The 72089-nt window shown below is 44.2% G+C and overlaps 2 long non-coding RNA genes across 2 annotated transcripts; both read left to right on the top strand.

The window, feature by feature from the left end:
- The first annotated feature begins 34363 nt into the window (after positions 1-34363).
- LOC121133534 lies at positions 34364-49134 on the top strand. Its single transcript, XR_005870405.1, has 4 exons — positions 34364-34535; positions 42866-43084; positions 47148-47201; positions 48307-49134. It is a non-coding gene; the product is annotated as an uncharacterized LOC121133534 (long non-coding RNA).
- A 16375-nt stretch (positions 49135-65509) lies between these two features.
- Positions 65510-67712, top strand: LOC121133424. Its single transcript, XR_005870255.1, has 4 exons — positions 65510-65604; positions 65852-65951; positions 66859-66943; positions 67421-67712. It is a non-coding gene; the product is annotated as an uncharacterized LOC121133424 (long non-coding RNA).
- Positions 67713-72089: the final 4377 nt, after the last annotated feature.

The raw sequence follows: 72089 nt of genomic DNA, 5'->3' as shown, positions 1-72089 counted from the left end.
TTGTTTAGTAGAAAGACCAATAAAATCCTGTGAAGAGATAACCTTAGCTTAGCTGTTTCCAGCTCACCTTTGAAATACCTGTTGTCCCCTCTTCCAGTCCTGCAACAGTGTTACCCAGAAAGTCAAAAGCCACAACCAGTTTCTGCAACCTTTGAAGTTTCCTCAGACACTTGCTAGAAGGCAAGTTGAACAATATGGAACGTTTATTCCATTTATTCCCGTCTGCTCTTGAGACTTTGGCTGGCAGCTGCTAACTAGGTGGAGCATCATGTAAATCCTTTCCTGCAGAACACCTTGAGCTCCTACTCCATCTTAGGTTACAGAATCCCATTGATATGCCTGAAGACATGTTAGCTGGGCGGTGCATGGGAAGATGCTAACGAATTTATTTATTTATCTATTTGTTTATGTAACAAAAGAAACAGTCCAGATAAATCCATCTTAAATTTCATAGTTAGATTGTAAAAAAGGGGGTGGGGTGGGCAGAGGACCTTAAATTGATGAGACTACAAAGAGATTTGTTTGTGTAGCATGCAGGGCTTGGACCAATGAGTTCACAGTGTGAGATACAGCCTCTGCTTCCTGTCACTCTTCTCCAGAGTGGCTTCTCCTTAGCTTCTGTTTGTCATTTGGTGTGGTAGTCATTTCATGCCTCTCTATGCATCTAGACTCAATCCCCATAGTCAAAACAAATTTAGGAAGATTCGGTACTCCAGAAATGGCCAGGAGAGTCCCCCAGACAGCATGGACTATTTCCCTGAGGAAGTTTCAAATACAGATGCCCAGAGTGAGGATGAATGGCAAGCAGGTAAAGATAAGCAACATCTGCTCTTATTAACCAATTCAAAAACTCTGAAAGGAGCAGGAGACCTGAGTTATTGATTCCACTGCTTCATTTGTAAGCCACTCAGCAGCTATCTCAGTGATTGAGGCAGGGTACCTGAACACTAAGTATGTGTTGGACGAGAAAATGAAGAGCAGAGTGCAGGAATACCGTGTGCTGTCTGCCAGCATTGCTACCTCCTTTCTGGAATCTGAGAGACACGATTGCCCGGGAGTCATGCGTGCACCCTCCGTGTATTTTACAATGCTCTTAGAGAATGACAGTCACACACACCGCAAGGGGACATTTTGATCAACTAAGGACCACATATGCAATCAAAGTCCTGTGAGATTATTTCACTACAAGTGACATCATAGTAGCCCCTTTGTTTGTGTAAGTGTGCTCTGTGATGTGCACACAAGGACAAAATCAACCAACAAATACATGAACATGCCTGTCATCAACCAACAAATACAGAACATGCCTGTCATCAAGCAATGTATGACTGTGTTACAGAAGGGGTTTGGCTTTGCTTGTCTGTTTACTCCTCTGGACCACTTCTGCTAGACTCAAAAGCCTGTGAGGATAGGGGCTGAGTCTTTTCCTCTTTAAATCTTAAGGATCCAACACAGCACTGGTGCAAACTCTGTCCTCGGTAATTATTTGTTTCGTGCACGCATGAATAAATAACTAAATTAACGATCAATTGAGAGGCAGCTCTCTTGAGCTCTTCGGAATACCAGTTTTCTCCTATCTCATTGGTTTCACTTAATCAATATACTGTAAGTTATTCTCAGACTTGTTTGCACATTGGAATCACCTGAGGGATTGTCTTTACAAAGCCCATGATACAACCCAGACTGATTAAATCACAATATTTTGTGGACTAGACATCAATGATTTTTCTAAGCTCTCCAGGTGCACAGATAATGTTGGAGAACACTGCTTTGTAGCTTTACTCTGAAATACAGTGAAATAAGAGTGACTCCATGATGGCTCTCCTGATGGGTGCCAGAGGTAACAGAAGTGTCCACCATGAACCCTCTGGGAGCCAGTAAACAACCTCTTGAGTTTTTCTACCCAGATTTCAAGTATGTCCCTATGGATATGGGGGAAGTGTCATGCTCTAAAATTTCTGCATGTGGCTACCTTAGTTATTTATTTCCCTTTATTGATACTGGTGCAAGAATGGAAGATAAACTATAACAACCAAAAATTTTGGGTCCTTTGCTTAAAGGCACTGGTCTATTCAAAGATCAAGTGATGGTCAAGTCTGAGTGTATGTAGTCAGAGCTGGTCTCTCAAATTCTCTTCGGCACAGAGGGTACTGGGCGGTTTTTATATCCAGCCAGGGTTACAGTGGAGATTAGTGATCACAGCCAGTTTTCAAACTTCTATTACCAATGAATCTTTAGAAACCATGTGTTCAGTCTTACAGCACTGAATCTTTGTCATTCAGAATGTAGTGGTGGGCTTCCACTAGGAACTTTTTGGAGAATGAAGATTTTCAGGCTCCCCTGCTGGCCCACTGACTAAGACCTTCCCATTACAAAGACCTTGGTTGTCATGATGGCACATTTAAAGCCAAGAAACATATCCTTAGACTGGATGTGGGTCAAGACCCCCACAGGGGTCGCATTTCAGATATTTACATTATGATTTATAACAGCAACAAAACTACAGTTACCAAGTAGCAAATAAATAATTTTTATGGTTGGGGATCAACACAAAATGAGGGACTGTATTAAAGGTTCGTAGCATTAGGAAGGTTGAGTACCACTGCCCTAGACCATCTTTATGTGGAAAAAAAGTATTCTTATAGATCAGAGAAATTCTAAAAACTGTTGATTTGGTGGTATCTTGATTGCTTCATGTCTCAACTGAAATTAAAAAAATGCCCCAGTATCCAAATCCTATTGCTTGTTTAAAAAAAAAAGCACTTCCATTTTAGGGTTTTTAAAACAGTAATGGCCCTTGTGCTTCTGTTTTGATGACTGGGTCTCTGCATTTCCCCCAGGGAATCTCAGATCTTAATTTCTGGTTTCTTCACACTAGGAGTTGCAGAGTCTCAGCAGGTGACAGCAATGGAAGTTTCTTCCCCTTCTTGTAGTTCCCTGCATAGGTGAGGGGGAAAAATTCAAATAAAAACATAATAAACGTCTATCTGTTCACAGGTAGAGGGAGCTGAAGCATTCAGGACCAAGGAACAGAAATGTAATTGGCTAGCTTTATAAAAGAGGGAACTGGAGGTCAGAGGTTAGAGGTCAAATTTTAAAGCCCAGTCCTGGAGGAGTGAAAAGGGAAGATGGGAACAGAGGAGTGGGAGTGACTCTCAGAGATGGGAAGATGGGATGTGTGCTGAGTGATCAGCAAGGATTTCCAAGCTCAGGGGGATAAATGGCCAGCATTTGTGGGAATTGCCTAGAGATCATGAGCAGGAGCAGTGAAGAAAGTCTAGTCACAGGAGAAGCTGGCTGCAGCAGCAGGAGGGTCTGATTATGGGGTGTTCTGTAATAAAGGGTGAGGTTTCTGCATTTAGCATTTAATCTGGGTTTAGTCCTAAAGCTCAGTAGACATGCAGGAGTCAGCTCAGGCTCTCTTGGTGTCTTGGTGATTGCAGCAAACTGGCTCACCTAAAGAACAGGATTTTATGTTCTCACAATTCCAGGAGTCAGGAGTCCAAAAAAGTGATGCGGGGGTTTGGCCTCTTATGTGGCTTCTTTTCTTGACTTATAGATGGCTGCTGTGTCACCATGTCCACACTTGACATTTCTCCTGCACTGTGGAAGACTGTGTCCTAATCTGTTCTTTTTATTTTCATTCTAATTTATATTACCCATCCATCCATCCATCTATCATCCACCCATCCATTTTCATATGTATGTTTGTGGGGAAGGTCATGCTATGGAACACTAGTGAAGGTCAGAGGACAACTTGTGACAGCCCTGTCCTTCCACCTTAGGGGTCCCAGGAAATAAATACAGGTCTTCAGGACTGGTGGCAGGAGTATTCACCTGATGAGCCATCTGACTGAACCTCTAATCTTTCATTCTTGTAAAACAGCCATCAGCATGGAGTCATGTTTTCATGGAGTCATTTGAATTCATGTTTCAACTTTAATATCCCCATTAAAAGTCTCATCTAAACATATAATCACATTCTTGGGATAGCGGGAGTTAGGATGTCAACACACAGATGTGGATGGATATAATTCAGTCTGTAACAGTAAGAAGGGAGGAATGAAAACCATTACTTAGGTAGAATCTGGTGGCCCATGGCTATGACTCTAGTAGAGCTAAGGATGGAGGGCTAGCCTAAGCTGGATAACAAGACTCTTCTATTTCAAAAACAAGCTTAACTACTATGATGGTGACTGCCTGTGATCCTGGCACTCAAGGTTAAGGCAAGAGACTGTTCAAAGTTGGAGGCCAACCTGGGCTACAGTGAGTTCAAGGCGCACTTTGGGCTACCTAGTGAGACTTTGTCTGAAATACAAGCAAGCAAGCAAACAAACAAATTTAGTCCAGTTTTTAATTAATAACAAAAAATAATTTTGTAATTTCACATGTGTGAATTACGTATGAGAACACCCATGTACTCTGACCATTCTTGCCTCTTACATTTCTGACCATCCCCTACTTTTCATAAATCTCTCTCCTAGCCTCATGTCAATTCATTTTGTTCCATAGGACCATGGGTTTTTCAGTATCCATTGGAGCCCAGTGGGCTCATCAGAGGGTATACACCTAAAGACATCATTTTCCTTTTACCTAGCATCTATTTTTTTAAGCAAGGAAGGTGAACCCACCCAAAGTAGAGGGATTTATTATTAGCACAAGGGCCATCAGTGATCCTGCTGACACCAGACCGGAGGGCATTCCTGCAGCTCACCACTCCCGTAGCCTCCCACTTCCATCCAACAGCAGCCACCTTCAGAACTGGCAGGCAGCACTTCGTACACTTAACAGAGCACACAGATCACCTGGTATCTTGTTAGATACAGATGAGGATCCATTAGGCCTAAGGTACGTTAGTCGTTTTGCATTTCTGGAAAGTTCCCCAATGTTGCTGCTGCTGTTGCTATGACAAAGGTACTTAACATGGGGGGGGGTCTCTATCACCTGAGAACTCGTGGGAAAGGTAACAATTCCCACCTGTAGCCCCAAACTTTCTGAAACATTTGGTCTGGTGGTGGAGCCCAGAGTCAGTATTTATGTCTTCAGTGTGCTTCTCTTGCAAACTTACCTTTTCTGTTTTAGGAAATGTTCATTTGCTTTGCTCTGTCTCAGAATTATTGGATGGACTGGAAATTGCAGACCGACTGAATCTATAGTTACAGTGACTGCACGTGTGCACATCTGGGTGGGATGAGGAGGGGTTGATGTAGCTCTGTTTTCTAAAAGAACGCTCCAGATAGTGTTGCTAAACAGCTAGAATTGAGAACCACTATTCTTGACCATCTCCTGAAACCATCTAGGTTGAAATCAATCATTGCAGGATGTCCAGTTTATATCCAATGTCTATCTAGCATCTTACCAGCTGAGAGAGCTTCCTTTCTATTCCTTCACTCTTTCTCTCCCTCATTCCTATGTCCCCAACTGCCTTCTTCCAACTGAGTTATTGTGGACTTCAGGTAACACCAACCACTCTAAGAAGGTCATTATGTCCTGACACATTTGCTTGGCAATTCTGTGATGTGCTGTGACTCAGCTTTATGTTAAATGAGTTCTCAGACACCTGTCCTATTAATAGCTTGGCCTTTGGTCTTATTTCTGCCCTTTACTATACTCAGCAACCCCTTCTCATTTCTACACATACTCCACTTTTGAATTTGAGGCTGAGGTAAGTTATATTTAGGCTAACTTTCTAATACTGAGGAACAGTGGGGCTCATCATAGCAAAGGCAGAGATAATGTTAGAATGGTAAATATTAAAAAGATTGATAATACTCAGTTTTGGTGACGCTGGAGGGAAGCCTTCACTCTTAGGGACCACTAGAAGCATAAATTGATAGAGTACATTTGTAGTGATTGGCAATGTTTTAAAAATACCTGCTCTTTGGCTCAGTAGTTTTATTTCTAACAGTTTATCTTGCAGAAATCCCCATACAACACATAATGGTAGATGGAAAAGAATAGGTATAGCTGTATTGTTTACAATGCCAGAAATGGAAGTGTCTATAACACCTATTATTAAAAGAGTGTACAAGTGAATTGTGGTGTACTCATACAATGTTATAGAAGCATGAATATGTTTCAAAGGACCAGATGAAGGTGGCCAACTGAGTTCAGAATTCCACAGCATGGCTTTTCCAGAAAAATTGTGTTAGAAAAGCTGACTTTCTTAGCTACCAAATTGGGGCTCCCAGAAAGAGTTCCATGTGAATGAGGTAGCAGCACATGGCCTTTTATGACATATTCTTGAAAGTTATAGCATCCTTTCTGCAAAACTACATGAATCAGTGTAGTCAGAAGCTTGCTCAGAGTCATAGGGAAGGATATAAACTCCACCATTTGGAGAGAGGAATCAAGAGTTTGCGGCCATGTTTTATACCCATCATACAGACTGTATTTCTAAAATGTTGGAGGTAAAAGAGGAAGGCTCTGCTTTTTACTTTATAACCTTCTACATTGTTTAATTTATTTTTAAAATGCTTACATTGCTTTGGAGAGTTCAAGAAAGATAAAATAAAAGGAGTTCAATTGAGGGGGAAAGGGCAATAGTGCAACTTGCAAAATGGAAGGACTCCATAAAGAGGATGAAAGACAGGTAAAGGAGGAGGAGTTTGGAGGCATGAGGGGAGGGGAAGATACTGGGTGGGACTGGTGAGCAGAAGGGAACTGCTTCCTTCGGGGTACCATTGCCTTCTGCCCACCGCCCAGCTATCTGCTGTGCACCCTTTAAGAGACTTCTCGTGGGAGCTTCCCAGTATCCTGTATTCCCTTCTCTGTATCTCCTGTGCACTTGTTCCCAAGAGGCCTGCGGGCAGTGGTTACCAGCCTGAATATCCCAGTTATCCAAGGAGAATTCTAGCTCCTCTTGGAAGCAGTCCTAAAGGTTGACATGGTATTTTTCTAGTTTTTTTTTATTTGTACAATGTCTTACACATGTCTTAAGGTGGACAGTGGCTATTCCATAGAAGTTCTTAAGGTAAAAACAATCTGTATCTAATAAACCTGTAACTATTTACTGTGGGTAGGCAATACCCTAGAAGAGTGGCCTGTTTACTCTCTCATCACATTCTTGTGAAAAAGGCGCTCCCATTAACTCCCTTTCACAGAAGATGACATTGGTATGGAAAGAGGTGGAGGAAAGAGGTCAGACACATAGCAGACAGCAGAGCTTGGAGTCAACCCAACGAGCTTGGCTTTGGCTCTCTCCCTGCACTTCCCTTCATCTGTGCATACTGTAATAACAGAGTCCTTGGTTTTCCCATATAAGAGTCACAAAGAATGTTTCACTGTGTTTTGTAAAATGCATCAGCAACCTGACAGCATTGGCATTCTACATATAAGCCACATGCTGTGTGGACACTAGCAGAGGAGGGAGAATGGCCATCGGGCTGACTGATTGGAGATTTAGTCAATTAATTTTGTTTCTTCAGTGGCCTCAGCTTAAACTAGAAAAAGCCCAGAAGTATGTAAAGCTCCCAGAACCACGGTGAGTGGTCTATTCCATCTACAGGAAGATCATTGAAAGAAATGTCTAAAGAAATAACTGGATAAGGGCTGGGATGCTCAGAAAGGGGATAGGATGTGGGTGGGAACTGATTTAAAAATGAATATCCATGGGTTCAACATGAACCCATCCTATCATTGCAAACTCCATTTCTACCAATGACCTACAGCCCCTGCTTTGGCAGAGGTGTTGTTGTTTGATAAAAGAGCCCAACATTTTAGCTTTGTTATCATGGCCAGCACTAAAATAGAGAGAGGACCTGGAGCAATCTGCCAACTGACAAGCGCTGCAAAGCTGGAAGGAAGTAGGAGGGTCAGACAGTTGGACCTCATTAAGGGAGGAAGAAGGGATTGGTGCGATGGTGGAGTTCAGTCGAAGGTACGTGGCATGAAGTTTTACTCCCACTTTGCCATTGGGTCTCATACATAGGCCATAAAAACATGCGAGTGTTGAATATTAGCCCTCTTGCTTGCTTGCTTATTGCTTTTTTATCATCTAAACAACTTGGTGCTAATTTCTAACATTCAACATTTATGGACTTCCAGGAACTCATAAATGTCACATCAGGCTGCCTCCTGGTGAATTTTTAATCAAGGGGGGAGAATTTCAGCTGCAAATAGACCAAGAATCAAGAGGCCCAGTATTGATCGGTCAAAGTGGCACTTACGAACTTGAGGTTGGAGCAGTTTGGATAAAAGGATGCTGGGCTTTCTATGGCTCCAGAGACTTCTTTTTCCTCCCCCACCCATCGAGTCCAGGTGAATATCAGACATCCCCTCCTAGTTATTGAGCAGGAGCAAGTGCTATGAGGTCAACTGACTGCCCACTCTCACAGTTATAAATATGAGAAGAGAGGCTGAAGCTCGGGTCCATGCCAACGATTGTTTCAGAGATGCTCTGGATGTCTCTGGCCAATCCCAAAGCAAGTGGCATCTTCTTCCCCACTCAGCATGGCACTTCTTGGATGGGATGGGCCGGGACCCAGCTGCTTCACTGCAGTCCTAGGTGGGGTCTGGCCTCTGAGGCCTTGAATTGTCCTCTCAGAGATACAATGCGGTGCTTGTTATGTCAGGGATCACTCAGCCCATGAATGATGTCTCTTCCTAATGCCAAGCCATGAATCATTGGTCTGTGGTACTGTAAAATTAACATGCACCGCTATAAATAACTCATGTGTAATGGGTTGTCGTTGATGGCTTTTTGGAAAGGTTTGACTCAGGAGTAAGGGTTTTAATGACTGTAATTGAAATTAGATGAAAAGCATCAGTATTGGGCTTTTTTCTGACCCTCGAGAGGACAAATTCCATCATATGTCAAAACAATTATGCTGTGTCAAACCTGAGGGACAGGATGTCGTGACACCCCCTCCTCCAGCACCTTCAACTGCTGTCTCCTGAGATGTCTGAGGCGAGTGACAGGGCACAGGCCGGCAGCTCCTCGGTACTGGTTCTTCACAAAGGGCTGTGGCATCAGAGAAAAGCAACCCCACCCAACTCGCAGGTGGAAGCTATTATCAGCAGGAAGAGCCATTATTATCAATAGCAAGGACGGCCCTTTGTACATTGGAATGTGGTTTACACAGCTTTCACTTCCATTAGCCCATCTGATCCTCAACCGAGGCCCAGGGGAGTGGGTCAGATAGAGTATTGCTATTATCACCCTCAGATTGATGAGAGGATGAATGCCCAAGGTCACACAGCAGCAGGTGATAAGCAGAAACTTAGGGTCTCAGATGCAGGACACAGTCTGCACCCAGTGCCTCCTCACTGTGGCCTGGTGGTTGGCATCACGTATCTTTCCTCCTGACTAGCCAGTATTCTTTGGGCCACCACAAAACCAGAGCCATCTCAGGGAGTTCTCACGGCTGTATCTTTGGGGACAGTTTAGGAAAAATGTGAGTGTTGGGTCCTTTTCGCCAACTGATTCTGAGGCTAAACAGCTTTTTCTAGAGCAATCTGGGTTGCGAGAGACATTCTGAGGCTGTTGGTGAAGAGCATTTGAAACAGGAGAGTTGGTGCTTCAGTAGTGTATTTTCATTTTGCTTCTGGTACAGTCAAGCACTTCAAGAGTTTCGTCTCAGCTGATGCTGCCTGTTAGGAGGGGGTCAGATGCTCACAAGGAAAGCCCTGGGATCAAGGCTCAAGGCCCTCCAGGATGCTCATTTTCTGAAGTCCAACTACCCCAGGCTTCCTTAAATTGAGAGCCAGTCCCGCATAGAGACTGTGTTCTAGGAGAGGTAGGCAGTGAAGTTACTGTCAAGCCATTGTGCTCTGTGGTAGCTGCTGCCGGCCTTGCTCTCAGGAGACATAAAACCTTAGAAGCCATAGAGAGCATATGTTTCAGCCATTATGTTCTGAACCTCCAGGCCCCAGACAATTAGGCACAGGAGCTGAGCCCAAGTGTGTACTTCCAGTCCTAATATCTTCTCCAACTGAGCTTGCGCCAGGCTGGTGGAGGTTTGCAAATGAACACACAGCATACCTTTGTTCCTGCAGCATGTCACCATTCCCCACCTGGAGACAGCTTCGTAATCCTCCTGTGCAAAAATAACAAGGCCCACATAGGATTGCGTACATGGTCTAATTACACGTAACAAAACATCTCCTCTCAGGAGAGAAGGAGTGTTTGGTAGTAAATTAAGAGATGCAAAACCACTGTGAGCCGTGCTGATTAATCCAGCTCTCTAGCAATGGGGAAGGATCCTTGAGAAATGGGTTTGCAGTTTGATGATAATTATATGCCCACTATGGGGGCTTTTCATGTGCACTAGCTTTTGTGTGGAGGTGGGGGAGTATGGCTGGATTGGAGAGCGCTCAGCCGATTCGTTCAGTACTGTGTTGACTGGATGGAAGCTCTGAACCTGCTAATGTTTATAAAATGGGTAAAGAACCAAGGAGTCCACCTTCCTCAGCTCTTACCACCTCCCTGCTCTGGTCTCGCAAAGTTGCACCTGTTGAAGCCCTCCCCAGCTTCACCGTTGTGATCTGTGCCTGTACCTGACTTTCCTCTTTCAGCACCAAACCAACAGAGCCACCCTGGGCTCCCATCCACAGGGACCTTATTGATTAAAGGGAAGATAGAACAAACACTTCAGAAAAACAGAAAACCATGCTTACACACAATTACAATTATAGCTAGAGGGAGAAGGTGATGGGGGAGATGATACATGTATGAACATGCACAGAGCTGTATGGTAAATGCATAGTGCTTAAACTTTTAAATAAATGCTCTTAGAATCGTTTGCCCTGCCTCTTCTTAGCAGACAGCTGACTTTCTGAGCCTCTGTGTTTGAATCTGAAGCTGGGCTAATAAGTATTTCACTCCTCTCGGCTCATGAGAAGTAATCATGTAGAAATGTCTTCAAAACTGGAATATATTGTGCAAGTGTCACTTGTTCTGCTATTAGCTGTGTCTAGCACATACCAAGGTATCTACTAAATCTGCTAGCTGATGATCAGTAGACAGATGCTATGGAATGAAAACGGAGTCATTTCAACATTTGAAGAACTCAGGGGATATTTACTATAAATCATGGACATTTATGGGTCCAGCAAGATGCCTCAGTGAGTAAACGCACTTGCCACCAATTCTGATGATTTGAATTTGATTCCTGGAGTGTATATGGTGGAAAGAGAAAGACCAGAAAGAACAGATTCCCACAAATTGTCCTCTGACCTGTGCATTCACTCTCTCTCTGAAACATACACACACAAACACACACAAATAAATAAATAAAAATAATCGAATCATAGATTTTTAGTTGAATTTTTAAAGAAGAGAGGGTGTATCTGCACAAGGAAAAACAAAGGGATGTTCTTCACTATAGAGAAGAGGAAATGTAGGGAGGAGTATTTTATTTCCATGGCTAGACTCTTTTTTTTTCTTTTTTTTTAATTTTATTTTCCAGTTTAAATTTAGATAAGAATCAAGGTTGCTTCACAAGTCAGTTCCAGGTCCCTCTCCCATTCCCTCCCTTCCTCCCGTGCCCCGCCCCCCCGTTATCCCCTCATTTCTCCAGGGAGGGTGAGGCCCTCCATGGGGGTGTCCATAGTGTGTCATTTCATATAGGGCAGGGCCTAGACCCTTCCCCAAGAGTTCAGGGTGAGAGTGCGCCTCACATTGTTCTATTGGAGTCCAAAGTCCGTGTGTATACTTGGGATGGGTACTGATCTGCTGCCCAAGGCTCAATAGATTCCCTAGGCTTCTTCACTGACACCCAGATTCAGGGGGTCTTGATCAGTCCCATGCTGGCTTCCCAGGCTAATGCCTGGGATTCAAGAGTTAACCTTTGTCTGGTCAGCTGTTTCTGGGGGTTAAATCAGGCTAGACTCTTAAAGTCACAGTTACACTAAATAATGTAAATGTTGGAGAAATGAGGATTAATGGAAGGATTAATGAAGGCAGAGGTTGGATGCTTGGGTAGAGATTTTCCTTCAGGAAATAGCTGACATGTACATAAATATGGCAAACCATCAAAAGATTGATTTCTGTGCAAGGCTGACCTTCGATTCAAGGGTGGGCATATGTACAAACATGGATATCCATGCAAAGTTGGGCATCCATGTAAGGATGAACATGTATACACAATGGGCATTTAGTCAATGATTATATCCACACAAAAACATTCATGTAAGGATGACATATGGCAGGCTGGCTACAGCTGCAAAGATAGGCATCCAAGTAAAGTTGGGCATTCTTGCAAGGAAGCATCTGTGAAAGCGTATGTTCACACTGAGATCCACATAAAGATGGACATCTATGCAAGACTGGCCATGTATTTAAAGATGGTCATAGATGCAAATTTGTGCAACCATACAGGGATGTGCATTCTTGCAAAGATGAGCTTTCATGCAAGAGTAGATATCCATGCAAAGGTGGGCATCCATGAAAGAATTGGCAGCCCTGTAAAGGTGGGCATTAATGCTAGGACGAGAATTCATACTAAGATCAAGTCTGATGCAAAGATGGGCCCATGCATGTGTGATCACCTAGATAAAGATGAGCATCCCTGAACATCTAGGAATCTGGGTAAGGATAAGAATATTGGCAAACCAAGAGACATGCACATGCAATCAGTGAGCAGAGCAGAAGGAACCCACTCAAGTCAAGCTCAGATAGGAAATCTCAGATCCCAGAACCTCCAACAGTGGTGTGATGAAAACGGGACAATGGTGAAAAGGGGGTGGGATGAGAATCACTAGGTTGGTTGCTCATGAACCTCATTTATGCCATTTCCTAATGAAGCATCCACTGAAGGGCCTCTTCCCAATCAAACACTGCAGGATATCAAAAAATGGAGGCATTCAAGGACATCAGTCCGAAAGCAGTACCCACCCCCCACCAGAACCAAAACAGCGTATGACATTTCCAAGGGAAACTACACTTTCCTACTTTTAACATGTGCACCTCTACAGTCTGTGATACGTGGAGATGAGAGAGAGAGAGAAAAAAAACCCACATTTCCACTACAATAGAGGGAACTTCTGTTAGAAGGGAGCTGTGTTTTGAATGTTTTAATACACAGAAATTGACACCCATCTACTTCCCTATTCAGAAGCCCTCTCTCTGGAATAGCATAACAATGCTTTCCCCTCTATATTTTTCTTTCGTGCTGCCAGGAGAGTTGCTGTTGCGAAGCAAAATCCTTCTGTTGCCGTCCTTTATTTTTACCTCCCCACTCCACTCTGCAAATCCTGCTTTTTCTAAAAGATTAAAGAGCAGCAGAAACTGCTAAGTGACTAAGAAACGGACCCTTCTGAGTCACCAGATCTGCCCCTCCTGTGCATCTTTGAGTCATAGCTGTTAACATTTCTTGACACAATTCGGTTCTTCTTTTGATGTTTTCCTTCTGCTAGCACGGCTTAAGGAAGCTTTTTTGACTGTTTAGGGGATGGGCTAGTTCACCCCATGCATGAACTGCCCTTACCATCATGGCTTCCTGTCAGGGCAGCTTGTGAACATGACAGGGTATTTTTTAACTTCTTATTCAGGGCTTTGACCTCCCTTTGTTTCTTATATCAGACCATTTTGGGGGATTCACTTCTTCTCTTAGAGTGTCTCCTCCGTTCTAAATGCCCATTTGTACAAGGCGACCACTCACTTCCTGAATGCCTACCTTGTGATGTAGAGGGGAGAGTGGGGATTCAGACCCAGATCCTGGCTGACATCTTTGGAAAGGATCTTTTGCCACCTCTGAACCTCAGCTTTTCATTTACACAGTATGATAAACATCGTAAACCTGGAAGATTATGTGAGGTTAAATTGTGATAAGGGTTACATGTGTGCATTAGCAGTCTTTCCGCAGATATGAATTAATATTCCTTCTCTTTTGTTTTTAGCTCCCTTGTCTCCTTGCCCCCACTCCCACCTACACAGGAATCATACACTACCTTTGGATCGATAGCCATGAAGCTGACGGCATTAGTTGCTGTATTTATTTATCTATTTATTTATGGAGGCACGGGAATGCCGCAGTGCATGTGTGGAGGTTAGAGAATGACTTGAAGGAGTTGGTTCTCTCATCCCACTGTGCGTGTTTCAGGGATGAAACCCAGATCATTTGGCTTGGAGGCATTCACTTTTACTTGATGAGCCCTCTGGGTAGTACTTCGTTGCTTCTAGAGGGGCTATATGCTCTGATACAGGACCATGGTTTTATTTTTCCATATATAAGTACATAGTTTTTCATTTGAAGACAATTAGCACATGTTGATTAAAAATATTAAGCAAAACATGTTGGGTATGGTGGCACTTGATTATAATTTCAGTACTTCAGAGCTAACAATAGGAGGGTTCAATGCTAGTCTCAGCTACAAAATGAATAGAAGGCAAGCTTGTACTACATGACACTGACTCAGAGCAAAATAAACCAAAATTAAGCAAAACATGCAAGTCTAGAAATTCTGAATTCCTGATTTCTGGTCCCTTTTCCCTCCCGTGTTTTCCTTTCACAGTTTGGCAGTTCATACTGAACATGTACAGAAAGAATTTTGTGTGTGTTGGGTTCTGTTTTGACATGCCCAATATTGATCTTAGAACTCATTTGGGGTAGAATGAATTGAAGAAGCTCCAGGTCATAGATGGACTTCAAACGCTAACGGCTTGAGTGAATACCTGCACGCCATTTGAAAAGGGCTAAAAACATGTCACATCCTGACTCCAAAATAACATTAACGGACCATAGAGTTTAATAAAAACATAAACATATTTTCAAACAAAATAAACAATAACAAAAACCCCACCCACAAGTAGTAGAAGAAAATAAGACCCACATTCCATATGAGGAAAGACAGATGATTATTGTTATCTGTACTGGCCTGTCCATGGGGTTCTTTCTCTCTCTTTTATCTCTTTCTGCTTTTCTGCCTGCCTTCCTGTCTCTCCTCTCTGCCTCTCTCTTTTCTTCTGCCACTCATGCCCCCAGAGGCCTATCTCCCCTCTCCCCTCCCCCTTCTCTCATCCCCATTCCCCCAATAAAACCCCTCCACCCAAGCTTGTCTTTTTCTTGTGCTCCCCCCTTTTTAAATTACAACAACCATTTCTTTTGCTTTCTTGTGTTTTAGTTTTAAAATTATTTTCTGAGAATTTCATACATGTATACAAGGCATCATAATCATATCTCTGTCCCATTTCCTCTTCCAACCCCACACACTTCCCAATTCATCTAAACTTGAATCTGATAAAAATCCAGCCCTTTTGAAATCACCCTGAGAAAAATCACAAAATGAAAACCCAAGTTTTTTAGAGAAAGCATGTAGTATAATTTATACTTACAAAAGTTTCTATCTTCTTAATACATGCAGTCATGAAAGAATCGATAAATTAAAGCACCTAAAACGGAAAGAAACAAGAGCAAAAGAAAAACATAGGCACTTCGCAGAAAAATACATGCCAATAGGCCTGAAACAACACACAAGTTGTACTTGCTCATGAAATGCAAACTAAAACTGAACATTAGAAATTCCTTTTCACCTGTTGCATTGGCAGAATTCAGCTTCCACAAGGCTGCAGAGAAATATGTGCCCCTAGAAACCACTTGGTAAGTAGAATAGTCAGTCTCTTTGGAGGAAAATACCTAGCAAAATTATGTATTTCTCCTGAAAATCTTGCAATTTTCCTTGATGAGATTTACCCTGCGATAGGACTCCACAGATGTGAACTACTTACAATAGATTTTTTTACTCTAACAAAGCATCAGCTTAAATTCCCTCTATAATAGATCTGCTGGATAAGTTTTGGTTCATTCTCGCACACAATGTAAAAATGAATGAGGAAGCTCTCTGTGAATTGATATGCGATGATTTCCAGCAAGTGTTATTACGGGAAGACAGCAACGTGTGAAAGAATACAGGTAGCATGCTACATTTGTGTGTGTGTGTGTGTGTGTGTGTGCGTGCGTGCATGTGTGTGTGTGTGTGTGTGTGTGTAAGAAATAAAGAAACACCTGCGGACATATGTTTATTTGCTTATTTTTATACACACAAAGCTATAAAACATGACTCGGAAGCTATTTGGAATGCTTGCCTATAAGGGTTGTGGAGGAGTAGGTGACAAGGATAGGGATGGGAGTGAGACTTCTCTGAGTAGCCCTTTTAATGTACTTTCGACTTAGCAATCATCTGACTTATGCATGTTAAAATAAAATTATCAAATCAAGGGGGAACGAACACAAAACAGATCTTAAATCTGCACACAAGATAAAATGACAGAAGCCAACCACACGTAAAATTTACAGCACAACTCTATGGAAAATAAATAACTTCCCAAACTTGAATACAGTATTCCGATTGTGCATCCGCAGTGAGTAATAGTGTAAGAAAAATTATTGTAAAGGCTTTTTGAATGGCTTGTTAAAAGAAGTCACGAGCTGGCTTGAAGGGGTTCGCACTGACTAAATCTGAGATAATGTGAGCAGCAAAAATAATAGTAATGACAACAGACTATAATACAATGGAAAAGGTGAGAGTTAAAGTGATATTAGAAATGTAAAAGTGTGTAATTGAAGCCAGGTCTGTAGTACAATTAATCCTATTATGCTAAAGTCAATTTCCTGGTTTCATACTGTTCTCTGTAAAAGCCGTGTTCTGTGGACACTTTACGCTGTTGGTTTTGCAAAGTTTTGTGGGTCCGTAATCATTTCAAGATAAAAGACAAATATTAACAAAACAGAGTGTAACTGTGTGTAAGGAGGGAAGGTATTTTTTATAGAATGTTATTTTCTGCATATGGAAATATAATATTATTAGAAAAATCATTTGTAATCACATTGCAATAGCTGACCTAGACAAAAATCACCAGCAGATGATAACACCACTGGGGGGAAACTCTTAGGAAAGGGGTATTCCCATGGTCTCACCCTGCAAATTACTGAAGAAAATAATTGCTTCATAATTTCTAGATACTGACTCTTCATCAGATCACACAGATGTACTGATATGGAAACAAAATGATATTTGTAAGTTGATATCCTGATATGCTGGTATGGAAGATATCACAGGGGCAATACTTACACAGGAAGTATGCAGTGGAAATTGATAAAGAAATATATTTGTAAATTTAGATTACTGGAATTCTATAATAAAACTAGCCCCAAATTCAGAACTATCAGCTCCATGAAAGACCAAGAAGCCAAGCATTAATTGTTTTTATGAAAGTGCTCGTATGCAATCCAGTATTTATAGTTCCCCATAAGAAAGGAAAAATAACTCAGCCATTAAGAGAATATACTGATCTTCCAGGGGACCCGAGTTCAGTCCCCAGCACCGACACAGGGCAGCCCATAACTACTTGTGACTCTAGCTCCAGGGGATTCCTATACCTCTGTCCTCAAGAGCTCGTACACAAATATGAACATACCCATGTGCAGAGACACATTATTAGAAATAATAAAAAATAATTTCTTAGAAATAAAGAAAAATATAATTCAAGCAAAGGAACAACTTAAAAACCCAACAGAGATATTCTTTTAGATTAAAGACACTAATGAGAATGACAGTTACATGCAGTGGATGATTTTTTTTATTGGACCCTGGATCATACAGTGTTACAAAGAACATTATTAATGCACTTGGGGAAATTTGCATAAGAACAATACATTAGATAATGTTATCGAGTTAATATCTTGGGAGCTAAGAAGCCTGAGAATACAAAAATTGTCCTGCTTATGTAAATGATCTTAGAAAAAAACATAGTGAATATTTCAGGGGTGAAGTGTCAAGATATCCCCAACTCATTTTAGATGGTTGAGTGGAGAGGGAAATCTCATGCTCATAGGGCAGCATTTTAGCAATCAGGATGAAAGAAAGGTGTGCAAGTTTCTACTCTATTGCATTTTTATTTTTACGTTTTTATGGGTTTGGATTTTTTAAGTACAATATTGGGGAAAATATCAAAATTTGATATCAGTACATCTATAATTTATTTCCTTATCTTAAATCCAAGTTGGGATCCCTCTTCTTAAAGCTCATACCTCATTTTGATCTCAGAGGAACACAGCTAGATTTACTTGAAGCCTAATGGTAAGATGGTGCCAGGCAGAGGTCTACGAAATCAACAGAGAGGGCTTGCCACACCCTGACTCCCCAGGACTGCATTGCTAAACCAGAAAGAGTGTTAGAACCTCCTTGGCCTGACAATGAGCCTAAGAGTGTGTCTGAGAGCATCTGGGCTCAGGTTGCTGAGCCTTTGGGATTACAGGGTAAGTACTTGCATCTCTGCATGGAAAGGACAAGACAGGTAGGGTTCTGCTCAACATCTGGAGCAGGTTTGGACACCCTTAAGCCAGGACTGAAAGCAGACTTGGTTGTTATTATTATTTTGTTTACAAGCAGAAGGGGGCTTTATTATTTCTTTTTCATTTATTTAAAACATTTTTTAAAATTTAAACGTATTTTGATCATATTCTTCTCCTCCCCCAATTCCTTCCAAATCTCCTATCCATCCTGCCCCACAACTTTAAATTATTCCTTAAAAAAACAAAAGCCTAATACAACAACCCTCCAACCAAAAAAAAAAACAAATAAACACCTTTCAAAAGATAAACACACACACACACACACTCCAACTGTGGAGTACATCATTTTACGTTGGTCAAATACTCCTACCCAGGGTCAGTCTATTGTAGAAAACTGATTTTCCCTCTCCCAGAAGGTATATGTGACAATTCAGTTGTTAACCTTTACTTTAGTAATTTATTTTTTAAATAACAGAATAAAATATAATAAACAACTATCACATTGAAATTGGACAAGACAAACCAAAAGGAGGGGGAAGGGCCCACAAAAGGCCCAAGAATCAGACACCCACTCATTCTCACCCTCAAGAGTCCCATAAAAACACTACACTGGAAGCCATCATGTAGACACAGAGGACCTGGTGCAGAGAGCTGATTATTTTCAAGAGTAAGGTTCACACTGCCACTTTTGAATGGATCCATCACGACTGTGGAATAGTCAAGTAGTAGTCTACAACTATTTAAAATCCAGTACACACATCCCCCCCATTAAACAAATATACTTTTACTTTGTTGTGAAAAAAATATCAAAACAATTCAAGGAGGAAACAGTTTATTTAGCCTACAGTGTACAGTCCCAGTCCGAGGCAGGAACTGAACCCGAGAGGGCAGAGGAATGCTGTTTACTGGCCTGCTTCTGCTTAGTATCTTCTTTATCCAGTCTAGGACTACGACTCCTTGCCCATGCTTGGCACTGACCACAGTAAATTAGGCCCTCCCATGTCAACTAGCAGTCAAGAAAATACCTCATAGATACATCCACAGGGTAGCATAATGGAGGGAATCCCCCATTTGAGGTTCCCTTTCTCCAAGTGTGTCAAGCTGACAACCAAAGATAAGCATCACATACGTGCCTATCATCACATACGTGCCTATCATCACATACGTGCCTATCATCACATACGTGCCTATCATCACATACGTGCCTATCATCACATACGTGCCTATCATCACATACGTGCCTATCATCACATACGTGCCTATCATCACATACGTGCCTATCATCACATATGTGTAATTGGGGCTGCAGGACCAGTTCCAGTGAAGAGCAATGTTGTGTATTTGGGAAGTTCTGACTGCTGAGGGTGGCTATGCAACAGCATGTAAATCCACGACGGTGACTGTCTTGTTGCAGTGCGAAGGTATGTCACACATCACCTGAACTGGAAGGGGAGTCATGGAAAGAAACTCCTTTGTAGTAGAAACCTGTTTTTCAGTTATAAATTTGTTTCACTTTGTTTCCAAAGTTGAAAATAAATCAGAAACCAGGGAGTACAATAGGGGGTGAGTTTTCTGACAGTTGTCTTAAGCTGCTTGTATTCCTTTTTCTTCATTTCATTAACAGGATTTAAGACACAATTCCATCTTTGTTTGTCTGACACTCTCCTAACTTTTGCATTGAAAGTCTTGAGTCCTAGAAAAACAATCTTAGTCCCGGGGAAACAGTTTTTCACCCTCCGACCCTCTGACCTCTACCCTATCATCTTCACCTGTCAAGTGTTCTACGTGAAGAACAAGTCAGGTGAAGCACTTGCTCCGCCAGTCTGGAGTGGGTGCAGAGAAAAGAGCAGAGGGAAAGGGGCCAAGCCCATGGTTTACGTCCCATACAGGTCAGAACCAGAAAATATGCCCCAGGGCCAACACCCCCTTCTGCCACTGTTCCTTCCTTCTGGGGTTCTTCCCTCTCTACCAGTCTCAGTGATTCATGGTGTTCTAACTAGTTTTATGTCAGCTTGACACAGGCGAGAGACGTTGTAGAAGAAGGTACTTCAACTGGAAGGATGCTTCCACCAGATTAGCCTGTGGGCAAACCTGTGGCGCATTTTCTTGATTGATGATTGATGTGGGGTGGCCCAGATCACTGTGGTCAGTGTTATTCCTGGATTGGTAATGCTGGGTGCCAAGTAAGTCACGGGGAGCAAGTCAGTCAGCCGCAATCTTCCATGGCCTCTGCATCAAATCCTGTGTCCAGGCTCCTGCCCTGAGTTCCTGTCATATCTTCCTTGGATGATGGACTACAAGCTGTAAGATGAAACAGACCCTTTCCTCCCAAAGTTGCATTGAGTTTTATCACAGTAATAGAAACCCTGACTAAGACACATGGCCATGCTCCAGGCCCAGGTGAAATCTTCTTTTGTCTTTTAAAGCTTTTCCCATCTGTTCTACGGGAAAACCATATTCCCTTAGCCAAAGGAACTTGTTCTTATTGTCTGTGTGCACACGCGGAGCAGACAATAAGAATTACAACCAGAATTATTTTAGAATTAGGAAACGCCTTCAAGAATGCGGAGGAAAACTGAAAGCTTATTCATGCACAAATTCATTCATTTTTTGGTATGTTCATAACAGAGTGCCAGGAGCTGTGCCAGACACTAGAGAAACTAAATGAGGTCATCTTGACCTTGAGCCCATCTACTGACCTCCTACCTAAGACAAGCAAACACATGGGCAGCTAGCCTGGTAAGATGTGCCATGGCAGGCCAGCAGTGCCTCTTGAGCACCTTGAGAGCAGTAGGTACACACTAGGTTCTTAAGGGTGACACAGCCCTGCTCTCAATGTGATGTCAGAGGCAGATTCCCAAACACAAATGCTGTGAAAATGCACACCTAGGGTCTTTGAGGACGTACATGAGGGACATTGGACAAGGCTGTGGAGTAAGTCAGGGTTCTGGAACACATGGCATCTGGATGACTAGTTGGAGGTCTGAGAGAAAGAGGCTGAAGTCAAGGGAGTCAGCAGGAAAGACTGATGCACTGCAGGTAAATTCAGCAGAGCAAGTCAGTAGAGCTTCATGGTGGTATAGAGATGCAGGGTGCATGCATTTTCCTTTTCCTGAGTCTTCTAGGAAGTACTGTACGGTATGCTCCCTTGATCTCCATTTAGCATCTGTCCACTAAAGGAGTTATATAAGAGATTAGGCAGAATGTAAAACAACTCAGAGTTGATTATCCAAGGGATCTTATAACCGAGGTTTCCTGAAGTATATTTCTGCCAAAAGCACTACAATAAAAGGGTAGACAAACAGTGTTTCCCCAGAGCTGTTACTAAGCCATGTGTGTGCGCCTGTGCACATGCACTCACACACACACACACACACTCACATGCACACTCACATGCACACTCACGCACACAAATGTAAATTAGAAAATGGAACATATTTTAGGAAATACTGCACAGAGTCATCTTGGTAAGGGTTTATGGCGTGAGGGAAATAAGAAAAGGGTCCATATAGAGAATTTTCTTTATGCCTTGTGCCCATCCCATCAATTTAACAGTGATCAAGGAATGCAATTAAGTTAAAATGAACTGGCACTTGCTTTCCTATCTTCTCTATTCAGCTTTTTTATGTACCTGTGCACTAACACACATGCACACACACACACATACACACATACACAGACACACGGATTTATTGTTTATTGTGTTTTGTCCTCTGTGATGGATTCGTTTGGGTTCTCTATATTCAGGTTATAAATCCTTGTAGTTAGGGCTGCTGTGGACCCCTGCACACGACTTCAAATATATATTGACATTGACCTCCAGGGATATAGCCTCTGTGGTCTAGTTAGGAGGAGGAGGAGGAGGAGGAGGAGGAGGAACAGCAGCAGCAGCAAGACATAGCCCTGATGTGGATTTCCCCGCTCCTTTTCTGGAATTTCTCAAGCTTCCCTTCTGCTGTCACATCTGGACTGGAGACTTCCTGACAACCCCCCCCCCCCAGTCTGCTCTCAGCGGCTTGCCTCCCTGCACACCTGCCTGGAGCCATGGCAGCCCCTCCTGGGGAATGCCACCTCAGAGAGGAGCGCGGGTGCAGGTCCATGGCACCAGAGAAGGGAGCCAGAAGTCAGGGTCAGGGGTGGGGAAAGAAGACTGACTGAGAGGAGAGCTACAGCCTTGGCTCTTGCACAAAGAACTCGTGGTTACTACGCTGTTTCTGCTCGTGTGTATCTTGGGACACTGTGCCAAGAACTCAGACTCCATCTGGAGCTCACAGGAGACCAAGCATCACTGTCTTGCCACGACATCTTTAATCACAGTGCCACATACAAAGCACAGGGCACCTGACTAGCTGTGGAATGGTGGCTGTGTGGAGGTTCTGGCTACATACCTGTGCCATTTCACAGGTGACGCCAACTCTGCTTTTAAACAGAGGGAATCTTAAGTCCTCAAAGCTGGTAAGCAGCGGAGCCAGGATTTATTTCCAGAGTTGCCTGGGGTACTTGTTTGCAGCATGCAAAAAAGTCCCTGCCAACAGCAGGCTATATGTGGTGGCCTTAGGCCCTTCGTAAACTGCTTGAGAATAGAGCCTATGCCTTCTCATTGCTGCATAACACTATCTCCTGTCTATGAAACAACACTGATGTTTTCATTTCATTTTACATAAATCAAGGCGAATGTCTCCATGAGTCTTTAATATTGAGTGAGAATGAGACACAGGCTGCAGGCATGAAGGTCCCCTTAAAACTCCCCGAGTTCTTCTGCAGACCCTGGCAGGGCTCGCTGCCAGATAAACAGCCTCTCGGATTTCTTCCGTGTTATGAGGCATTGCAGATGACTCTGTATAATCAAATATGCCATTCTACATCTCATTTGTAATTTCACAATTTAGCTCTCCGCACCATTTAAGCACATATAGAGCCTCCAGAGAAATCCTTATTTTTTTGGCTAAAGCTTTTATATGTAAGCTTTGTGCTGATTTGGATCTTTGCTGTGTCTAATAAGATTCTTGTGAAGTTTTCTCACGACGAAAGGCTTTATAAATTTAAGGATGCATGGAGATAAAGCCCTGGCCAGTTACAAATCAAGGTAGGCCTGGGAAGCACCAGGCCTGGGAAGCACCAGGCCTGAACAAAAATCTGGATGACTGTCTCTTTGTTTCTCTTGCATGTGATGTGACTGGCTCTCTGAAGAATGGCACAATTGTTCCACAATTATGTAGTATTTGGCAATTTACATACATTTTATGTGTTGCATTTGACTTGAGCCTACAACTACTCAACAAAATGAGTGTTTATTCTCCATCTTACTGATGAGGAATCTGGGATTTGGAAAGGTTAAGTGGTGTACCAAATCCGTGAAGCCAACAGTAGCTAATTAACTGATAAATTTCAAGGCTGTAAATCAAACAGAGATCTTGTGGTTGGAATTCCATGTCATCTGCCAATCTAGGCTGCCTTCCCGTAGGCAATACTTTGCATAACTATTTTTCAGATGAGATGAGGACCCGTGAGTGTGTTCCAGTGTCCATGTGCTTCTTAAATGCAGCCGCCTCTCTTCAGCCTCACTACTGCCCACCCAGCTTTGGTCATTGTCCTCTCCCACATGGTTGGGAGGTTCCAGTGTACAAGAATCAGCCACTAAAGACTGAAGGTGCTGATAGACCAAAGAAAGGCAGAGAAACACATAGAGTGCAATTTACAATGGATGGAAGGATAGATGAAAATGTGTATTGAGTGGTAACAAGGCAAGAGGATCCCTTTTTTCCAAGGCAAGAGGGAAGGGCTTCTGTGCCAAACCAGACAGCACTGACTCACAGCCACCAGAATGCATGCACCTCAGCTTCCTCAGAAACTGCTAACATGTAGAGCACATCTCAAGACACAATCTGGGCTTGAGTCCAGCACTAAGTGTTCAGATGACGATTTGTTGATTTTGTTGACTCCATACGGTTTGGAATGCATGCTGGGGTCATCTGAATGGTCATACAGTGATCATGATGAGGACTGCGGCAATCATATCAGCCTGCGTTCCTACAGTCGCAGTGTTTAGCCATATCTCTGTTTCTGGTTTCACTTGTCTTGGGTCTAATCTCCATACTGCATTCAAAAGTTTTTCTTGAGGGAAAACTTTACCATGAGCCTCCTCTGCTTTAAAACACTTAACTTGTTCCAAAACTCTTCAGAAAATATCAAAACGCCCTAGGGTGTCCTCCAAGGTCTGTGTGAGTTGAGATTGTTTATTTTCTAACACTGTCACTCGCCATTTTTATCCTCTGAAATTCAGTCCCTTTATTCCACCAAATTAAGCTTGGGGTCTTTTTCCTCTTCCTGTGATCCATTAAACAATTTCCCCCTCCTTCTTACTTTTCAATGATTATGTTTCATAGTTTGGGTTCATTGCAACAATTTAAAAAATCTATAACATTACTATTATCAGTTGTAATAACCTTTATTTTTTCAACATGACCTGGAGTTCATAAAATTCAGACACTATCTCCAATTATAATATGATACCTGTGATAGACAGAGGTCAGTTTTATTAATGAAGGCTTCAAGGCTTAGAGATACTAAGACACTCAGCCACTTCCTTGTCATGAGTAAGTGGTAGACTTGGAAGTCCTGTTTGGAAATCTCATATTTGAGTGTGCCACATAATCTGTAGACTACATGCACTTTTTTCTTGACTGCTATAAAGTATTTTGATATTTAGGTTTAGGTTCTGTGGAAACTGGTTCAGTGTTGGGACTAGAAAGACTTCATGGGAAATGTTCCCAGGCATATGGAGGAGAGGCCAAGAGAAAGCAGAAAAACAATCCCCTTGAACCACCAGCTCAAGGGCTCATTAAGCCTTTCTAAACAATCTTTTATTGCTCCTGTCTCCCCAGGGGAACAGAAACAAGTCAGAGGGGATTTGTGTGGTAAACTTTCACCTTCAGGGACCCTATCCCTGGAGAGAAAAACCATCACTGGTGGGTGGAGTTTGCTGTTGACTGCTGAGTCATGGGGGCAGTTCTTGGTCACAGTAATTGGAACTGTCACTCTCCTGGGTAAAGTATTAGTGTTGCCTAAATGACATGTATGCCAAGGCTAATATGGCTCTGATTAAAACACCCAATATGCTAAACGCCTGTCCAGGCAGACTTAACCATTCCTTCATTGCTTTCTCATGCCACTTAGCAACAAGCAGTAACTTCCCGTAGGAGGTGATGAATGGGAAGTCACTGTAAAAGAGGAGGCACTAGCATGTGCAAGGCCTTGTGTTCCATCACTAGGTGGAATTTTGTTTAGCTCTGAAGGAAAAATTTACCATTGGTTTTGAGCACTTGCTGCTCTTTCAGATAACTTAGGTCTGGTTCCCAGCATCCACATGACAGGTAAGACGCCAGCAACTCCAGTTCTGGGTCATGTGACTTTCTCTCTGGCCTTCTGAGGTAATAGGCACATACACAGTACAACATACATGCAGGTGTATATATACACACAAATGCACAAACAAAACAAAAACCAAAACAAAAACAAAAACCCTCCCACAAAATAAAAAAATAGCAAAAACAAATAAACAAAAAAAACCCAAATCAGCTTTTAATAAAAGAGAAACAAACATTAAATTTGTAAAAAAAAAAAATGGATGGAGTTGGGAATTCAGAACCAGACTCAGAAAGCCAAAAATCACACTGTCTTTCTCTTATGGATACCCTAGCTTTTAGTGTTTATGTGTGTATGCGAATGGGGGATGCATGTGGGAACAGGCTATGGAAAGAGAAAAAGGCAAAGACACGGGGAAAAAAAGGAGTTGAAGAGGGAAAGAGCAACAGGACACATGATACTTGAAAGTGAAAAGGATGCCATGGTGGGGGGTGTACAAGGGAGGAGGGGGGGCCTGGGAGAGAAGAGAGAAGAAAAAGATGAACAAAAACAATTTCTTTAAAAAACTTACAGAATGGAATCTAATTCAGTGTATGCTAACTGAATTTTAAATACATTTTAATAAGTTAAATTTTAATAGTTTTATTTTTAAATAAAAATTAATTTGATTACTCAAAAGAGGAATGTACCTAAACTAGGAGAAGAAGCTGTATGAAGAGGCAGCAGTGATCAAAAATGAGTTCTTTGTTCTACAGGAATTCACAATAAGGAACTTTTAAGACAGAACTGATGGAGCTGAGAGATGCTGGGATGTGGGAGGGAAGGGACTGAGACCCTTGCCAGGTGTCTGGCTGGAGCTTCTTGGTAGATGACTATGTTGTTTCATGAGACTCAAAAGCAAGCTCTTTTCTTCTTTCTTTCCTCTGTCCACTTTCTTCTTTCATGCTGACAGGCATTATTCTTCTGAATACCTGGGATTTGAGGAGTCTCCGGGTATTTGAACCTGGAATATCTACGGTGCAGATGTGGTGGCTCTCAGAACACATGGGTTGGATGGGATCATGAGGGAAAGCGTAACAAGAAAAGAGACTTTCCGAAGTGGCTGGTGATGCCTGGCTTATTCTAAAGTTAGAAATAGACACAGGAGAAAGTGAATTTCCACAGTTGTAATTGGGAAGGCAATGGGGTGTGTTGAATACAAAAGGATGAACTAAGGACAAAACAAAGAGAAGTGGTAACTCTAAGAAAGAAGGAACTAGTTAAGAGTCTAGGAGATGAGCAGATTAGGTGAGGGGTAGAGAATTGTGGATGGAGTGACTTAGCCCATTGTCTTTGGAGAATCTCTCTCCAGGATTGAGAGATCTTGCCTGGTAATGTCTGGTACTTATCTGAAAGCCACCATGCCCTTTGAAGAGCACAGAGCTGGTTAGGCAGTTACTCCAGCAATGTCTAGTAATTCTTGTGAAGCTATCTTAAAATGAAAGCACCTTCAGATGAGCATCTTGGACCCTTCCCTCCTTCTTCCAAGTTCTCTGGGATGTTTCTGACAGTCATTTGGTGATATTGGAGAGAAAGGAAGTTTATGATTCTTTGGCACCTCTTTTTGAGAGGCCACTTGAAGGGCAAAGTCATGACAAGTTGGCCATAGAGTTAAGAGACACTCACTGTTTATAGCCTATGTACAGTTCCTGTGCCTCTTGGAAATTAGTCCATTCTCCTATCTGATGTTGCATGACTGTCTCATTAATCAGGGTGTCTGCTTTTAAAGTTCCTCTAAGCTTTAGACTCATGACCTTTCGAGATGCAGAGATCAGCAGTTCCAAAAGGTGCAGGGTTTCCCACTCAGGGCCCTAAATGCATTCTTAGTCCTCCTTTAACAAATATACCTCCAGGGTGCTTAACTCAATAAAAGTTCACTTGCCATGATGCCAACCAAAGGAAAGTGTGACCCACAGATCAGCATCAGTGATAATGCCTGGGAGCTGGATAGAATTTACACTCTAGACCCATGCCAGACCAGTGTGCTGATAACTACATTTAGCAAAACCTCCCATCCCACCCCACTGAGGAACATCTAAGCACATTACTATTTGAGCACCACCACCCAGACTTTCCCAGTACCCTTGTGATGGTAAACAAGATGTTTTTCCAGAATCAGACTTATGAATTAGAAGTTGGAGAAGCAAGAGGAGGTAGTCTGACCTGCTGCAAATTCCTGAATTATGCAGAAACAAGTAGTATTTCCTTGAATCACAACAGAGAGGTGGCAAGGGCTCAGGCTACTGGAGCTAGCTTTGGCTCTTGACTGGGGCACTGTTCAGCTAGGCTGTCCTTCTATGCCTGGCTTCTGTGGGACAGATGCCAGGGCTGCTGATTTCTGTTTCTTAGCTGGCATGTTTGTCAGCCTGTACTGCCTGGACACGAGGGTGGGAAGAAGAGGGACTAATCTAGGAACTAAGTTCTATTATCAAAGGCAAAAATCCAGCGTTGTTTTTTTTTCCCCTCTCTTTTTCCCACACGGCCCCCCAAAGAGGTAACATTAAGGGGGTGATTACTGGCCCTTTATTATTCTAGTTGTGGTAAGGCTGTTTTGTTCACCCCCACACCTATGTTCAAGGTTAATGCTGTGTTATTTTCTCCCCGCAGGCCTGTACTGAGTGCCACAGGGAATGGCATTTAGCAACGCCAAGCAGGAGAGACAGAGAGAGCAGCGTTAACTCTGCATGGAAATTGGCTGAGTTGGAGGGAAGGAGATGTGTGTTTTTATGGTGTTAAGTATGAAGAAGGGAAAAGCAGCAGGTGCTCAGGGTGCCAGCGTGGCTCCTTCTCAGGAGCTTGAACACCAAGTCTGCTAGAGGGTTGCTTTCCTGCTCTGGAGACTGTACTGGCAGCAGGGTGGAGAGGCAGAAGATACCTTGTATTAGAGAGGAAAGGACGCTTGGGAAACAGTGACTGTGTGTGGGGTTTGGGCTGAACAAAAGGGGCGCGTGAGATGCTGGATTCTTAGATAGGTCTTCGCTTAAATTGAGATAGTTGGCTATGCTCTACCTTTAGTCTGCCTCCATGGTTGGGACAGTGCTAAGCGCCCCTGCCTGCACCCCTTGGGACATGGAAGTGAGAAATAAGCACTGCACAGAGAGGAAGAGCTGGCCAGGACATCACAAATCTGAACTGTTCTTCCCAGATAAAGCTACACCTTCCTTCCCTTTAATAGACACAAGTTTTCCCACTCAATATTCAATCTCCCTTCTCTGCTAACAAACCAGATTTGATCTTGGTTAGAAAGACACCAAGACAGAAACAGTTGACCTGAACAAGGGGGAGCTCTTGAACCCCAGATTGATGGCTGTGTGGAAAGCATGGGACTGACCCAGACCCCACGAATGTGGGTGTTAGTGAGGAGGCCTAGGTAATCTATGGGGCCTTGGGTAGTATTTATCCCCGGCGTACAAATAGACTTTGGGTGCCCATCCCACAATGAGGGATGCTCTCTCAGTCGGGACTCTTGGGGGAGGGCCTAGGCCTTGCCCTGGATGTAATGTCAGACTCTGGAGATCCACCATGGAGAGCCTCACCCTCCCTGGGGATCAGAGTGGAGATTGGGTTGGGGGACTGGGGGGCCTGGTGGGGGAGGGCAGGGGAGATGAGAAAGATAGGGAGGTGTGATTGACCTGTGAAACTAACTTGTTTCTAACTTAAATTAAAAAAAAAAGACACCAAGGCAGAAGGTGCAGCTTGATAGTCTTCCTTGCAAGTCAGCCACAAGAAGTCATCAGGCATGGCTGCTAGGAAAGCCATAGGTGGCAGACAGCCAAGGTCTCTCCCCAAATGTCCTTCTGTCTGTCTGTCTGTCTGTCCATTCGTGTGTGTGTGTGTGTGTGTGTGTGTGTGTGTGTGATCCTCAGGTGGTTACTGTCAGAACTGCACAATGGATACAGTGGAACATTAAGCAGTCCAGAGGATGGCTGATTACGTTTAGATTTTCTGTCTACAAAGCCATTTTCTTGTGTCTTTTGTGTATGCAGTGGCAACCCAGTCTCAGGGACATGCATGCCTTCTCTCTGCTTTCCATGTTAGGTTGACAGGCAAGTCAACTTGGGAGACTCAAGAGTTTAACCCAATAACACTTGGTCATTGACACCCCACGTCTAGTATAGAACGAATGTGTTTGCTGCTACCTTTCTGGGACACAATAGTCTGTGCTTCCTACAATAGTCAGGACCTCCACTGAGTAAAATCCATGCACAGGATCATCTGGCAGGCACAGGATGAGAAAACTGAGCAGGAAGGACCCGGGGTAGCTTGCTTCTGGCCAGTCTCCTTTGAAATGGACGCTGCTTTCTTCAAGGGTCATTGCCCGGGTTCGGTCACAAGGCTACAAAGGCAGCTGGAAAGTGAGGTCTGCTTATGTGTGGGGGCAAAGGAACCAGTTTTTGGTAAGTGAATCTGAATTTGCAAAACAAGAATAGAGGAAAAGAAAGAAAAGAAAACAGAAGGAGGGAAGAAGGGAAGGGGGAAGGCAAGGCAAAGGGAGTAGGAAAGGAAGGGGAAGAGAAAAGAGAAGGAAAGGGAATAGAGAAATGGAAATGAGGGAAGGAAGGGTTGGGATGGGAAAGAAGTGGAGGAAAGAGGGAAGGGGAGGGAAAGGAAGATAAGGGATGGGAGGGCAGGGAAGGGGAAGGAGGAGGGAAAGACTAGCAACTGCTCATACTTTCTGGAGACAGAGATCATGTGTTCTGAGACACAGACCCTGCCAGGTAGTGGAGGCACAGAACCAGTGTCACCTGATTCTGGGCTGGCTGTGTGTCACCACCATCTACCTTTTCCTCACTAGACACCTGCTGTGCTCAGATCACTGTGACATTGTGTGGCAGCCAGTGTATGTCCACAGCCCCATCTGAGGCCAAGCTGAGAGAAGCTGATCTGTCTACCTAAGGTTTCTGGCTCAAGGGTCAAACAGTCCCAACTTCAAGTGGAATTGTTTCCCTGGCTGACCTTGAGCCGACACACAGCAGACAGACAGCTTGCCTCTTCTGAAATTTGACTCTCTATTTTCTGATTTGTAATGCAGAAATAATCTGTCTCCCCCTCTTCTCTCTCTCTCTCTCTCTCTCTCTCTCTCTCTCTCTCTCTGTCTGTCTTTCTCTCTGTCTCTCTCTCTGTCTCTCTCTCTCTTGTCTCTCTCTTTCTCTCTGTCTGCCTGTCTCTCTTTCTCTCTGTCTGTCTCTGTCTCTCTCTTTCTCTCTGTCTCTCTCTTTCTGTCTGTCTCTCTGTCTGTCTCTGTCTCTGTCGCTCTCTCTCTCTCTCCCTCCCTCCCTCCTCTCATCATTCTCCCTCCACCCCAGAAGTTACATAAAGCAGTAGCCCAGAGCACAGCAGAGACTCGGTAATTGCCAGCTGTTATTTCCAACTCCCCGCGCCTCCCTTTAATTGGCTCTGTTGTCTGAGAGCAAGCTTCCTGGCTGCTCAAGCCCACAGCCTCATCTGTCCCTCTGCTTTCATTTCTTCTGTATCTGCTTCACACCAGCTCTGCTGTTCTCTGGACCTGCCAGATCCATGCACAACTTGATGCCTTTGTATACTCTTTATTCTTAGTGGGGTCTCTATTTCTAACTACGTATTAAACCAAGTGGGGTTTCCCCACCTGGGGGACTATTCTGTGCAGTGTAAGATGTTGAACACCACCTTTGAACTTTGTCTACTAGAAGCTAGTACTCTCTTGCCTGTGGTCACATCAACCAAAACATCTCTGTTCCTTGCCAAATGTCCTGTGGTGGTAAAATTTTCCAAGGTGAGAAACATTATTTTATGTCCTCCTCTCTCTTTATCTCTAGTAAACTCCTACATATACTTCAGTGCCCACTGGCGATGACAGTTCCCACTGGAAAACCTACCCACCTTCTCCAGCAAGAATCAAACGTTCGTGGCTTTGTTTTTACTTTCATGGTACTGTGCTTTTGTGTGACACGTCCTTTCCACATCACAATCTTTGTGCCCACAGACTTGCAATGTCTCTGTTGTTCTTTTTAATCCCCAGCTTCCAAGTCAATGTCTAGCATGGGGTAGATTATAACTCTTTAGAAAGATAAATAGTGGTTAGGGAGATGGCCAGTTGGCAAAATGCCTACCCCACAAGAATATGGACTTGAGTTCAATCTCCAGCACACATATAAAAAGCTGTGCATGGTAGCACAGGCTTATTCTTGCTCTGGGGAGGTGGAGACAGGAACATCCCTGAGGCTCACTGGCCAGCTGCTCTAGACAAATTGGTGAGCTCTGAGTCTCAGTGAGAGATGCTTTCTCAAAACAAAAGCAAAAACAAGTGGGTGGTTCCCCTATTGCATCTAGCACTTGCACACACACACACACACTGTACACACACACACTCCCACACACTGTACACACACACACACACACTCCCACACACTGTACACACACACTGTACAAACACACTCCCACACACTGTACACACACACACTGTACACACACACTCCCACACACTGTACACACACACACTGTACACACACACTCCCACACCCTGTACACACACACACTGTACACACACACACTCCCACACCCTGCACACACACGCATACACACACAGTGTACACACACCCTCCCACACACTGTACACACACACACACTGTACACACACATACTCCCACACACTGTATACACACTCCCACACACTGTACACACACCCTCCCACACACTGTACACACACACACACACTGTACACACACACTCCCACACACTGTACACACACCCTCCCACACACTGTACACACACACTCCCACACACTGTACACACACACTCATACACACTGTACACACACACTCCCACACACTGTACACACATACTCCCACACACTGTACACACACGCACACACACAAACTATACACATACTATATACACACATACACTTTACACACACACCACACACACACTCCCACACACTGTACACACACACTCCCACACACTGTACACACACACTCCCACACACTGTACACACACGCACACACACAAACTATACACATACTATATACACACATACACTTTACACACACACCACACACACACACTCCCACACACTGTACACACACACACACGAACTATACACACACTATATATACACACACACATTCATTGCACACACACCATACACACACATACACCACACACATACTATATATACACATACCACACACACACGTACATCACATACATACACACACCAAACATGCATGCACACCATATATACACATACACCATACATACATACACACACGCTATATACATACACCTACGCTGTACACCCACACATACCATATACACACTACACACACACACACACACACACACACACACACCAGGGTAGAAATTTAGAAAGTGCTAAATGACTAGATCAATGAATGTGGAGTGAATATATATGCCTTCCTTAAAGTTGGGTTACTGAGGAAGACTGATCTGATTACTGGACCACCAATGGAAAGTAAAGCAAGGGCTGCTGAGGTCTTGGTTGGTTCACCAGAGCAGCTGCTGGACAAGGTCAAATGAACCACCTGAAACTTGTCTGTTGCAGGTATCCAGGAAGGGGTCTAGTCGGACTCTTGACTGCATGTTGCCATGACAAACTCTCCCTCACTGGTTCCTGCCTGTCCCAGTTGGACTTGGTGTTTCTCCACAGGCACTAAGATCCCACCTCAGGGCCTTTGCATGGCCAACATGACCCCTCATTCCACTCAGACTCCTGCCCAGATAAGACCCTTTGCCATCCAGCTCTAAAATCAAATCCACTCTTCACTCTCTGCCAGTCATTTGGCGCTTTTATTTATAGCATTAAATGTTTGCCTGCTTATCTAACTCCTGATCTCACTGCAGTCCCTTGGGGAGGGAGATCTTTGATTCTGTTTTAGTCACTGCTGTATCTTGGTGCCAAAAGTAATGCACACAGTCAGTGCTCAACACACGCTTGCTGAATGAATAAGTGGAGGAGCAGATGGAGGTTGTCGTGAACAGGCCTTGAGATGTGCATTGGAGATCGGCAGGAAAGGTGAGTTTGGACCTTTTCAATATGGAAGGACTCTTGCTCTCAAGGTTCATGGGGGACCAGGACTCCTGCCTCAAACGGTGTTAGGCAGAAAGGTTCATCCGTGTCCTGCCACTCCTGGCGTAGTTGTATTGGGAAGGGTAATTGTAAACTGTCATGTGCCATGGAGACCTTATTACTACCAGGGCTGCCCCTCCAGTGGAGCTGGTGGCATGCTCGGCTCTTAGTAGCAGCCAGCAGTACTGATGCTTGCCCAAAGCACTTGGTTTCTTGGATCCCAGATCACAGTCCTTAGTACACAGTGACTCAGGGCCTTCTGTTGGGGCATCTCAAAGCATGTCACCAGCCGTCACCCAGCTGGCATCCTTGGGAGGAGGTGGCACTGAGCAGCAGGTGCTTGGTCATTTTGCTTCTGAATCATATGTCCTTGGACACACATGGTCTTGTCAGCTTCCCAGAGGTTCTTTTGCCTTGGTGTTTGCAGTGCCCATTTTTTCTTCATGGTCAGGAAATAGTGGGAGAGGAGAGGGTGCTTCTTTTTGACTCCCTGTATTGGAACTCTCTGTTTACCTAGCCATTGTGGATGCTCACAGCTCCATTAGGACGTGGAAGGAGGTGCTTAGATACAGGCAGTCCCTGTGTTGCCAAGAGGACCAGCTTTAGCTGCCGCCCCCCTTTCCTTAGAGGCAGCTGCTAAGGTAGGTACGGAGGCGATGCTTTGGATGCTCCTCTACTCCCGTGCAGTGCTTTTGGGGATCTGCCCTGCTTTCTCCATTTCCAGGCAGGCTGTGTTCTTAAGGTGACGTGGCAGGAGAGCTGCAGATAGAAGGGAAAAGGACCAGCCGTGCTCATGGGATGGCAGAAAATAGGATCCATTCAGGACAGTGGTGAGTCACATAGGCCTCACACATTTTTCCCTAAGGAAGGTAGCAAGATTAATTCACATAGACTCTGGAATCAGCAGGAATCTTCAGATACCTGAGCCATTCCCTGAGGAGGCTGGCTTCTTCTAAGGCAAGCACAGTGTTTTCTTGCTATGATGGCCTGGGATTCAGGAAAATGTTTCCGTTCACAGTACTGTGGCATCTTGGAATGGGGGTCTTGCTCTATCTTCTGTTGCTTGTAATAACAAAATTCCAGGGTTTAGACATTTTTTAAGGCAAAATGGCTGAGTCCACAGGTCTAGAGCGAAGAGCATGATGCTGATGTCTGCGTGGTTACAGTGAGGGCCTTCTGGCACCATCATGATGTGGCTGATGGCATTGTAGTAGGAGTGAATAAAATCCTGGAAGCCAGGGGATTTGAGGCCTTGTCCACTTCTTTGGTTGCTGTCAGTAATTAACCACCATAGAAACTAACTTGGATTTTGTGAGAACTCTGTCAATCTCTTCTGAAAGGGTTGCCTTCATCAATCTACTTGTGTTCCACTAGACCCCACCTCTTCAGGATTCCACCATCTCTCAAAGCCACCACACTAGGGGCCAATTTCCTAGTGCATGTTCCCTTCAGAAATGCACTTAACCTCACCCACTCTGTAGCAGTGGGCACATCTTACCTAGTCATATCTATCCTAGGCAAGTGTGGACCACTTTTCTATCACCAGTAGGGTTGGGGAGCTGTTTGCCACATTGCTCAACAACAGCTTTGAAGCTAATCATTGCACTTTGGCCCACGACCGGGACCTATCACCTCTAGGGCCACCAGCCACTGAGTATCTCTGTGTCCATTGGCCACTCAGCCCAGATCAGAGGAGTTGAAGGTGAGGGAGCAGACGGTTTGATCAGTATAGGGAAGCAGCCTGGGTTGAAGTAAGGGGACAACTGCTTCTGCACAGGCCCCAGGGCATGCTTGCTGGAGAGCTCGGGCTGGGATGTGGTCACCGATACAATCTGGATTCTCACTTTGCCTTACACTGTAGAGGCCAGAGAAATCCAGGAGAATGGATGGCCTGATGTACAAAAAAGGCTCCAAGAGAGGTGTGGAGGATTTCCTGGGCAGCTGGGTTATCTGACTTGTGCATTGGTTTCCTTATTATACACCTGGCCCCATCTTCTTTGTCCACTGGCTAACCCCTTTCAGCTGTACACAATCCATGGACCTGCCCTCCTCAGCCCCTCTACCTGCTCCAAAGCTCTCTCCCGCTATGCCTTTTGATGTCTTCTCCTTAGTTGCCATGAAGAAGTGCTCGTATCAGCAAACAGATGGCGGCTGAGGCATGTAGCATAAAATATATTTATCAAGGCAAACAGCTGTAGCCCATTTCATTCTGCAGATTTCTATTAAAAGTTCTCCAGAGCTCTAGGCGCTCCGAGGCAGCAACCTGAGTGAAGACCAGGAGGCATGGCTTTGTGTGGCTCTTCTCCCATCTCTTTCTTCCCAGGCCAAAGAGAAAGCAACCGTCTCTAGTATTCCTCTTAGCTGCCTCCCATTAAAACACCACGGTTGTACTGGCATCCTGGCTCTCCCATGTACTTGCGTTTCAGGGGCTGTGGTGAATAATGGTGATGGGCTGGCTATGACAGGGCCACTGTTGCATGCTAGACAGTGCTTTGAGCAGAAAGAAGACTCTGAGAAATCCCCTGACCCTAGCTCTCTTCTCACTCTCTTTCTTGTGGGGTTTTGGGGGTTTCTGTGGTGCCCCTCGTGGTGGCTTCAAAGAGCTCTGGCGTTAAGTGTTAGACTATTGTGTGGGGCAATTGCAGGCTCTGCTATTCATTTACTTTGAACTTGGGTGGATCCACCTTATTGATTTGGGTGATATTGAATTAAAAAGCAAGCCCCAAGTTTCTTTTGGGGTAGGAAAGGTGAAATGGTCAAGTGTAAAACCAGATCAAGGTACCCAATGTGTGCCTTTTCTGAATATACCTACTATATGCCTTTTCTGAAGATACCTACTGTGTGTCTTTTCTGAAGGCAGGTGTGGTTAGTCTTCATACAGGAACTTGTGAAAAGTGTGGGGTTCAATGGAAACTTCTAGTTTGAGGCCTCAGAGATGAAATTCCTGCTAATATTACACCTGGCTCTAATTAATGCAGTAACCATGAAGAGGTATAGAGGGTGAGGTGGAAGTCTGTGGAAAGTCATGCCCACCATGCAGTGGTCAATAGGAAACTTCTTGCTTTTGCATTGTTCCAAGGGTAAAGAAATAAACAGCTGGAGGACTTAGATGTTCAATGTATTACAGTAGGGACTTCTTGTCAGCATGGGAAACCTCGTGGTCTGCCTGTAAGCTGTTGGGGTGCAAAGAAACTGTGCTCTTTGTAGATTTGAGACCCATCTTATGTTATTTAACCAAACTTCCTTTATATCTTGATTAGGTTAATTCAATTATGCCTTTCTGGCATCTCAGTTTCCCCCACCACAAACTGGCAATGCAAATAATACTGAGTCCAGAGAGTCACTGTGAGGACTAAATGAATGGGTCTGAATAATTAATCCCGAATCATGCCTTATGTAGAGTAAGCATTCGATAAATGCTAATTGCTCTTTATGGAGATGACCTTCCAGCCTTGGTGTTGGTGTATGAGCGCAAGGCAGGAAAAGCATGTTATAATGGAGGGGGTTTGTGGTGCTAATATTTATAAACCGCTGGCAAGCTTCACAAGGCCGATCTCCTCCACTGAGCACATTGTCACATGGCTTTTGCTTGCAGCCAAGATGGCACACTGAAAATTCCTTGCATAGATGATACCCTTTTACATGCATCATCTAATTGGATCCCTTAGAGGGGAAGAGGCAAGCAGAGCCTTCCTTATGACTTCAAGGAGGTTATATAATTTGTTCAAAGTCACCCAGCTGGCAAGCGTTCATGTCTAAGATATTCAGTTCCCTTGACAGTGGTCTTTCTGCTTGATGGAGTTACTTTTCCTCATGGGAAATGGTTGCTTATGATTGTGGATAATTAACACGCTCCAGCCAGGATAACTGTTGAGTTTTGGGCTTCCTAAATTTACTCAAGCTATAACTTCAGGTGTTTGCTTTAACACTGATTTCTGGGACAGGATCCAAGCTTAAGTCGGGATTTCCAGAAGAAAGATCCCGCAATTTGTATATTTCTCAAGGATTCTGGATGGTTCTGTTGATCAGGACGAGCTGGGGAATGCTGGTCTAGAGAACCTAGCTTTGCACTCAGATCTTTATTAGCTGCCTTAGGCACATCTAATAAGGTCAGGGGGAGGCTGGAGCAAACTGTGGTGGCCAATTCACAGGACTAAAAATTTGTCAACAGGTACATATTTACAAACAAGGTACCTTGTCCAGTTTTGCATGGTGAGTCAGCAATGCCTTCTGGGAAAATAAGAGGCATCCAATGATGAAAGCCTTGGAGCACTTAAGGGTCTCAAACCACTAATGTAGCTTGCTCAACTGTCCTACTTCCAAAGTTAAAATACTAATGCCAGGTGTGGATGTTATCTCTTATTGCCGGTCAGATCCTGTTCAGTTCAATGCTGCAAGTAGCCGTATGCTAATATTGGCCAATGGAATTCTTTGGGAGCATTCAAAGAAGATGGGGTAAAATGCTAAAAGCCTGAAGTACAGAGCTTGTGCCCAGCCTCAGGAAGCCTTCACTTCAGGGGGTGAGGCTGATAGCTGGGTAGAATCCTGGGAGATGTAATTCAGGACAATAACAATCCCACACCCACACCCGTAGCACTGCAGGTTATGTTTGGCTGGTCAGCTAGTCTTATTGACACATTTTGTGGAATTCTCTGCCTGCACTCTGACCTGCCCAGATGCTTTAAGCTTCTGCCCTTTGGCTTGCACTGTGTGGCTTTGTCCCCCAACTTTGTTTCTATCTTGGAGTTAAGTTCACATGAAGTCCTCCCTAGTGAAACTAGTCCCGCTTCTTTTCAGAAAGGCAGACAGGCCCACCCTCTGAAACCTCTCTAAGTTCTTTGCTCCCATGTTGTGTTTCACAGTGTTATGTGTTCTTTCCCTGGTACTGTACTGGGATCTAAGTGTCTCAAAGCCAGGGCCTATAGATTTCAGCGCAGAGCTCACTGGCAGGATGTAGGAGACAACCATATAGTGTAACAGAAACTTGTTTGTAGAGAACATGTTCCAAGACCCAGGCTCTGATCCTCCAAGTGGACACTTGAGGTCAGACGACATCAAACTCAAGGCGGGGATGATATATTTTTGCAAGCCTCAAGTCCATGAAGATCAGAGTTTGGAACTGTTGCTAGGAACTCATCCATCCCTGTCTCCTAGATCTGCTTCCGTACCACCTTGACTCCATCCTTAGGCAGGCTGCCTTTTGCAGCGGAGGACAGAAGTGGTGTTCAGAATCCCACCTGCTCAGACATCTCAGAGGAAAGAGGACTCCTTTCCTAGAAATACTGACACAAATTCAAGGCCAACCATTTGTCATGAATGTGATTAGTTACTTCTGAATGGAAAGGTCACGAGCCCTTACTTGAACCAGAAAGAGGGAGCAGGTGTAGACTCTCGTGCAGAAGAGAAGGCGGGTAGCTGCTAAGCAGGCACAAACAGCAGATGCCCAAGCCAAGGCTGTTTAACTTTTCCTGGGAAAATACTCCACCACCAAATTATGTTCTTTAACACTGATTTCATTTCTGATGCTAAACAGGCATTGTAAAAAAAATACATGCATTAATCATAAGATAAGTCATTCCCGAAGCCTGTGAATAGCTCAGGGTAGCTTGTCTATGGAATACATACCTCGACTCACAACCCACACAAATATATCCTAAAGAAGTCGTTGTGGCACGTGCAAGGAGTCAAGGATGTTAATTGCAGCATCTATCTAAGAAGAGCAACAAATTCTAAAATAACAAATGCTTATCCCAAATAGAGTTTGTGTTAGACACCTTGTAGAGCAGTCATTAAAATGATGCTCCTAAAATGTATTTGATATGGAAAAATGCTCAGGGAGTTATGATACGATGTGAAAGAGAAATGCAAAGCATTTATATGCTGTAATCCCAAATTTGTGTGAATATACATAGCTTTAGTAAGGGCTGGGAAGAAACACTCAGAAATGTTAAAAGTTCTGGAGTGGTAAAATTACCAATGAATTTTTCCTGCCTTTATATTTTTTTTCTGTTTCCCAAATATTTTCCCCTAAGAATGGTATTATTTCAAAACACATTTTGTAGGTTTTATATGCATGCTTCTGCATCTGGGCAACTAAAAACACATTGCATTGACTTTATGGTGATTGCAAAGTGAGATGTTCCATTTTCTTCGGGACTGAGTCCGGAACAGACTCAGAGAGAAACTTCATGGCTTGCCTGTACAGGCTAGGCAAGAAGGCAGGCACCTCTACTTCCATTTCTCATAGCGTGGGGACCTGTTACTTCTGTGTGGTGAGGGTGCATCCTGGCTGCTGACGCAACCTGCATGGCAGGTAGGTAGGGGAAATGGGAGAGGGAGAGGGAGAGGGGGAGAGAGAGAGAGAGAGAGAGAGAGAGAGAGAGAGAGAGAGAGAGAGAGAGAGAGAGAGAGAGAGAGAGAGAGAGAGAGAGAGAGAGAGAGAGGAGAGAGAATCATTCCCCTTCAGAGGACTGCAATAAAGGAGCATATGTATCAACTAAAAAAATTCCTTGGCAACAAAAGCTTTTTAATTGAACACAGTCTCTCCAGCCAACTTATGTAAATTCTATCCCAATTTTGGGCGTCTATTTTGAGCACAGAGAAAAGCGGTATGAATCTTGCCCTAAAATTGTGCTCAACAGAAGGGGTGACGCCATATGGATGCCATGCTATGGGAGCCTGTCACCTGCTAACGGCTATGAGAAATTACAGGTTCTAATCGCTTTCCTGCTGGCTAAGAAGCCCCAGTGGGTGGGAACACTTAGGGCATCAAAGTAAAAAGTGACAGGCGAACACTCTCCTGGGGTCTTGTGGCCACAGGTGTGTCAGGAGTGGCAGGATGAGAAGAAAGGGGAGCAGTCAGTTTTGGATGGGAGAAGTGTTGCTTCTTTTCACCAGAGGGGAGGGAGCAGAGTTCCTTCTTAGGCCACTGTCACCCGGCACCTCAGGTTCAGCAATCAGCCCAGCTAGGAGGCTGTGGGACCCTCTGGTGAGTGCCCTGGCTTATGTAATTATATCACAGAGAAGCTGAGAAGAAGGAGAGGGATGTACCCACCACAGTGTGCCTGTCAGAGGGGCACATGGGGCCAGAGATACAGGGTAACACAAGACCTGCTACATGTCCCACCACCCATCACCCCTGAGCTTCAGGAGGATGAGTTTTGTCACAGGGCCACTACTTCCTGCCGTGGGATCTTTAAGCCAGCCAGCAAGTTATTACTGGTGGGGATGCAGGTCACTAAGTTTCACACTCTCGGTAGCTCCTAGTATATCTGGAGGTCTTTTTCTAGAGAGGTTTTTTTTGTTTTGTTTTGTTTTGTTTTGTTTTGTTTTTTACCAAGATTGTTAAATACAATTCAGGGAAAGATGCAGACATATTTCTAGCTTGCTTTCTCTGCACACCCCAATCCCAGTCACTCTAGTTCACAGGCCAATTCAATTTCTGGGGCTTAGCTTTTCCCTTTCCTTGGTCCCAATGTAGCTTTGTTGGCCTGAGCACATAGACTCAGGATGGAGCAAGCTATACGATGGGACCCGCTGTTGCCTGTTTCAAAAGTACTAATTGAAACTTCCAAAAGCACTAATTCAGAGAGGACAGAGCCCACGTCCCTAAGGGCCTGGGGGCATATCCATCACAAAAGTGAAAGTGAGAGACCTGATTAAATAAATGTTTCCATGGGTCCTGTCTGCAGTTGCTCGAGAAACTAGAGCACAGTAGAGACTGACTGCAGACAGCAGTGTGAGCAAGCATTCAGGCAACAGGCTAGGAGGCAAGGTGCTTGACACACCGCAATGTGGCCTGCTCACTGATCTAGCTGCATTTCCTTGGCCTGGCTGAAGAGCATTTGGGTTCTCCTGGGAAGGTTTGCTGGATAGTCTACCTGCTGCAAGACACAAATTATCTTTCCTCTTCCTCTCCTTCCCCACTTTCCTCCGCCCATCCCCCCTTCCCCTTTCTCCTCCTCTCCTTCCCCTGTCTATCTCCCTCCATCCCTCCTTTCTTTATTTCCATCCTTCAATTGCCATATGTATTCATTGAACACTTACTGTTCTCTAGGTACCAGGATCATGACTTGGAACCAAAGGAAGAACAGGTTCTCACCTGTTCTTGAAGGAATTTACAGGAAAGAGACAAGCACATCAATAGGCTTGTTAGGTTGTGGGCGTAGGAGGCACTGTGAAGATTCACCAAGGAACTTCTACATCGAATTACCAGGGCTGAGAAATAGTGGGGTTCTGTGATGGCTTATTGGTGTGTGTGTTGATGGAAGTTTCTGTCCCTACCAGTCCTACAGCCATTTAATCTCAAATAAACACACAGAGGCTAATATTAATTACACATTGTTTGGCTGATGGCTCAGGCTTCCTATTGGCTAGCTCTTTCTTAATTATTGATCCATTTCTATTAATCTATCTATCTCCATGTGATCTTGTCTTACCAGAAAATGTAATAGGTTGATCCTGTACAGTCCAGGTTGGCCTGCAGCTTGCAGTTATCTTGTCTCCACCCCTTCAATGCTAGGATTACTGGTATACACAACCTCACCTGATTTGCTATTGTATTTTACACACAGTTCAAGTCAATGAATATTTCAGGTTAAATAGATACTGTATTGGACCATAAATAAATACATTCTCTTTTGGCTTTGCTTGTTTGTTTGAGACAGTGTCTCAACATGTAGCTTTGGCAAGCATGGAGGTGCTGTGTAGACAAGGCTGTCCTGGAACTCATCGAGACCCGTCTGACTGGGATTAAAGATGTGTGTCACCACAGGGCAGCAAGAAATACATTCTTAAGTATAGAACAATATGTGCAAAAGTAAACATATTAAAACTGAAAAATATAGTGGAGAATAAGGAATGCTTATAAGAGTTAGGGTAGTTGCAAAAAGGGTTTTAGAGGATGAATAGGAGTTTATACTAGGAAAGGGGGCAAGAGGGAAGGACATAGCAATAAAGGAATTGATCAACATGGAATAGCCAGGGAATTGCCAGAGAATAGATGAGAAGATGGAGTGGCAATTGTTGAGGATGAAAAGGTTGTCAGCAATGGAATAACATTTTAAACAAATAACCCACAGTGAGGAGCCACCGGCTGCATATTTCTATTATCAGACTCATCCAACTGTACTGTAAGCTATCTACATTTGTCTCCCCGCAGGATCATAAGCTCTTTGGATGAAGAGGTGTCTCCTATTATTCTTTTTACCCTGTTGCCTGGCAAACACTACGTACTCAATATCTGCTGAATGATGAGTGAATGGGATCCATTCCCCGAGGAGCCTGGACTTTGCTGAAGGCATGCTGCACCCTCCACTCGGAGTTTCCCCCTGGGAGATACCCAGTGAACGTTCTTGAGTCTGATGAAAAGGAGGCCAGAGTAAGACACTGGCTTCAGAGGGGACATACTCTTATTGTCAACCTAGCAGCAAGGTCTTAGGGAGTGCCAACCCGGGGAGACTGAGAGCAGCAGTGGGATCCTGTTCTCAGTGTTATTTTACCCCAGACAAGGATAACTTTGCTCAAAGGGCTGGTTTGGGGGCTTGTCTGCACAGAAATAGCTATTCAACAAATGGGGTCTGAAGCCTGGCTAAAAGCAGCTTCTTGGGAGACACAATGGTGTTAAAATAAAAGGAGATGGGCTGTCAGTCTTAGGGACCAGCTTTGACACGGAGAACCTTGGAAGCTGGAGGGAGGATCCACCACCACCACCTTGCAGGCCAAAGCCGCCACTGCATTTCTGGCCTCTCCCTTTGGAAAGTGGGGATCTGAGAGACTGCTGTCTGCCACCACCCCCCTCTGCCACACACACCAGGACAATTTTCTATGCTATGGAGAAGGTCCCCCAGACACTTGAGGATTCTACCCAAAGAGATGAACTTCCTCAAGGGCAAGGTGGAAACAGCTTCTAAAGGCACTCCCAGGTTGTCAGTACCCCAATAATTTTTGGTGGATACCCCTCAAATGCTCATTGGGTTGAAGGAATGAAAACAGCAGCTGTAGCTCCTGTTTAGCTTACAGGGTATCAGATGCTCTCTGAGAGCTTTTTCTGTGGTGATCCAGTTAGTCTGCACAGCAAGCCCATGAGTTAGGTGCTGCAGTTCATGGATGGCAAGGATGACAGAGATAAAGCCCACTGAGCGTCTCTGCACCCCGGGTTGTGATGTGCCGGCTCCTGGGGCTCTCTTCTGAGTTCTGATGGGATAGCCTATGGCAAACATATCACTGGTCATTTTCTGATTCCTGCCCTGTGCTAAGCAAGGTGGGTTACCTACCAGTCTGCTCAGGAGTTTATGGCTGTCATGCATACAGTTGCAGCCAAGCCAAGCGAGTCTCAGTTTCCCAGTGGCATGATCCACAGTAAACATTTCTTTCCTTGAAAGCGAGGCCGTGTCTGAGCTGAGCTCTGGGGTTGAGTGTGTGCTAGAGCCTCAGAGGAGGGCAGATCACCCTAGACAGTTAGTGATAGCACGGCTGTGATCCCCACTGGGGAATGGTCTCTTAGTAGCGTTATTGGCTGGTAGCTCACTGAGAGTCTCAGTTCTCCCCTGGGCTTACTACTCCAGGACAAGGGCCTCCCTAGGCTTGGTGGGCAGCAAGGTTGGCATATGATCAGAGTGTTGAGAAACTGCAGGCTTTGCATCTTCCCCAAGAGTGGCAGAACCTGAGGAGGCTTGGACCACCTTTGTTTGACATAAGTGATTTCTGTCTGCCGCTGACATCAGTACCCTGACCTTACCCAGAGGGACTGCAGCAGTGCAGTGCACTTAGATCCTGTTAAAGTCCTGGCCAAGCAAGGAAGCTGTGTGTGCTCCTGAAGATCTGGCAACACAGGCCCACTTTTGCTCTAGGGTGTGTTGGCTCTTTCATTTCGCAGGTGGGCACAGAGCTTTAGAGATGGATGGGCTCACAAGATGATTTGATCCAAAACTTTTAAACTAGGAAAAGAGAATCTGAGAACTGGCTGGGCAGCACCATGTCACTGTGCTGTTGCTAACTTCCTGTCTGTTGCTTATTTTAAGACACCATGTTGTAGACCCCTTGCCCCGCCCGGAAAAAACAAAAGCACCTAATGTCTCTAGCAGTTGATTTTATTTGGAGATCACTGCCTTCGGTGAGGAGTGTGGAGAAAGCTAGAAGGGCCTGGAAGTCTGATTTTCTGTAAAGGAAATCACTTTACCTTGGATTCACTACCTGAGTAGAGACCGACCAGAGAGTGGGGTGTCTCCTCCCCAGAGCCCTTGATGACACTGAAGGTTAGAGGGTTATGGCGCCAGCCATTTCTTTACCTATGGGGTAGTCCTTGACATTTGAGGTTTTTTTCTGGCCTTAGGGTCTTTGTAAAATGTCAAGTACACCTGTTATGTCACCTTTCCTTGGTTCAGTCAACAACAGGCAAGCACCTAGCATGACACCCGGAGCTGGGAAGTTTCCACATTCGGTCTTGTTGTACCTTCACAATCTTTAAATAAAATCAATGAGACAGGCCTGGTTACAAGCTCCAGTGTGCAACAAAGGAGATCCCATGACTTCGAGAGCTTTCAGTTCTGAGCTGAATCTTAGAGAGGCTGCCTTCCAACTCTAACCTGGCCTTCTTGCTCTAGGGCTCTGTTTTGAGTGCATATGTCTGGCTAGAGAGACAGATACCAGAAAAGGGTTGTAATGGCCTGAGATTGGGCTCTTGAGAACTTAGCAAGACTCACTTGTCTCCAAATGGAGGAGCAACAAGTTCCTCTGGGAGGAGAGGTCTCTGTGACAGTAGCTTCCCAGTGACAGAAGGCCTTATGTTGACTTGTACTCCAGACACCTACACATAAGACAGTTTGAAAGACTAGGAGATGTGGATTAGGTCATCATAGTTTGAGGACCTACAGATTGTTGTGTGTGACTGAGTGGGCATGGGGTAAGGGGTACTAGAAGAAATAGCCTGGAGTCTGACCTCGAAGACTCTCACAGGCATACTCTAGATCCTAAGGCAATAGGGAGCTATGGATATTCTTAGTAGGGAATGACATCATTAGATTTGAGTTTTAGAAAAATCACTGCCTGTCTCATAAGATTTCTGCAGGAAACAGGCTCAGCCGGCTCATAAAACTGTTACAGATTGTAGCTAAGCACGAAGTCAAAATAGCATACACGACAGCTAATTAAAAGTATCTCCAAAGTCCCTACTTTAATGTTTCTGTCTCTACTACCTGAGACCCAGTCCCATTTCCTGGCCACATGGTAGACTCAATGCCCAATGTGAGTGCCAGTTTTGGCACTGGGCTGAACTGGGGCAGAACGGGATAGAGGGAACCAGGTAGTTGCTTCTCATATTTCCCGGCTCCTCTCTTCTTGGCTTAGGAGAGCCCGATGATCTGACCTGCAGGCAAAAGCATCTTTTTGTAGGCTCCCGTACATTCTGGGGGAGACTTCTCTGCTGGCCTACTTGCTGAAGGTTGATATGCATCTCTGCCTAATTGAATTCTCATCTTTTCAAAAGTATATTTTTGTGCTGTTGCCTAGAGGCATTCAGGTAATGGGTGCTTTTCTAATAAAGCCAATAAGTAAATAACTGTATTTTCTCCCTGGGAAATCCAGAGGGACTCCTATGCTATTTGAAACAGGGATGTGGGGAATGAGAATGGAAAACCTTCACACACCCGGGCTTTCAGATGGATTCTAATGGGCATTCTTAGGACAGAAGAAACTCAGCTATCACGAAGCACAGGCACGAGTCACCAGAGGAACACACACCGCTGGCACCTTCCTGTCCCCAGACACCTGTGGGTTCACATGCTGGCAGCTGACCCCCTCTAGTGTTGACTTAAATACATATTTGCTTCGAGAGAATAGACCTACAGGTGTTGATGCTAAAGTGGGTTCTGTTCCCGGTGCCCCCCCCCCCGTGCCTTAGACACACTGGGTTGCAAACAGGACTCTAGAGATTTTTAAACTCGGGGTTCCATGGTGACACCATCACAGCTTTGGTCATCTGCCCCTGATTATTCTGCTATAATCAGGGTGTCTGCATGTATCCCCAGTCTGTCTGCCTCCCCATTCTCCCCACACTCTGATGTTGTGATGCTTATTCTTGTCAGTACACTTGATTCTGCCATTCATTTTTCTAGATTCCTCTACTTTCTTTCCAACTATTCATGTTCCGGGTCAATCTTCCTCTTCTCTCTGTCTCACACCATAATAAGCTCTCTTGCCTTCAAGTCCTCCAGCATTTAGGGCACTGACATCTTAAATTTGTGACATGTTATCTAGGCATGTATGCTTTCACTTAGCTTTACTGTGTGTGTGTGTGTGTGTGTGTGTTATTACGTTTGCATGTATGCATGTTGATGATGTGTGCATGAGCATGCATTTGTGTAAGTGTGGAGGTCAGAGGTCAATGTCATGTATCATCCTCTATCATTGCCCATCTTACTATTTTGTGACAAATTCTCTTTCAGATCCATCAAACCCAAAGAGTTCCCTTGTCTCTACCCCCATCACTGGGATTTCAGGTATGTGCTGTTGTGCCTGGATTTTCACATGGAGGTCAGCACTTGGGCCCTCATCCTTGCATAGCAAACATGTTACTCACTGAGGCATCTACCAACCCTTGCCTCTCAGTCTTTGTCTCTCAGCCTGTATTTAACTTTGTAAGGTTACAATAATATCTATGTGGGTGAGATGTTGACAGGAGTTTCACACATAGGAAATGTCTAACCTCATCCTATCATAGGAACTTATGGCTTGCAGCAACCTGAATTGTTAACCCTTGTCTTAGAGTAACACTATATTGAAGGGTTGATTCTCTCTCTCTCTCCTTGTTTGACCTCTTGCTATCCTCAGTCACTCTAATTCCAACATTCTCTACCAACTTTCAAGAAAATTCTTAGATACCAGCACAGCCAAACAAAATAAGCTCTCTGTCTTGGCCTACCGGTTCTGGTCTAGTCTGAGTCTTATCTTAAATAGAGGTGGGCTAGCAGCATCTGTGACACAGAGGCTTTTGTCTTCAGAGGGATGTCCTTCTTCACTGCTTTACATTAAATCCAGCCACTTGTCTGAAACCATAGAGGTGAGCACTGCCCTAACAAGTGGCAAATCTCTCCTTAGGGAGAAACTCGCAGGGCCCTGCACCTCATTGAATAGCCTGGACCCATTTTGTAAGTGTGATAATTGAGGCAGCCTGTCCTCTGGATTGTAGAAGTCAAGGAACCCAGCTTCACAACCAGGGTGATGCTCACTGTTCCTTCCTGGACCCTAAACTTTTACCCCCCATGCTTTTCTAAAGGGAGTAGGTTAATTCGAAGTGACAGAAACATGCTTTGGGACTGAGTTTATAGCTTAGCGCAGGGGACTCACTTCACATGCTCAAGGGCAAGAGTTCTAACCTTAGCTCTGGAAGAATAAAAAATCCACAGTGGTTTGAAAGAGAAGGATCAGATTTTAGATTTCAGATGATCCCTGTTGGAGCCCTCTCAGAACTTTCCACTAAACCCTTGGAAATGCTGTTGGCCATGGCTGTAGAAGCAAATGCATGTTTTCCTCAGAGCTCCTGACTAATATGTGCCCTCTTTCCCTCCCCCTCTCTTTGGGCCTATGCCCTCTCTTCCACTTCAGCTCCATCTAATTCCTTGCCCAGACATAACAGTGTCCCTCTGGACCCCCGCCTCTCTCTCCACACAAGAACAGAAGTTCTACAGCATCCTTTTGCCTGCACAACTTCCTCTGTGGAATCCCAAAGAAAGAGCCTGGGCGGATGGAAAGTGATTTATAATCCAGAGTGCGGTTTCTTTCACTGTTGGTTCCGGTTTCCTGCCTCAGGAATCACTCTGCATATTAGCACTACACTGATGACATTCAAAACAGGTGCAACTGCCTATAGAACAGCTGCCTCGGCCCACTGAAAGCGGCAAGCGGAGACCCCGGGTGCGTGAACCCTCCTTCTGATAAGCTTCAGAGCAAGTAAAATCATCATTAAAGGAAAATTGACTTGTAAGGACTGCAAGATTCTAGTCACTGCATCTAACCACAAAGAAAAGTGAGGCGGCAGCGGCCGAGGGAGTCTTCTTTAAGAACACATTCAGTAGAGTAACACAAAGGAATTGCCATCACAAGAGAGAAGCAAGGCACAGCTTCCAGATGCCAAGAAGGCAGACAGAATTCTCCTGCATGGGGGGGGAGGGGTTTCCAGCTTAGAGTGGACACCTAGGAGGGATCACAGCCCTGAAGGGCATTTCCAGAGAGGTGTGGATGGGGGTAAGATCATGCTTTCAAAATACAGGAGGGCTGGGAGTTCATGTTAGGGAACAAAATGAACCCCAAGAGGTTGTAGGACATCAGGCTTGAAGCTGGTATAGCTGTCATTAGATCTCCCATGATTTGGGGACCTGAGGGGTAATTTGTAAAATTCCTTCTATTTAAGACACAATGCCTTGCAAAGCTTCACAAGAACAGGCTATACTCCTTTGTGGGCCCCATGCGACTCACATATGCAATCCTGACCTCTGCTTTTATCCCTATTCTGTCATCTACGGAGCACTCAAAGTGTTCCAGCAGCTAAGCACAGCACTTAGTGTGTCTTCACCAAGGATTCAACAGGTACAGGTGTCCCTCATCCAGGTAACAGATGCTTAAACTGGAGATCAGGGCAGCAATTACTTGTCCTGAATCAGAGAGCTGGTGGAAAGAGGTAAATCAGGATATGAACACTAGTTGTCAATCCTAAAAGGGCTTGGCCCATCCTGCCTTTGCCTTTTATCAAATTAGCATGGAACTTACTTCAGAACTAAAATGGCAAGGGAATAGGGCATTGCCAGAGCTTCCTGCTCAGGCCCCTCCATGAACTGTAAAGTTATATTGCAGAAAGTGCAATATCTATAGGAAGGGAGTCAGGGAGAAGCAATCTGGGGAAATAAAGATGCCAAGGGTCTTCATATAGCCAGAGATTGAGACGACAAGGGAGAGAACAACTCAAGCATTGGGGAAAAACTGAATTATAGCCTAGAAAATGTGTCAGGCCCCAAGCTAGGGGCTGCAAAAGCATTCATACACCAAGAAATGCATGGTATACACAGAGCCCTAAATATCTTACAAGAAGCAATGAGACATCAATGTGCATGAAAAGGATACTGTACACAGGTCATTGGTGATGCAGAGGGACTTCTCCAGCAATGTTGGAGAGAGGCAGAACTCCCTGTGGACTGGGGTTATTGGGGTGGCATCACAGAGATGTAGGACTTCTGAAGTCCCTCAATGAGATATCATCCTCAGGGTCATTATGCTTCCTACAGTAAGCCAGACACAGAAAATCAAGTACATGTGTGGTATTAAAACAGGTAGATCCAGAGGCTTAAATGAGTTGACTGCCATAAGTCAGGAGAACAAGTAGGAAGAGAGGAATGGGGGAATGATTGGGCCATGGCATACTACTGTCTCATAGGAATTCAGCTGTGCTATGACAAGGGTGACAACAGATAGTGACATGGTGTTGTCTACTCCAAAAGAGCTATGGAAAAGAATTTTGGGCATTTTTACTACAAAGAAATGATAAATGCTTGAAGAGAGAGGTGGAGACACTCCCCAATTCTACCAAGACTTCTGTTGACCTGCCAGTGTTGCTAGGCAGACTTTTTTTTCCTGTGTCCATCCCAGTAATGATGTCTGTGTGGTTCTTTAACACATCTTTCAGTAATTCTTCCCCCATTCCAAGACTGTAAGGTGCGCAAGCAGCATTTCAGCACAGCAGACAAATACAGTAAGATCGGAAACCTGGCTCCTGGAAGCAAAGGTACCCTGCATAGCCCTTTCCCCTTCTATGTCTCTGCATGATATCACATTAGCCTCTTTGCCCACCTCTTGGGTGTTTATTGCAATCCCAAAGCCAGGTGAAACCTCAGTCAGGCTCTCAGGTGACACATTAGCTGTGGTGACAGACCTGTGATGGGGCCAATAGATCATGCAAGATTTTTTTTTCTACAGACAGCTGTCACAGTAGTTCCAAAGCCCATGTGCTCATTTGGGGAGCCTCTGGAGGAACATTCAATGTTTTACCAAAATAGTTGGTGTAGATTCACTCTACTAGCAATCCCGTTCTTAATTAGTGTCATTTGCAAAGAGGGCTGCAGCCTGGCTTCTGTTCCAGCCTCGCTGCAGTCCCAGGAGGCAGGGAGGCACCTCATCCCTGGAGGATGAGTCTGCCCTGCTTCAGGGAAAAAAATGTAATTTTGTTTTAAAAACCTTGGGGAAGTCTTAGGTCTCTCTGATGGAGAGAAAAACAAAGAGAAGACGGTTTTCAATTCGCCTCCTCTCCTGTGCTTGGGCCCAGAGGCAGTAATTACTTAGATTAGAAGGCATTTTTTAAAAATCATCTTCCCGACACATCCGGCCAATCTCCCGTTCACCTTCTTGACAAATAGTACAGGCTGGGGAACACCCCACCCCCAGATCAACCCACCATACTTGGTATTCTTGGGACCAAATCAATCCAGCTACCATTCTTTTCCCTGACTCTCTTACCCAGGGATGAATGTGGGATTTTAGACTCTTCCAAAGGAAAAGAACAAGAAAATAGTTGGGGATGGAGAGAGAGAGTGTCCCATGAAAACCATCTTAAAATAGTTAGACACCTTTGCCCTTCAAAGGTGAGCCCCATGCCAACACTGTTCTGAGTGCCAGATTCTGCAGAAAGTTGAAGTTAGGCTATACATTGGATCTTATTATTTTAGAATGAAGGAATGGACTCACTGAGAAGTCAAACACAGGTGTTGGTGACAAAGCTGGGATTCCCCAAGGTTGGTTCACATACACTGAGCCTATGGCTCTTGGTGTGATTTACTTTGTCAATGTGGACCTCATTCCCATTCTGCTTCCGTCCTTCTCTGACCATCATCACTTCCCTCTTTGGTCAGTGCCCTCATCCTCTGCATGATGATAGGATCTTACCCTTCCCTTTATGCCTTGGCAGGAATCAGCATTTTCCACCTTCTTTAGTGGCAGTCTCTGGAGAGACGTCCCCTGTGGGAATTTCAGAAGACCGATGATGTCAAAGCAGAGTATAGCACCCTTCCTCATTGGAATTACATGCCAGGGATGATGGGGGGGTGTACAGGCCAAGTGGGCAGATTCCTAACACCATACCACATGTCTGCTTCTACAGAGATCCAATCACTAAAGTGAATGTAAAACAAATTGCATCAGAACACCCACAAATTAACCCAGCTCCTGTTATTCGAAGCTTTTCCAAATAATGTTTGCCTTTACTAGAGATCATATGTTTAGTGGGTGAGGTCAAAAGTGAGCCTCGTTCATGAATTTCAGATGCTGATAAATCCCAGAGCATGTCAGGAATCCTGAAAATTATCCCACCCTTGGCTAGGCTAGTGCCTTCGCCCTCCAGAAGAGCATTTACCTGGTGGATAGAGGACCATCAAGGAGGGTGAGGGACTCTTTCCTGTCTCATCACAGCATGCCACTTAGTCCCATTCTCCATCTTCCTGCTTTTCTAGGGGACAGAGCCTCCACACCTGTACATCCCCCCTCTCTCCTCCACTCTAAGCAACTTCCTGCAGAGCACCTGAGCGCTGCCTCTCTACCTAGTCAGAGAAGAAAGCTGAGACCATGTAATTATGACATCCCGGGGGTAATTTTAACTATAAGTCATTATTCTAAAACAACCAATGCAATTCCCATTTGCCAGCACAAAGAGATGATTCTCACTAGCCTGAACTCACTGTCAAACATGCCAGGAGAAATAAAAAGGTGCTAATGCAATATAGCCCAGAAATAGAAAATAAGATTAGAGGCAACACTCAAGATTCCAGGCTGCAGCGTTTGGGGGATGTAGCTCAGGGTTTAGTTAGCAGGAGAACTGTCAGACTAAAGCCTCTGAGGTCATTAACACCGGAACCTTCATTAAAGCAAGTGGATAAAATTAAAGGTTGTTTGGTGAGGGTTTAATTTTTCCTGGAGGTTTGTAATCTCCGAAGAGCAGTTAGGGCTGGCTTAGGGGCCAAGGTACAGGCTTTAGAGTGGAGATCAGGGCACTGGAGTCCTGATCTCCTGGAGCCTCCTGAGGACAGGCTGCATGAGGGAAGCCTGCTCAGCACCAAGGGCTGTGAAAGCAGTTAGCTGAGTCCTCTTGGCTTGACTTGGTCTTCTTTGAGATGGCCTCACAGTGGCTCCACAGTCTTGGCAATAATTGCCCAGTAAGGTAAGAGTGTGGAGGGAGGAGTACTAAGTAGTGGAGTAATTTTCTAAGGACATTAGAGTTCTGGGGTCAGGACAGGGTCTCAGAGTAGGTCCAAGGGTGTTGAAGAAAACATATGGACAGGTTTGGCTCTGGCAAAACTGGTAGCAGCCAATGATCATCTGGGACTCCTCTCTGTTGCCTTGGGGATCGTCTCTGACATCTGGTGTCTCCCCATTCACCATATTCCATATTCTACTTTCTTTGTGTCTTGTGTCATCTGGCTGTCACAGACTCCAAATTCCCTCAATGGTGAGAGATAATTTGAATTCAAAGGTGTTAAACACTGGTCTCAGGAATATGTACAGTTGCTGAAAGGCACTTTTGAAGCTGGAAAGGACATATGATCCCAAAGGAATCTGCTTTAGGTGATGGAACGAAGGTGACATGTTTGGTTAATGAGGAAGGACAAGGGGACAGACCTCTGCAGTATACTCCAATACCAAGGTGAGGGCTCAGAGGCCATGACACCTGGGATCTAGCCTTCAGCCTGTTCTAGAATGCTGGGCAAAAATCTCTTCTTCCTCAGGCATCCCCACACCCAAAGCAGAGACCAAAGAAAGGACGCTTGCCAAAGCTCTTAATCTAGGAGTTAATAAAAGTTGAGATGAAGTGTGCTGAGACTGTCTCTCTCTCTTTCTCTCTCTCTCTCTCTCTCTCTCTCTCTCTCTCTCTCTCTCTGTGTGTGTGTGTGTGTGAGTGAGAGAGAGAGAGAGAGAGAGAGAGAGAGAGAGAGAGAGAGAGAGAGAGAGAGAGAGACCTCAGGTGCAGGCCGTATTTGTTTTGAGACAAGGTCTCTCACTGGCCTGGGACTTGACAATCAGAATAGGCTGGCTTGCCCACAAGCCTTAGGAACCCACCTCTCTCCTATCCCGTGCTTGGCTGACAAGCAAAAGCCACCATGCCTGTATTTTTAATGTGGGTTCTGGGGTTCAAATTCAAGCCTTTATGCTTTCAACACAAGCACTTTACTAGTTGTTTTCCCTCCCCAGGTCCTGTGGCTTGTAATCTTGAAGGAAAACAAAATCTGGGCACAAAGGAGATTCTTTTGGTAGTAAGCCCTGGAGGGTTGCTAAGGTGCTTTTGTGGAGACATGTCTTCACTAGAGCCAAAGGAACCCAAGTCAGGCAATCTCATCTGGATCTATATCTGGAGGTGAGGAGTAGCTGGTTCCCAGGGAGTGAGTGTTTGGTTGTGCACAGATTTAGCATCAGAGGTCTGAGGCAGGGATAAAGTCTTGTCAGGGTCACTGAGTTGACCACTGGCATTTTCTCTGGTTCCTCATATGTCTGGAACTGAAAACCAGTCCACCCTAGCTGAGATCCATGTGTGACATCTGTTCTTGAGATTAATGGTTTAAACAGTGTCCTGTCAAAGAAAGAGGTTGTTATTGGATATATTGGACATGTCTTTCAAAAGCAGTACCAATAGGCAGGGGTTCTGAAGATGGTGGTCCCAAACTGGTGGCACTGGGCTCACCTGTGAACCAGTTCAAAGGCAGAAGCTCAGGCCCACCCCACACTTGAAGAGTGGGCCTCTGATTTCCCATACATTCTCGGGTGACGTTTGTCTATAACACAGGTAACACTGGCCCAGGGCCCTCATTTTGTTGTAATAGAAATGGATGCCTGCCTGGGGATCTCTTGGGCCCCAGTTAACTTCTTCTGTGGATGTGAAATAACAGCTTCTCTGCTGTAGCTCACAGCAGTGCTTGGAAGATCAAATGACACGCTGGCTAGGAGAGCACTCCTGGAGGCAGGCACGTGACTCAGGGGTGTGTGTGGCATTTCAGGCTCACTGGCAGCTGGCCCAGCCCCACCCTGAATCTAGGGAGTGGGCTTCATCTGCACAGCCAAATTAATCTATCCCTCTGCTAGTTCTCCTACACCCTCTTTGAAACAACATCAATTTTGGTTGCTTTCATCCAGACGGCAAAGAACATTTGAATTCACATTACTGCTTTAGTGAGAATGAATCTCTCTTTTTTGCCTCCATTAAAAAAATTTTTGATACACATTTGCTGTGGTGCTTGGGACCTGGTGCAGAGAAGATTAGCATGGTGCTCAGCCACTGGCCATGCCTCCAAGGAGCAAAGCTTTCTGTTTATCTCTGAGAAGCAGATGCTTTGGATTTTATCCCTGGGGGAATTTATCAGGGCGCCTGGAATTCATTCATTCATTCATTCTCATATTCCTCTTGGCCCCAAACATAGGAGGGCACACGTGCATGAGCACACACACACACACACACACACACACACACACACACACAGATTGAGAGAGAGAGAGAGAGAGAGAGAGAGAGAGAGAGAGAGAGAGAGAGAGAGAGAGAGAGAGAGATTGAGCATGCTCTACATGTCAGCCATGCCATGTCAATGCTGGTTGCTGTGTATCTGGGAAGATGATTTCTGTGTGTATGTGTGAACCATTTTGGGATTCTGCAGTTTTATTCTCTTCACTCTAAGCATATTCTTGGGTGGGATTGCTTACTCCCTGGGTTGGCTCTGGTCCTGCTTTTCATATCTATCTGCTATACATGGAATTCTTTTGGCCTCAGCAGCCCTTTCCTGTGGCCAGGCATGTTCAGTGCAGCATCAGGCAGGTGAGCATGCTCAGGGTGTTTTAAAGTACTCAGAGAGGCAGAGGAAGTCACTGAGCATGTATTCAAAATGTTCATTTTCAGCATGGGTGCACCTGAGCATGAAATCACAAACATACTGGTCTTATTCCTATCACATTGTAAATGAATGGGTTAACTTATATAGTAAATGTGTAAATGTACACACAATCTTTATGAAAAGGTGAGCAAAAATAAACCTTTCCTCCTTTTAAGTTATTTGTCTTGGGCATTTTGTCATAATAACAGATAGCTGACTAACATAATGAGAATATGAATTCAGGTGGTAGCAAGAGTAGATAAAGAAAATATGAAGTCAATATCATAACAGTCACAATGAATCTTTTGCTAGGGGATGGAGGAGGATAATGATTTGGGGACAGAGCCCTAGAAGCATCATAGTGTATGGTGGGAATAATATGCTGGAAAGTTCATTTAATTTGATGGGATATAGGAGGAATTTTGTTTGTATATTATGTTGGCCATGGCATCTGGATCCTTTTTCATGCTAAGAAAGCACCCATCTGACCATGTGCTATCTCAAGTTGACAATAATGGTGTGAACTTCTAGACAGAGAAGTTGAGCAATACATTGGGTATTGTAAGTAGTACTCAGGAACGATCACAAGACTGAAGTCAAACGTGATGACCATGTTTATAGAGAGGTAGTTGACATCTTCTAAATGAATGCATCACAGGGAACATCCAGAGAGAAGACTAATGAGCTGGTAGGATGGTAATGGTTCTGTTCATTAAGACAGAAAGAAGGAAGGAGAACAAAGAGACATTTGCCTACTGTTAGCAGCTGGGGTCAGGGCAAGCACATAGCATTTATATGGAAAGACACACAGATCTAGACTGCTAGTACACACAGTTCTCCATAGTTGGGAGAAAACAAAGGAAAGAGTGAGTGAGGGCCTCAGTGACCAATGGAGGAAGTGTGGCATCAATAGCATCAAGTACAGAGCGACAAGCCAGGCACAAGCACCACAGGAAGCTAGCTTTGTGTCGGGAGTGGCATGTTCATATGGATACTGGCATGTGAGCAAGGACACACACGTGCATTTGATTCTCATTGAGGTGTTTGGAGGAGCAGGAATTATGGAAGCAGTAGTGATGAAAGAAATTCAATAAAGACATTTATACAGAGACAGCAAGAACAGAATCTCCATGCATCAGAACAGATGTATATTGAAGTAAGTGTTTTCTTGGTTTTTTTACATTGATTTATTGAACCCTTAAGTTGGAATCTGAAACTGGACTTCTCAACTGTTTGCTTCACTGCAGGGCTGTGGTCTTTCACTGGGTCATGCATGTGCTTTCCCAGTTCTCTCTCACTACAATGAGAGCCTTTCGGTAATTAGGCTCCTGCTTACAACATTTAATTTGGTCAGAAAGCTCGTCAGAATTTTTGGCTTGCTCCCTAGACTAAATGGTAGAAATGTCACTCAGTTGCTAATTTGAATTATTCCCTTTCAATAGTCTATATTCACTCCTCTTATTTTTTCTAGGTCAAATTCTCCTTATCTAAACTTAACTCCCATTGAATGTGGAGAGGATCTACCTGTAACCCAGGCAGAGGCTTATCATTACTAACAAATACCTTAACAGGCTTAATTTTCAATAACACTTAACCACTCTTCTCCTATTGTAACCAGTAGGATTCACTTCTCTTTTAGAGTCTCATTTTCTTAAAGTGTAGTTAACATTACACTCTCAGAGCCAAATACTCAAGAGGATATGACTCCAGTCAGTACCCAAATGCCAATCCTTCAAAGACTGTGGGATACAGGACGAGAGGAAGACAACCAGCTTTCCCTGTGGTCATGTGTACTTCGTATGCACCGTTATTATTTTCTGGGTAGCATGACTCCCTGGGATCACACTCCTCCACATCTGCTGTAGTCACTTCCTCCTTCCTTCCCTCCTTGCCTTCCCTCTTTCCTTCCTTAATTACAAAACATGTTAAACCTTCTGCTCCCGAATCTTATTCCAGTTCATAGAGAAACCAAATTCAAAGAACCATAGGTTCTGCCCCTCCCCTGTGGCTTTTGGAGGAATTCTTAGTTGATTTCCCTTGTGGCAGCCAGCAAGGGGGTGGGGTGTGTACATATAGAGAATGAAAACAGGCTTTTATTTACAAGGTATGGCACAGGTACAGTATTTCACAGCCGGCTGACTAGTAATAGGATTCTTCCATCAAAAGCTCCTTTTCTGGATCCCGAACTGATGAGCAGATGCAAATGCTGCACCGAGTGCAGATGACAGCAAGCCACACATGCCCGTCATCTCTAGATGGCGGGTGCGCACAGACACGTGGACACGATTTTCATTAAGATGCAAACACGTTGCTGTTACTGCTACATTCACTTCTGCAGAGTTGGGAATCCTTTATGCAGTTTCAAAAGACAGCCAGACAGGAGTGATTTCATGGAATGGCAGGAGTGTCTAAGACAGCAAACAGCAGCAACAGGAGAGTTGGAAGCCAAGGGTTAGCATCCCAGGAGACACTAGGCCCCATCAACCAAAGAAGGGAGTGACCATCTTTCTCTTTTGTGTGTCAACTGTCTCCTACATGTGTCTGATCCTCGAGGACTGGCATGGATTTCTTCCATGATTTTGAGTCACCCCATTTTTCAACACTGTTCTGACATCTCAAGCTCTAATCCTGTGATGTTTAGACTTGGGCTGTTTTCACTACTTCCTGCCCTCCTTGGAGAGGTGAAGTACCAGAAGTCAGGCCTGGCCAAAGCTTCTACACCCAGAAATGCTAAGAGGTGAGGTCCTATTGGCACCTGCCATTCTGGAAAGCTGGGTACTGGTGCCCATGACCTTACCTTTGCCTGTGCTTTACATTTTCCTCCGGGTAGGCTCCAGACTTGGGTTCAGGTATCCATGGCTACAAGGTCCAGTAAATGAACCAGGGGTCTGCTGCAGAGACTTGGCTTCTGGTTCTGCCTTCATCTAGTCTGGTTGGCCCACCCTCTGTTCCAGAATGGGAAAGATGACACTTTTGGCTTAGTATGATGAGGAATCTCCTCAAGTGCAGGGACCAGTCTACATGAGATTCTATCTTGTATGGTCATCAATCACTTTTCATAAGAGTTAGTATGAGAACTTCCCAAAGGACAGTTCCTTCTTCCCTTCTCTGGCCCTTCTTACTCAAGCCATTGCTCTCTTACCCTGGTTTACTTTTTCTAGGACAATGAGAGAACTTGAGACTAGAAAGACAGAGACACCATGGACAATATATTGCTGTCAAGACAACTTATATTGACTTAAGGTTTATCCAAATTTTGCTTCTGTATGTCTGTTGTTGACCCCTGACCAATTTGCTCCTGGGTTATCTGAAGTTAAAAATGGTTTATATGAAAAGGTGCTCGGTTGCACTTGCCATCAGGGAAATCCAAGTCAAAGCCTCTATGAGGTATCACCTTGCATCTGTTAGAGTGACCTAATCAAAAAAAAGTTAAGAAGCGCTTGTGAGGGATCCTTCTACACTGGGGGCAGAGTTATAAATTGCTGCAGCTGTGATGGAAAACAGGAGATTCCTCAGAATAAATGTAACTAACATTTAGACTTGTATGTACAAAGGAAATGAAATCAATACCTGAAAGAGGTATCTGTACCCTCAAGTTTATTGAAGCTTCATTCACGATAACAAAGGTACGGAAAAATCTGTGTCCGCCAAAGTATGAATAAATAAAGGAATTGTCTCCCATATAATAGGGTGTTGTTCAGCCTTGAAAAGAAGTAACTCTTTCCATTTATTATGACACCAATGAACCTGGAGGATATTGAGTTAAAGTAAATAACCAAACATAAAATGACAAGAACTGTTACACAAGACTTCACTTATATGGAATCTAATTTTTTAAATAAACAGACTTTTAGGGGCTTGAGAGATAGCTCACTAGTTAAGAGCACTTGCCTTTCCGAAGGAGCTGGGTTTGATTCCCAGCACCCATATTCTTACTCATAACCACCTATAGCTCTGGTTACAGAGATTCTGATGCCTTCTCCAGGCACTCAAGTGATTCATAGACATACATACATGCAAAACTACACATACATACACATAAACTAAGAAATTGATTTTAAAACTTAGAGAAGTAGAGAACAAATGATGGTTTTAGTGGCTGAACCATGGTAGACATAGGGAGATGCTGGGTAAAAGACATTCACAGCTGGTTATAATATAGACATGTCCAGAGGATTGGTGTAGAGGTTAATGATCAGTAATGAATATGATAATTTGATTGAGTTTTGAAATCATTAAACAAGCGTATACATATGAAATCATCATCTTGTATGCCTGGAATATTTTCAGTCTTTACTTGGCATTGACATATTTCAAGACTGGAAGAGGAAGAGTGGGACTGGAGAGGTGGCTTGGCTGCTAAGAGCACTTGTTGCTATGGCAGAAGACCAGAATTAGAATCCCAGCATCCATGACGTGTGGTTCACAACCACCTGTAATTTCAACTCCAGAGGATCTGATGCCATCTTCTGACCTCTTTGGTGATGAGCACTCACATGTAGACACCTAGATAGGAACACATATACACATAATTTAAAAAGGAAATAAAGAAGAAATAAGGAGAAGCATGATAAACTAGACCAACAAAACTCCATTTCTTAGACAATTGATGTCCGACTGGGATTTCCTAAACTTTTGACCTACTTCTAATACAAAACAGATCTCTGAAACGACCAGAACACTGCCTGTTAGATCAAGCAGTGGCCAACTGTTCAAAATGAGTCATTATTATTATTATGTGTTCAATCCATATTAATTCAGTTATTAGTAGAAATACAGAATCTTGACTGAGAGATCACCTCCGCTTATCATTATAATAGTCACACCAAGGCCTTTCACATCTTCTAGGAGAGATGAAGAACAGATCAAACAGGCTGACCAGTGGGTAGGAAAGGACTCCAGTGCATGGCACTGTTCACAGAGCAGTTCGAGGAAGGTGGGGTCAAGGAGAAAGATATTCTCAAAGGGAAAGATTTAAGCTCAGTTGCTAAGAGCTTACATTCCAAGGATGGGATCCCTCAGGCTTTGTGTAAAGATTGGCTACTTGGTCAGAGGGGGCAGAGGCAAGTGAGTTTCCAGGGACGGGCTGGAGTAGATGACTTTTGCATTTCTCTTCCGTATCTGGAAGTCTAAATCATCAGTCACAAACCCTCAGTCCCAAGAACAAAGAAGCCTGATATGTCTCTCTGGGGTCACCATGCATATTCCTAAACAAGGTCCAGAAACTCCACATTCCCAAAGCCAAGAGTTGGGTTGTTTTCCAGTATGAACCCAGAAAAACCATTTGCCAGTCATGAACCTAAAACAGGGGTGAGGAGCTAAGCGCCATACAGGAGGGCATCGGAGTCTCACCTTCCATTAGCGTTGCATTCCAAACTGAGAAATCAATGTGTCCAACCACAATGGAAAACAATTAGTCTTTGTTCCCACAGGTTCTCAAAGAATGGCTTAAAGAAGCCCAAACAAACATTTTCAGAAAATAGAGCAAATTTGTATTACTTAACCCAAGGAATGCAAACAAGTGTAATTAAAGTGAATACCCATAAATAAAGTAAATACATTACTTGGGAAATGAATTAATTAGTGTTTAATTACTATCAATTACTAAAATCACTGCAGAATTACTTGTGGAATGGATTGAATCTCTTGCTCCTATTAATAATTTCCATTGCTAATTGTATGCAATTGTATTTTCTTTTCTTTGGGTGCATCTCGCAGAGCTAATAGAAGGAAGGAACAGCACAGCGAACAATGACAGGAACATTTTTTTCTTTGTTCAGTAAAAAACAAAAGCATTTTGAAAAACACCTGCCTGCTTGTCAAAAGCCAGTGCAGGTGAGGAAGACACTCAGGAGGAAGAGATGTTCCATCTTCACAAGGGGATCCAGGCCGCTTGCTGGTGAGGGCAGCAGTTGGTATTGTGGCAGGGCCTAAGGTGTGTGTGTGTGTGTGTGTGTGTGTGTGTGTGTGTGTGTGTGTGTATGCAGAGAAAGAGAAGAAAGGTGAGCCTTGGGAAGTTTAGTGAGCATATCTTGCAGAATCCATGTACTGACTGTCGGCTGGGTGTCTTTACTCACGTGTTAGAAGGTGAACAAGTATGTTGATACTCACCGTCAGGAGGATGGACAGATCATCTGTGCCTTCCAGTGGGAAGAGAACTTGACTGGTGTGATGTAGTACTAGGAACTAGAGGGGCAAAATGGGGGCTAAATCTTGAACACACAAGTCTTTTGGAGATACTTTATATCTAAACCATAACTCTGGTATACTGATTGATTTCAATGTTAATGTTTCTGGAGATATTGTCACATACATACACATAGAAATAATGTGTCACCAGATCTCTGGACAGTCTGTAGACCAGCCAGATTGACTCACAGAAGCAGAGAATAGAATGGTAGATGTCAGGGTCTGGAGAAAATGTAATTTCTGTGGATCTTAGGTAGAGTCTGGAGTCTATAACTGGTAATGCTATATTTGGGGTTAGAGAGATGGTTCAGTTGGCAAAGTGATTGCCCTGCAAATAGGAGTTCCTGAGTTTAAACACCAGCACACATGTAAGAGCCAGATGTGAATGTGTGCACTTGTAATCCCAGCACTGGGGAGTCAGAGGCAGGAGGAGTTTTGGCTAGCAAGCCAAGTTGATAATCTCTAGGTTTAGTGAAAAACCCTATCTTAAAAATAAAATAGTGATTTAGGAAGATATCTGATGTCAGCTTCTGGCCTCTGCATGCATCTGTTGTAACACACAGACACACACAGATACACACAGACACACAACACATACACACTCACACACACACCAATGCTATATTGTTCATTTGACATTTGTTCATGCAATGGATTTTAAAAGCCCTTATAGTACCCATCGGCCCTTAACTGTGTCTAAGGACTGGTGTTTTGGTAAACTTGATGGTGGAAATCATTTTTAGACCATACATATAGATATAAACATGATTTGCTTGACTCAGATATGCGTGTAAATCAAATTTATCATGCCACATGATTTGGATATATGCAAGTTTTATTTTCTTATTGTATTCCAACATAGCTGGTATAAAATACCAACAAAGAGAGATAGAGATGAACCTGGAGGAGCAACAAGGCCTGGCACTGCTGAACACTGTCGCGAGTTCATTTACACATCAGTACACCTCTTGTATTCCCTTCCTGGTGACCACTTCTCTAGTAATGAGCCCAGCTAGGTGTCAAAATGTTCAACTATGGAAAGGAAATATGCGATATTTGCTTTACAGCATCAAAGAAGGGTCTTGGAGTGAAATGAAAGGGTAATCAGAATGGGTGAAAACACGCATTTGCTTTGGTTAGCAGACGTAAAAAAAGTCCACACAAATACTATCTCTGTTTACAGGGTTGATTGTTTTATGGCAGTGATAAGCCTCTCTATCTGTGTCGACCCCCCTGTCCCATACCTTCCTGGAGTGCTGTTTGGTAGGCTCTTTCTTTGCAGAAAGGGGTTAGACCTAAGTGGATGGCTCTAACGATTGGGTTACTCACATAAACTTATCTGCTTTTGACTAGCTCATGGACGATGAGTACTTTCCTGGGACAGCCATGGTGACTTACTTGTGCCCCATGGCTTTGGAACTGGTCACAATGAATCTGTGTCCTCTCCAAAAGGAATGACACCCACTTTGGCCCTGTTAGCATTCATTGCACAACTGGCCAAGGTGAGGCCCAAAACAGCTTTTCAGCCCTCTGGAAACTGGACCACGAAAGCAACATGCTGTCAATAGGTAACTCCATTCTAAATGTGAACCAGAGTGACTATACTTTTCTTTCAAAAGTTTCTTTGTCCTGGTGTCTTTCTTAGCTTATGAGGCGCTGATCATGATTCTGGGCTTTATCCTGAGGCCAGGTCCTGTGAGAAGCAAATGCAGTTCATCTCTTGAATATGGTCTGTGTTCCACAGGACTTTGGGCCTCATCTCTAGGCCAGTAACTCCACTTACTCCTTGACTGTTTAAGAACTCTTGAGCTTGTGAATGTGTAACAGTGGAGGGACATATGTCCTGCCTTCAAGGGGACAGCTGAGTGGGTCCTAACATGGTCCCTGGCATTTCGAAAGAGGCTAAACAGGTGTGAAGGGAAAGCTCAGGGAGGCTTCCAAGAGGAAGGGTCCTGAGGATAAGAGTGAGGAGGAACTTGTGAATCTTGGCCATCACATGAGTTACAATCAGTGACAAGTAAGCCACCTGAGATCTCGCAAAGCAGAGGAGAGTTTGTCAGCATCTAGGCTGGCGTCAGGGTCAGTGGGACTCTAAAGACAACAGACCAACAATATACACTCCTCACACATGTGTTCCCCTTTCTGGGAATTCTTCTGAATCCCTGAGCACCTGTACCAAAGGAGAAGGTGGCCTGGCCACGTGGGCTGGACTCTTGACACTTCTTTAACCTGTGGTGTGACCCTAGGCACAGCTGGACCTCATTGAATGACACATGGAATACCAGTCTCCTGGCTCTATGAAGATTCAAAAAGAAACAAAGGATTTGAGAGGGAGAGAGAGAGAGAGAGAGAGAGAGAGAGAGAGAGAGAGAGAGAGAGAGAGAGAGAGAGAAAGAGCTTAGCATGGTGTCTAGTTCATAATAATTATTCAATAAATGATAGATCATTATTGTGGATGCTAAGTCTCATTTTTTTCTCTCAGTTGATTGTTATTAAGCCAGGCTAATGTGTTGCCTGATGAGGCATTGCCCTAAGTTGTATTTGCATTTCAGATGGAGACACTTGAAGAAGAGAATTTATGTGCCGTAAGGTGAGCAACCACCTTCTTCCCAGCCCTGAGTGTGAACAAAGGTTAGATAATCTCTAGCAGAGGGTTACCTGAAGGGAGGTAGAGATGTTCCTAGGAATGTGACACTGCATGGAGCCAGCACTGAGTGACTTGCCGCCTAAAAGCCCACAAGATGCCTGGGAAAGATTCCTGAAAACCCCAGCTCTCCTCTCCACTCCCGCCCTCCCACTGTGATGACACAGAAAGAAAATGAGCCCAGCAAGACGCTATGCTCTGTCCTTTGAATGTCACAGCCCTAGAGGTAAGGGCACTTGCCCTTAAGTGTCTAACAAACATTGGTAGCCAAGAATCTTATCTGACTCTTCATTCCACTCAATCCCCCTTGCTGGTGAGACCTTTACCTTCCATAAATGGGATACCAGTCGGGCTCATTACTTCTATTTGCTGAAGTAAGCAATTTAATCCTAACCTAACCAGGGCCTGAAGTCTCCCCATTCTCTGGCAAAACCCCACTGGGGATGATCAAGTTTCACTGGGTACAATGAAACAAAGCTGGTGCTGAGTCAGGCTCTAGACTCCGGGTCTGTAAATCATCACCCTGACTCCTCAGCTGGAGATGTTATCAGCCCCACAGCCTTCTCCCTCATGCTCCCACTGCTGTTTACAGAACCCTGCCTACTAAGGAGGTGACCCTAGTTATGCGTTCTCCTCCAGACTCAAAACCCAGCTGGCTCTGGGTCCCCAGTCAAAACATCTATGGTCTGCAGAGAGTTCATGCTAAATCTGCATCTATGGGCTGCATACAACCCACACAGGCATATCGGCTACTCAACACAGCTTGCTCCTGGCTGCATCTTCTGGACAGGGCTGAGGAGAGTCAAGGTGAAAACCAGGACAGGGTGGGGAATTCTGTCTAGGTATTTCCTGAGATGAGACACTGCCCTAAGAGAGAAGCGCAAGGACAGTGCAGTTCATTCTTTGGAGACCTATAGCTTCCCAAGGTGTGTGCAATAAAGGCTGCTGGGTGACATAACACTGAGAGCCAATCAGTGGAGAGGTTTCTTCTAAACACACATCTTCAGAATTCTGAGCAAATGTCATGCACAGGAAAGGTAAGATTGCCAGTTGTGAAGAATCCTCCCGGCTCACAATCAGTATCTAGCTCTTTAGGCTAAGTTTGACCTAATAGATGCTATGTCCTAAAGCCAAACCCTTCCCTCCTGAAGAACGGATTCACACTGATCCAGGGATTCCCAGGTGCTCTGCAGAGTGGGATTGGGAATTTAGGGGACAGGGCCAGAGGCTCTCCTCTACTTCTGGTTCCTGAACCCCAGTTTCCCTTCCTTTATAACTGGGCATCTGGGTTTGGAGCTGGACCCCTTGACTAGATTTTCCTTACAGGCCTTCCCACCTCAAACTTTTATCAGACCTCTAGGAGGCAGAGGTGCCAAGTATTGTGTCTGAGAAGCCAGAGGTGGAAAACTTGTCTTTGTTTTGATTCTAGGGGCCAATCCAGCAGAAGGTCCTTTGTCCCTGTCTGTAAGCCGGATCAGAAAAGCTGCCAGGACTTTTGATGGAACATGGGGAAGCAGTCACCTGGCAGGGTTGGTGGCAGCAGGAGGGACAGCTCTTTTTTTATATACTGAGATTTCTGACACCTGGATCCTACCTTCCACCCACGGCTGCTTATCTGCCTGAATTCAGGAGGTAGCTGGGAAATCTCATTCTGCAGGCAGAGAGAGAGCCAGCTTCAAATCTCAGCTTTGGCAAGTCTTGTGACCTTGGGTCACTCAGTCCCTGCCTTGTGAGTTTGCTCTGTGTTAGGATGGCAAGGAATATGCTTGGTAAATATGAACTTCAGGTTTGGCAAGCCAATGTCGTGCCTTGTGAGGTAGGATGCTTCGAGAAGGCAAGCCTTCCTTTAACACCCCTGCCCCAATATGGCTGCATCAATCCACGCATGAGGTCAGCTGAGCACAAGTGACCAACTAAATGAGTCAACTCAGTGGTTCTGTTCACTGACCCACTATCTGTCCACAGTATCTGTTTCAAGGTGTATAAGACGCATGGGAGGAGCACTCTTGGAAACACTCAGTTCTCCAAGGAAAGTAGTCCCAGAAGTTCTGTTTCCCCTAGAGCTTGCTACCCAATGCCTCCCCTTCCCCACCCAGAACTGTGCTTCTGGCAGAACCTGAACTTGCCTTGTCCTCGAGAGTGAGCAGAACTCAAGGCAGCCGCTGCTGTAGACTCTTAAGAGGATCTTATCTGCTTCCCTTTTCCCAGACGTGAGGGTGGCTTCTGTACAGACTGTCAAATCCTGAACCACCTTTAGCACCCTGGTCCTAAACTAAGTGACAGAAGTTATCTGCAGGAGGGATCAGGAGACCAAGGCTCTGTTCCCTTGTGTTCCTGGGGAATCTTGATATCTGACTTGCCCCCATGATAAAACTGAAAAAAGAATCCACAAAATACAAAGTAATTATCTCATGGTTCTTCCTTGCCTGCCTGCAGGTCTATTCCAGGTGTCAGTGGTGGCAGAGGGAAGACATAACTTTACATCGTCACTGCCAGCTGTGGAAGACCCTTAGTCTTTTAGGTACCTAATTACTGGTAAAAGCAGATCCTGGGCTTTGATGGAGAAAGGGCTTTTAGGGAAGTGGAGTTGGGGTTTATTAAGGACAGCTTAGATTCCTAAGCACAAGACTGAAATGAAGGGAAGTGCTTACAAAACGTAAGCCACACCTAGGAGCATGGGTGTGACCTTCTCAAAGATCACTCACACGCCCATGTCCTCACAGCAGTCATGGACAGGATTTGGGTGGGTTTTGAAGTTTTTAATTTCAAAGGGTTGCTAAGGAAACTAAAGGATACCAGACCCCAGGGAGGCACCTGGTAGTATCCCAGTTGATAAAGTGAAAGTCAGGTTTCAGGGGATGGAGGGAGATAGGACAGTTACAAGTCTTTGAGAGACCAGGAGGTAGGCAGTTTCCCTGGTAGACAGACAGATAGGGGGAGGGGGGATGGCTAGGTAATAAAGGTGGTGAACTTCTAAGACAGCCTGCTTCTTTCTCAGCTCCTTGTACTGGGACAAAAGACAAAGGCAAAGGCTAGCAGCTCACCTTTCTGATGGGCTTTCTCAGCAAGACCTGATCAGGACAGTCATGGGCCAGTCAACCATCCTATCTCTCTTCAAACTGACTAACCCTAAATCAGGGAAGGAAAACTCTTCAGAGACCTAAAACTTAGCTCTTAAGAAATGACTGGTAACTTTGGATTCCTGAGTCCTCCATCTGCCTTACAGGAGGTCATTTTCTCAGTCTGTCTGCTGCATGTGTATGTCTCCTCTCCCCCAATAAACACTTCTCTGCAACTAATGATTCTGTGTGCTCCTGTTTGTGGTGTGTATGATTTCTTCACTGCTACCTTTCATGCTCAAAATTTCCCTGCCTTTCAGCTCTTTAACTGGCAGAGAAAATGAACCTAATCAAGATGCCTAGACCATATCAGTCTTGTTTGTGAGCCACAAAATGTCTGGGTGAAAGAATGGGGCCCTAACCAAGATCATATACATTCAGGCATTATGCCTGTTTTATTGCTATGTGAACATTAAATGTCCATATAAGAAATGGATATATTTGCTGAGAACCTTCACAGCAAATGTTAACTGTACTGAATTGCTACTTCTCAGTTGGTTTTAACCAATGGACTTCAACCAGACTTGGTAATGAGAAGCCCCTTTCCCTTCCCCTGTATTTGTAATTCCCCATCTTTCTGTCCTGTCTTGCAGGCAGCTGCTCCTCCTGAACATCACCATCTTTCTCTTTAATTCCACTGAAAAATGATCAGCTCTTGCCAGGCCTCACTAGGGGGTCAGGGCAAGGATGGCCATCTTTTGGGGCTATCCCAAATAACCTCAACATTGTCATGCATATGGGGCCTGAAGAGGGACCCTTGGTGGATCACATGGTGGGTGAGAGACAAAATGCAGGTGAGAGATAGGGAGAGACTTGCACACAAAGCTAATGTGGAAAGTTTATTGGGTGAAGCAGGGAGAGAGAGATAGAAAAAGAGACACACAGAGAGAAACAGTGACCTGCATCCTCAGAGAAATAGCAGGAAGAGTGCAAATGGGCAGAGTTTGCGTCTTACAGGGACCTTCACACCTGTGTACAGAGCCAGGGTACTGCTTGCCAAGTGCAGAGACGGCACACTTTGCCAGGTCCCCAAGGAGTGGGGCCAGGTTTGCCTGGATTATAACACTCATCACCAACAGTCCCCCTGACAGACAGAGTTGCCCATGTAGAAGACTGTGACACCAATGAAAGTTTCTAAGACCTGTACAGCAAGGCCAGAGTCTAGCATTAGAGTCTTCAAGCATCTGAATAAAGACTTTTCCTATGGGACACATGCAATGAACATGTGTTGTGGGAGGCCGCCATTAACTGTGGTGAATGGACCACAGTGGGAAACATCAGCCCAACCCTCCTGTCCAGGCTTTCATCTCTCTGGAAGCCATCGTGGGTGTTAGTGAGGACCCTTTCTCACAGCCTCACTTTGTCAGTCACCATCACTCATCCTTCACCTTTACTGCATCCAGCTGACCTTCAGAGGGGTTTACAGGGCTGCCCCTGCCCCAGGTAATGCAGGTAGTTACATGCCAGATCCTGTAATGTGAGATTCATTCTTGGCCCAGCTAGGTCCCACCACCCTTCTCTGACCCAAAGAAGCACACAGACACTATATTAGTTATGAAGCTGTTGGCTGGTGACTAGCGTTTCTGATTTGGCTAGCTCTGACTTAATTATTAACCCATAACTCCTAATCCATGTACCTCCACTTAGTCTTGGCTTACCAGACCTGCAACTCCTTTGCCTGCTACATGATGATGGCTGTCTCAGCTTCTCTGCAGAGAAGAGAGTGAGTTCCTGTTTGTCACTCCTTACATTCTGAGTCTGTCCAGCTATGTCACTTCCTATCTGTCTGTACAGACCTCCAGACCCCTATAGTTAGCTAGTGGCAGTTTCTGACCAGCTATGTCACTGCCTGGGATCACATGACAACTCCTCTCTGCCTACAATTCCCAGAATCCTCCACCTCTCCTAGTCCCAGCTGTCTTGTTTCCCTATTGGCCAACAGTGCTTTATTCATCAACCAATAAGACAAACATATATACAGAAGAACATTCCCCATCATCTCCTCTTTTCTGTCTAAATAAATAGAAGGGTTTTAACTTTAACATAGTAAAATACGTAACATAACAGTTATCAAATAAGAACTATAGTTACAATATTTAGTTTATTAACAATTAGCAAGATTTAAAGAAAATATCCTATCATCTATCCTATCTTTATGAGTCTAAAGTCTTATATGTAACTTATCTTTTGTCATACCTAAGAAAAACGTAACCTCAACTCCATCAAAGACCACAGAACGATAGTATATAAACTATAGAACTGACAGATACATCTTGCTACCTGGACAGTCATCCAAAGTTCTTCTGAAATATTGGGACATCCATAGAACACAGTGTCTGACAGACATTCAGTGAAGTAGAAAATTTTAAACTGTCTGCCTGCATTGACAGTATGTAAGTCACTTCCTCTGTGTCCTTTAGAATGTCAGGCAGATTCTTCCATGAAGCAGGAATCCTTCAGGACTGCCCATCTTGTTTTTGCAAGTTCAGCAGTCACTTTCCTGTGGGTCCTGCATGTCCAGTTTATACAGCAACAGTCAAAAAGTTCAGGCAAGAGCAGTTTCTTGTCCAAATGGCTAGTCTCGCCATATTGAAATCAAACTCCATATGGAGTTTCTTCGATGGCCATCTTCTTCTCAGATGTAATTGGTGTTGTCAGGAGCAGTTGTGTCTCACTGTCATGAAAAACCTTAACCCATTTAAATGCCATATATTCTGTAGGTCTTTGAAAGGTTTGAAGAATATTTATCCATCTCAAGTATATCTGCGTATATCTAGAAAACCTAACTATAAATTTTGACTATTACAGATGACTATGTACAATCTGTACTTAATTATGCATTGCATTTTAAAAGATCTGTATAAACACAATACCCAAACAAGAGGGGATATATATATATGTATATATATATGTAACAAAATTGACCTTAAATTTGTATCAATAAATGAAAATCCATACCAATGCAAAGTATTCATTTCTATATCATCTCCCCTTTTTTCTTTAGAAGATTGACTTTGATCATTAACCATTTATAATCAACCCCATTTAAATGAAAACAAACATTTATAAACAATACTTGGGAATGTGGGTGTCATTCTCTCTGAACTGCTTCCTGCTGTTTGGGGACACAGTAAACCATGGGGATCATCAGAAAACAGAAACCTGTCCAAATCCTAGCTGTAGTATTCTGCAAATCTGCATCGTCCCAGGTATCTTAGATGTTGTATCACCTAGGCCACTGCTTCAGGGGGGTTTTGCTTGATCAAACCATATTAGTCTGGAAGGAATCCACAGCCTTTCATTTTCTGTGGAAACACAAACAATATCTCTTTTCCAAAGTAACATATCCTTATACTTAAACTTAGAAGTCAAGGCATTTTTAAAACATATAAGTTGGATTAATCCAGCAGCATTTCTTCAGCAGTTGTTGCTATTTCCTCGGTAGTCAAACAATTCGAAGAAAACACAGTAACATTCGGTATCCAGACTCTCGGTGTATTTTTCATCTTTAGTTGATTTATTTATTTATTTGTTTATTTATTTGCTTCTTTGTTTATTATTATTCTATTTCTTTTACTGTTTTCATATTTCGAGACAGAGTTTCTCTGTGTAACTTTGGCTGCCCTTGAACTCACTCTGTACACCAGGCTGGCCTTGAAATCACAGAGATCTGTTTGCCTCTGCCTCCTGAGTGCTGGGATTAAAGGTGTGTGCCACCACACCCAGTTACTCTCCTTTCTTTCTTCCTTCCTTCCTTCCTTTTTTTTCTTTATCCTGTTTCTTTTCTCTCATGAGCCTACATATATTTTTAAACTGTAAACACTTTAGAGGATTTTCTTCATCTGAAGCTGTCTTTACTGTAAATCTTTACCTTTTTCTGGCCATGTGTCTTTTATCTGCTAAACAATATTACTAAAATTAAAGCCTTGGCTGTTTTAGCTGCTGTCTTTTCAAGATGGCAGGGGTACATTTACCACCAGCACTGGGAACTGTGCTTACTACCTTGGTCTATGCTGCCGGCTTGGAGATGTCACTGCCACTGCCAGCTGCTCGTACACACCATTCAATTCTTAGCAGGGCCTCTTAAAACAGCCTTGTGTCGTCGTCGTCGTCGCCCCCGCCCCCCCCCCTTAAGCTGAGTCTGGAAGACTCCCTCTACTTGTCTCTAGCAAAACAGAGCCCACCTGAGAAAAATGCTGCTACCTAGAAGCCCTGCTTGTCTCTGTTCTTTTGTTTATAAAATCCCTTTCTAAGCCTTTGTCAGATTTACATGGAAATTCCTGCCACACGTTGCTGGTACCATCAAGATCCCAAAGTAATTACCAGGACAAACCAAGCTGGTGGTCCACCAGTAGTAGGCCTTGGACAGGGATATCTGCCCCTTGCTCCACCCGAGGGCCTGCCAGATTATAGAAATAATGTGAATGAAAAGGTGCATTCCTTGGTCCTTATCGTGCTGACTAAGCAACATGCAGTGAAGATCTTCATAGAGGAGCCCATTTGACGCAATTCTGCTCTTAGCGGCAGAACAGCTGGTCCGAAGGAAAA

This window comes from Mesocricetus auratus, unplaced genomic scaffold (assembly GCF_017639785.1).
Source record: "Mesocricetus auratus isolate SY011 unplaced genomic scaffold, BCM_Maur_2.0 Super-Scaffold_100022, whole genome shotgun sequence".
Lineage (NCBI taxonomy): Eukaryota > Metazoa > Chordata > Mammalia > Rodentia > Cricetidae > Mesocricetus > Mesocricetus auratus.
The sequence above is the reverse complement of the archived record's forward strand: the minus strand, read 5'-3'. Positions and strand labels throughout refer to the sequence as shown.